This window comes from Nicotiana attenuata, chromosome 2 (genome assembly GCF_001879085.1).
Source record: "Nicotiana attenuata strain UT chromosome 2, NIATTr2, whole genome shotgun sequence".
Taxonomy (NCBI): Eukaryota; Viridiplantae; Streptophyta; class Magnoliopsida; order Solanales; family Solanaceae; genus Nicotiana; species Nicotiana attenuata.
The window spans coordinates 9,591,068-9,663,156 of record NC_031990.1 but is presented as its reverse complement, the minus strand read 5'-3'; the positions used below and the strand labels follow the sequence as shown (position 1 = coordinate 9,663,156).

The following is a 72,089-nucleotide window of genomic DNA, read 5'->3' as shown; positions in this document are numbered from 1 at the left end:
TCCAAGCATGAATGTTTGTTAGTCTAAAGTCGAGCATGTGTTCTCAGTAGTATTCAAAGTTTCCTGGTGTACTAGTTATTGGGTAGTGACGAGATTTATCAGTGTTTGTTTGAGTGTAAAGGGTCGTTTTGCTTTAGCATGGACTCAATGTTGAGTCTGGAATCCTCAACCTCGTTCTTTACAGGGTTTGGGCTCCTTGAGCTTTGAATTATGAGGTCATTTGCAAGGGAGATGGCCTGCCATTGCTATTTGGGCTTGTTTCTTAAGCCCAGTAGTTCATCAGTTTGGCTCCTGGATTGCTCTTGTAGCAGTTTTGACCCAAAGATGCATAAAGATAAAATTAGAAATTTAGCTTAGTAAATTTGTGTTGAATGTTTAAAATCATAGTTTAAATTTGTCAATTCGATCTCATGTTCCATGTTAACGTCAGTTGATTTGCATTATTTGACTTGGGTATGAACCATTTGGATCACAAGAACTAGGCCAAACGCTGGCCCAGCTGAATAACAGTCGAATTCGGATTCAATTACACACCCCGTGAGGTGCTTGTTGTTTCATCAATTTGGGCTCATTTGAGCCCAAGCCTGATGGCCTTTGTGGATTGGACTGTTGCTTGCTTTATCATATATGGCCCTTTTTCCTTTCGATATGATTATCTCCATTGAGGATTGCTACTGGCCCAAGTTATATTCGAAATGAGTTGAGTAGTTTTGCAATTGCAATTCGCTGGTTTCCAATAGAATATGTATTAAAATCAGATAATAGGCCAATTATGATAGTTTAGCTGACCGTGCTATAACCACGGAACTCGGGAGTGCCTAACACCTTCTCCCGGGTTAACAGAATTCCTTACCCGGATTTTTGTGTTCGCAGACTGTAAAACAGAGTCAATCTTTTCCTCGATTCGAGATTTGAACCGGTAACTTGGGACACCATAAAATTATCCCAAGTGGCGACTTTGAATTTAATTAAAATAATCCCGTTTCGATTGTCACTTTAAGTTGCAAAAAACTCCCTTATACCCTTTCCGGGGGTTGGAAAAAGGAGGTGTGACAGCTCTGGCGACTCTGCTGGGGAAAGGACCCAGAACTTCAGGTTCAGGGTTCAAGAATTCGAGCTTAGAATAATTGTTATATTTGGCTTTATTTATTATCTGATTTTTACATGTTGAGCCTAATGTGCTAAATGCCGCTTTTTACCGCTTTGATATTGGTGAACTGTGTATAAATTGTTACGAATCCCTCCTCTCTCTGAGTCTTCTAAATCATTTGAGAAGGGTGCACTTCGTGTAGCTTCTCTTCTGTTAGAGTCATATCCCAAATTTAGAACGAGGTTCGGACAAGTTGCAAAGCCAGCGAAGCTTCTGTATTCCCGGTACGCTGCCCCCCTCGGCTCGAGCTGTCCGCTCGGGTAAGCCAGGTCTTGAATAAATAAACCCAGGTTTTAAACCTAGTATAACAAAACCTCATGCCGGATCCCTAGTGGGAACGCTTGTTTGCATCATGTGCATTTGACTTAGGGGACCCAACACAGGGGTTGGGTCCGTCTAGGACAGGTGCACCTGAAATTAAAAGACCATTCAGATGCATTTTTGCTTGCTACTTGCGCATTTATTTGATTCGGACTGCATGTTGACCGGCTTCTAGAGTAAGGGAAAATTGAGAAAAAACCAAGTTGAGGTGAGAGAAAGGAAATTACTCGCATGTGAAAAAACCTGGTATCCAAAATACCCCGAAACTCTGCCAAAATTTTCAGAATAAAAAGCTATTTCAAAAAGTTTGTGTTTTCTGGCCGAACTACGCAAGTTTGATTCTCACCGGATGTGGGATACGTAGGCAACCCTCGTCGGGTCCAACTGCTTTTGCAAAAAATAATCAAAAAATATGAAGTGTCGCTGTTTTGTCATAAATAAATTAGATGGCGCCATTCTTGTCAAAATAGTTAGAAATGCCACAAAAAGGCACCGGAAGGCTGTTTTTGCAAGAATAGCCACCTAGGGTCCTTTTTCATAATTTTGGTTGATTGACAAAAACAACCCTAAAATGGTTTTTTTTATTAGTTATCCTGAGGTGCTGAAGGGGCTGTATTCGCAAGCATGTTTTGTTTTAAATTTTGTGAAAATGGGTGTTTTTCTCTTGAGTCAAAATAAATCACAGTCTTTTAATCAATCCCCTTAAATAAATGTGCAGGATGAGTACAATTGAAAATGAACCTTTCACAGCCCGCGAGATCCCCCTAGAACTACATATGTGGTGGCACGATTTGGGAGAGGTCAGCAGAAAAATTGTGATAAAAGCTTTGGGTGGTCTTGTTGGGCTCTTGAAGATTAAGCCGAGGAGGGATATGATTGAGGCTCTGATACCTTCTGGGACCCGGCACATAATGTATTCCATTTTGCTGATTTTGAGCTAACTCTTACACTAGAGGAAGTGGCAGGCTACGCTGGTTTTAATGAGAGTCTTAGAAATCAATACCCGGTGGCACCTATAACAGTAACCCCTCATAAGTTTCTGGACTTGTTAAGCATCAGTCGGGAAGTTCAGGACGGAAATTTGGCCAGCGGATTCTGTACATTCTATTTCTTGTACCGACGTTATGGGAACCCCCGTGGTTTTGAGATGCCAGACACCGGTCTGACCCACTCGGGTAATAGAGATAAGTGGGAAGCTCGGCGAGGATTAGCTTTTATAGTGTCATTCCTGGGTATTTTGATTTGTCCCAGAAAAGATGGAAACATAGAGTTCGGGCTTGTGGGGATAGCTGACTTCATGATTAAAAAGGCAAATGGCACCATTGTACCGATGATCTCGGCGGAGATTTACCAAGCTCTGACCATCTGTCGAGAAGGGGGAAAGTTTTTTGCTTTTACAACTCTGGATGGAGGAACACCTTTGCCACGGTCCGGGATATATGAACTATGGCATGACCGGTGTTGAATGCATTGAAAAACATGAACAATCGGTGGAGGGTTATGAGTTCCCGGATGGTGCGGAAGCATGGCATGCTCACTTGAGCTCCTTGACTGCCAACAAGATTGAATGGACATTCGGTTGGCTCTCAATCAGTGAAGTCATTTATATGTCGGCCGAGGTGTGTTTCCTTCTATTGATGGTTCTCCGGAGCATTCAGCCTTATGCCCCGCACAGAGTTCTACGTCAGTTAGGCAGGTACCAGACCATTCCACACGATGAGGATTTGAGTCGGCAGGTCATTGAATTGGAACCAAAAGTTGCTTTCCCAGAAGAAAGGGTGCGTCGAATTTGGCATCAATGTAGGTTCTTAGAGCCGAATACTCAGGTACTGGATCTATCCAGAGGCGAGTTGGAGCCCAGTTACACTGCTTGGTACGACAAAAGATCCCGAGTCCATCAAGAGCCCGAACGGCCCACAAAAAGACCCCATGTCCAACAGTTCACTGATGGAGCGCAGGCGCAATGGGATTGATTGGCCAAAGAAAAACGAGTATAGGGCTACCATAAGCAAGCTGGAAAAGCAAGTCAAGGATCTTCAATTTGAGAATGGTTTGCAAGCCGTCGTGGATGAGGGCGAGAAGAAAAAGCTAGTCAAAGAAAATGGCGTCCTTCGAGCCCAAACTCGGGAAATGAAAATAGCAGCCGAAAACCCCGCCAGAAGTGCAAAAGATGAAAAACTTATAGATAACCTTAGGCGGAAGGTGGGTGCATATGGTTTTGATCTGAACAAGGCAGAAGGTGAACTATCCAGGGCCCGAACAAAATTGGCTAAGAATGCGAAGGAACGAGCACGTTTGGTTCAACAGTTAAAATAGAAATATGACAATGAAGTCGTGGGGTTGAAGAAAAAGATCACCGTCCTTGAGAACAAAATGACTAAGCAGGCAAAAGATTTCAAAGCCGAAAGAGAACAGTGCTACGCTTTGATGGCACAGTTAGAGGGAGACTTACAGCACTTGCAAGAGCAGAATCATACCACCGCCCGGATCTTAGAGGCTAGATCCCAGTAGATCGGGCGTTTGTTGCAAGAAAAGGGCATCATAAGGGAAAGGGTCAGAAGGATCGCCGCCTACATCGCAATGAAATGTAGTAAGTGTGAGGACATGACCAGATCCATGTTCTTCGCCACGGTAATGACCTTTGTCCGCCAGATAATGGAGGATCTCTATCATCTCCAAGGGGATTTGGCGCGTAGGCCCGTGGCGAGACCGACTGATGTTCCGCGCGCCCCAGGAGCAGTTGAGGCATTAATGTATTCATGATTTTTACTCGAATCTGTATTTTCGTCTTTCTGTTGGAGTCTGTTAGTCTGTTTTTGAGTCTGTATTTTTATCTTTATGTTGGAGTCTGTTAGTCCCCCTTTTCGAGTCTGTTAGTTTTTATGATTAAATTCAGAAGGATGAACCGTTGTAATCAAAACGTTTTTTATGAAAACTTGAAAATCCCAAAATGTTTTTATTTTATTTTTATGCTTATCCCCCAGAACTACGCTTGGTCTGATTCATGCGGAGTCATGATACGAAGGCAATCCCCATAGGATTCGATCATAACCACAGGAAAAAAAAAGAGAAGAGAGACAACAAGAAATTGGGAAGGATACAATGACAAAACAAGAGAGAAAATTGAGAAAATAAAGAACAACGAGAAAACCAAGCAAAGAAAGGCTGGAGTGGAAAAGAGAGGAGTTGCAAAATGGAAATTAAGGAAAGCCGGGATGACGCAAGCAACCGATCAAATGCATAATAGAAATGGTTAACTGCTTAGGTGCATTGCACGCAATGTGATATTTTTGCAGTTAAATGCCCTAACGCTAACGGGATGACCCCATTTTGTTCCTTTTGACATCTTCATAGCATAAAGGTGGTTGGTTTGTGGTTCTCGAAGTAGTAACTCCTCTCCACAACATAAAGTCAAAAAGCAATGGCGGACAATAACAGAATTGGGTTGGTTGATACCGGTGCCCGAAAGCAGTTGGTTGAACAGGACACTGGTTTGGCTTATGAGGTAAGGATGTTAAGACAACACATGACGGACATGTATCAGGCCTAGATGACTGGGAAGGCACCACCCCCGCCACCACCTAGCTTCTTAGATTCTACCCTTACCCAAACTCCGGTCATAGTGCCGGATGATCCCCCATACTCTCCAGATCCACCCGTTTATCATAGCTTTCACAACCACCCTAGTAGCTCCATCACTCATCCTCCAATTACCTCTCCCAAAATTGCCCTTCTGTCATATCCATTATCCCCAACAATGAATATCCACTCAAAGCTCATGATGCCCAATACTACCCCGCAGAGGTTGTCCACAAGGTTCCTGACTCATACAAGAAGAGCCCTCAGGATGAGCTTCATGCTGAAAATGAAAAGGTCACAGGAAAAGAAGGGTGAGATGAGATATCCAGGAAGACAATCCTTAAAGAACATGCAAGGGATGAGAGACCAAGTTAACATGTCTTACAAAGAGTTGTGTAAGTTCCCTGACGTTCGCCTGCCCGCGGGGTTTAAAGTGCCAAAGTTTAACTTGTATGATGGGTGTGGAGATCCGGTAGCCCATTTGAGGGGTTATTGCAGTGAAATGAGAGGTGTTGGCGAGAAAGATGATTTATTGATGGCGTATTTCAGTGAGAGCTTGACTGGGGCAGCTTTGGAATGGCATAATCGTCAAAATGTCGGTAAGTGGCATACATTGGGCGACATGGCTCAAGATTTTGTTCGACACTTTCAATAAAAATTAGACATTACCCCAGACCGCTCCTCACTATCTCAGTTGGAAAAGAAACCCAAGGAAAGTTTTAGGGACTTTTGGCTCAGATGGAACGAACAAGTTGCTCGGGACAGTCCTCAGGGCCAACGAAAGGATGGTCCGGTGGGCACTCCTGCTCAACGCTTTCAGTCTCAATATCGACCCCATGGATATCCCTGTAATCCTCCCCACTACCACTTCTCTCCACAAAATCCCCAAAGTTATACCTCACCTTTCCCGTACCCTATCCACAATGCACCACCATATTCCCCACACCCACGAGGCCCGCGATGGCCCGCACCACTTCACCAAATGTCTTACCCACCCCCTCAAGCATATCAGCCACCTGCCTGCAAAAGGTTCCAACCGAGGCCAGAATACAAATTGAAAAGACTACTGAAAAAAGAAAAGGCTTTCACCCTTATTGGAGAATCATATGCCAGTTTGTTCCAAAGGTTGAGGCAATTGGATATGTTGAAGCCGATTCAGGTAAAAATGCCAAACCCTCTGCCAAAGAAGTTTGATTTTTCTCAAAGGTGTGCATATTGCTCTGATGCTCCGGGTCACAGTATAGAAAAGTGTTGTCACCTGAAAAATGAGATTCAGAAGCTTATTAATGCAGGTGACATTGTCGTGCAAAATCCAGATGCAGCAGACACTAGCCAAAGTCCATCGCCTGTTCGTAATAAGAGGCATATGATGTGTATGATTTGTTTTGAAAAGGAATATGAGAACTCTTCTGAGATCCTCGGAGGACTACGTGCTGCAAAGCTTTCAGCGCTATCAGAGGTTGATCTTAAAACGAGCAGGAAAAGGGAACCCAAAAGCAATTTGTTAAGAACAATGTGATGAAGACTTGTGAAGGTCCTAGTATTGTTGATGCAGAAGTCAGTGGCTAAGATGTTGAGCTTGGTAGTTGGAAAGACGCTCTTTTCTTGGTTAGCCAGGGAGGAGTTTTGGTGGTTTATTTTTTTGTCATTTCTGTTGTCCGGGTTATTTCAGGGTTGTAATCCGGATATTGTCTTGTGACTCAAACCCTTCTATCCTTTTATTTTGCCTAGTTTCTTTAGTCGTAGCAACTCATTTAGTGTTACCTAGTTTTGTTCCAGGGTTGTACCCAGTTTATTTTACTTGTTTTGTTATTCGAACCGTTTCACCGTCTGTCTAATGCAATTTCTTGTCTTTTGTTATTTCTAGTCATTTTCTTTGTTTAGTTCTCTTCTCCTTTTATAGTTCTTTTCATGCTGGTTCTAGTGACATGACATGCATGCATAATTCTAGGCCTGGTCTTAAAAGTTAGTTTACTCATGAAGCAATGAAGCAATTTTGAAGATGATTGGGGGCATTTGAAGGAAATAAGTACATAATTTTGAGATCATTTGCAGCCCAAACTGTGTGAAACTGGGGCAGATAATTTGGGAAGTTAATAGGATGGCAAGAATTTGTTAAAGGAAAGTGCATCCCGGACGATTTGAAGCAAGCAACTTTGAGTTCAAGTGCACCTCAAGTAACAAGATAAAGTCAAGGAAGTTTTCTCCGAATTGACGAAGGATATCCATTGTGAAAAGGGAGTCACCCAACGAGGGTTCTGTACTTGACAAGGCGCTAAAGAAAAGGGGAAGGCATATCACTGATATCAACGCCGAAGCCACAAAAGAAATATTGTGCATGATCTTCAATTTTTATTTCAAGTTGCATGTGTTGTACTTGGCATTTTCAGGGATTGGGAGGCCCTCTTTCAGCTACCCAAACACTTATACAATTTGATACCCTCTTGAGCCTGTACTAGACCTCCCCTCTTTTGGAATCAAGTTAGAGCCATAAAAAAAAAGTTTATGTCCCAATAGGTTTATTTGAAAAGTTTCATACCAAAAGGAAAATTCAAAAAAAATAGAGATAAAAAGGGAAAAGAAAGAAAAGGAAAGAAAAGAAAAACAAAAAAGAGAAAAAGAAAAATAGCAACAACAAAAGTAGTCTTGTGAACTACGTTTGACCTGATTCTTGTCACCACAAGATACGTAGGAAGCCTTAGGGTTTGGTCATACCAAATAAAATATTTCATAATCCCACGAAGTCGAGAGTGGGAAATTCCATAAAAAATAAGAGGGAAAAATAGATTGAAATTCCCATGTTTCAGAATTGGGGCAAAGTTTTATAATGGATTCCAAAAGTTATAAATAAGTTAACCCCGTTATCTTAATTATTTTGAGCCTTTATGATATCCTTTCTTTCTAACCCTGTCCAAAAGCTTCATTATAGTCCAAAAAAGACCTCCAAGATAATCTTTGAGAGTGCTGAGTTTAGACATGCCAGGAGTATATGATGTTTTTACCATGATTAATGCTTTGTCATCTGCGGAATCAGAGGGAATACGAAGAAAAGAACAAAATGAGAGAGTTTTATCGGTGAAAACCTTCACAGGCACCATAAGGCAATGGTGAGTTGAGAGAAATAACAAAATGAGAGAGGCTTGATGGTGAAAACCCTTCGGGCACCACAAGTCGAACAAGGATTGTGAATCAGATTGGATAATCGGAGCATTGAAGCCCAGTTTCACGGTTTAGGGGTATAACAAGAGTTCAATATCAGACTTTCTTGACAGATTAGGCCACTTAATCCAAAGGTGCATGTCATGGTCATTAGAGTTGGTATCCACATCTGATAAGTTTCTACTTCGTAAATTTCTTGTTAGGAATCATCTCTTTTCATTGTCATTTACTTTGTTTCCTTTTGTCTTGTTTACTTCCTCTTCATGAGTCTGTTTGTTCAAAACAAGTGAGAAATGACTTCAAGATTTTCCACCAGCTTTCCAATTGCACAAAACGGGATCTAGCTAGCACATCAAAGTGGTTTAAGTCAGGAAAGAACAGCAAGCGCATCAAGTTGATAAAAATCAACGTGCTTTAGGATTCATGTGAAATACAAAGGTTCGGTATATGTCAATTCATGAACAATGCAACACATAGAGGGTGTTGGGTTTGAACGGATCAAAGGTATTTTCTGTGATAAGGTTGACAGAGAAAGTGGTTAACCAATAACAAGCAAGGTCTTCCAAGTGGAAATCAAAGTTATCATGGCAAGTGAAGGAGCAATAGACCTCAAGGCCAAGGCCAGTGGCATACGTCAGGAAAGAACAGCAAGCGCACTGAAGGGTGGCAATTGACGTGCTTCAGGATTCATGTGAAACACAAAGGTTCAGTATACGTCAGTACGAGCACAATGCAACAGATGATCGGTATTGGGTTTGAACGGATCAGAGGTATTCTCCGTGCTAAAGGTAATAAAGAAAAGCGGTCAGTCGATTAACAGGCAAGGTCTTTCGAGTTAAAACTGAAGTTACCATAGGAAGTGAAGGAGCAATCACCCTCAAAGTTCAAGGTCACAAACCAACCACCATGTTTAAATTCACAAGTTTACTTTGATTGAAACAGGGGCAGAAAATTTCATTTGTTTTGGAGAAACCCTCCGTAAGGAAAAGCAAGCACCAGACAGGTTTGACCATAAATTCTCAGGACCCTCCTGGAAAATGGGACCTAGTTTAAAATTCAAAACAATCATGAGTAGCAAAATCTAGCATAAATGTACCCCAAAGGAATATAAGTTGGCTTCAAAGTTTTTATGCTTGAGATAGGTTTCAACTAGGAGTTTTCAGGACCCTCCTGAATAATGGGACTTAGCTTTAAGATTTCCATTAGATAACAAGATTTAGCGTAAGTTCTGCTGTAGGGTAGTATAATTCAGCCGTAAAAGTTGTCACTCTTAAGATAAGACTTGATTTTTGATTTTCAGGACCCTCCTGGATAATGGGATGTAGTTTTGAGACTTTCTTAGATAACAAGAGTTAGCGGAAGTTACACCTTTAGAAGATATAATTTAGCTTTAAAACTGTCATCGGGATCTAGCTTTCAAATTCTTGGTGATATTTGGTAACATGATTCAGTTAACACTCACAGATGTGCCCAGCTACCAAACTGGGACAGAAAATTTTCTTTGTTTTGTCTATTTTGTTGAAATCAGGAGCCCACCTGGAGAGAAAGGGAGAACAACACCAGTTTTAAGGATAGGAAGCAATTCAAGTGTTGGTAATCAGGAGCCCACCTGAAGAACAAAGCAGCAATTCAAGTGTTGGTAATCAGGAGCCCACCTGAAGAACAAAGCAAGCAGTTCAAGTGTTGGTAATCAGGAGCCCACCTGAAGAACAAAGCAAGCAATTCAAGTGTTGGTAATCAGGAGCCCACCTGAAGAACAAAGCAAGCAATTCAAGTGTTGGTAATCAGGAGCCCACCTGAAGAACAAAGCAGCAATTCAAGTGTTGGTAATCAGGAGCCCACCTGAAGAACGAAGGGAAGCAGTTCAAGTGTTGATAATCACGAGCCCACCTGAAGAATTAAGGGAAGCAGCAATGTTGAAAGGAAAACGGTTCAAGTTCAACAATCAGGCGTCCACCTAGAGAAAAGGGAAAGCATCTCAGATTATAATTCAAGTCAGCAACAAAGGAATTTCACCTTGAGAGTACGAGTCAACAGAGCAAAAGGAATTGCAAGATCAAGTTTGAAGATATAGATAGGATTCTTGTAATGCATAGATCATAGTTTAGTCTAGCTTCTTTTATTTTGTCATGGTGTAATAAGGAGTTCAGTAAGCAGTAGCAGCAGCAACAACAACAGTGAAATCACAGCTTCCTGGTAGTCCCAGCTACCGAAACTTCCCGAACTACACTGACATGATTCCTCTATAGCCCAGGATATGTAGGCAACCTCGGAAGCAAGGTGCGGTTAAATCTTTCAAAAATGCTTCCCACGGAGTATTCAAGCGGGCAAAAATAGCTCGTATCCGCTCACTTTATCTTTGCACAAAAACTCTCCATGTTTCCGAGCAAAGAGGGGTAGCTATGAGCACGTGATTTTTGACTCACCTGAACTACTCCTACAGAATTCCAAAAATTAGATTTTTTCTTTTTAATTATTTGTTATTTTAGGAATTATTGTAGAATTTTCTTGATTTTTTACATTTTGTATGCATGTTTAATTTTGTTAAAATCATAAAAATAAAAATTATACTGCATTTGCATTTAGAATTTAATTTTGCATTTTTAGATTAACAAGTAAATTAGTTGTTTTATAAAAATGGAAAAATCACAAAAAATAACCAATTTTGCATTTTTATTGTTTAATTTTGAATTTTGGTAGTTTTCTTTAAATTTGGTTTTCTTATTAGTTATGTTAATTATTATTTAGAATTAATTAGTATTTTTGATAGGCTAATTTGGTTTTAAGATTTAATTTAGGTTTTAATTTTTAATTTTGGAAAAAGAAAAAGAATTTTGAATAAATTGAAAAAGAAAAGGAAAAGAGTTGAAGAAGATCAGATTTTTGGGCCTTTTGTTTAATTTTTCTCCAAGCCCAATTGATTTATACACAGATACCAGTTGACCCAGCCCAAAGCCGCTCCGAAAAACCGGTCCAACCCCAATAGTCAAAACGACCCCGTTTCAATAACATGTGATCAAGACCATTGGTTTTCTTTGATTCAACGGTCGTGAACTATGGGTATTGACAATTTAACTGTCCGAACCACTTCCCCCCCCCCCCCCGTTACAATCTCATTCTTCGTCTTCCTCACAGACCACCCTTAAGACCCTAGAGCCGCCTCTTTTTCCACCACGTCCGCCCGGCGGCGCCGGTCCTATATGACTCCAAATCAACACCACAGAAACCTTATACCCTCCTCTTCCCTAATCTCTAATTCTTTTCCCTCGAATCCCCATGGAGCTTCTCGAATCTTAAATCAAAGATTCAAGCCCTAAAAGCCCAAAGCCAAATACATGCAAGGCTGTTCCTCCAAGTTTTCTTAGTTATTCAAGGTCGGTTTTGTCACAAAATAACGTTGTTCGCTTGTTCTTGACAAAGAACAAGCGATTGACATTATTTGAGGATTAAATCGGAATGTCAGTCGCGAGTTCGAGCCTGGGTCGGTGAGTTCCTTCTTTCCTTTTGTTCATTCTTGTGTTCTTTCAGCCTTCTTTCCTCTTCTCTTCATCTCTTTTTTTTGGATAATTCAATTAAAAATTGACCAAAGTTTCTGGCCGAGATGGAGTACTGTCCGTTTGTTCCTTGTTAGTTTTCTTCCAAGTCTTGTTCTCTGATGTTGTTTGGTCTGTTTAATTTTCCTGTTAATAGCATGACTAAATTTCTGACTTCACCCTGTTTGTTCAGCCATTTAGGTTAACTTAATTAGGTTTATTTTATAACCTAGTTTAATTCCGCATTTTAGTTTAGGTTTTAGTTTTGTGAAATCGTTTAGTTGTTTTCTTACCGTTTGCCATAATTTGCTCGATCTGGTTCAATTCATTTTGTTGTTTGGGCTCTGAATCCATTTCAGAATTCACTCCAAGGGACTTGAATTGATTTTTGAGTCCAGGCCTGGTTTAATCATTGGGTTAATTTGACCCATGACCCATTTGAGTTCCCGGGAGTAATTAACAGGGTCTTGAAGGGTAGTTTAGGAAGTTTAATTGAAAGAATCTTTAATAACTGAAATAGGAAGCTTCCCAGAAGCTGGCCTAAGGACTATTTTGAAATTTGAGTTTCTAAATTAAGGGTATGTGAGCAAAAATGAGAATTCAAAAAGGTTTTAAGTGCAAAAAACTAATTTCTTTAGACTGCCCTAATACCTTGCCTATAAAGGCACCTTTACTTCACTAGCAAGGCAGAAATAAAAAGAGAAAAAAGGCACTAAAAAGAAAACGGCTGAGTATTTTTGAGTAAAAATTCTGAGATAACACGGAGAATTCTGCATTCTCTTTTGTTAAAAAATTGCTCAAATCTCACTTGGTTTTAGCCTCCTGATCTTTAGTTAGTTAAAAACATTCTGGAAAAAAAAAAGCTTTCAAATCTTTGCATTTGGTTAGAAAATGAGTTGAATTTGGGGTTTCAAAAGTGGTTTGAGTTGCTGGGTTTCATCATTGTTCTGCTGCTGATTTTCAAGCTGATTCTACTTTTGTTTCCTCCTTATTTGAGCTTGCTAGGGCTGCTGTTTCTGTTCATTCCTAGTTCATTTTTCTTGTTAGTTTTACTGTTGTTACCAGGTATTACTCATCCCTTTGATATGAGAAATGGAAGAATACGAAGCTATTTGAATTGAGCTGCAATCTATGTTATACTAGTTTATTAAAGTCTTGCTTCTTAGATTGCTGAAAGTCATTAGACTCTATAATTAGTTTAGTTTCTTTTTTGTTATGTTTGAATCTTTCTTGCTTCAGTTTTTAAGTTTTGGTCTGTAATGATGGTTATATTTGGGCCTTAGCCAATTAGTCTAGATAAGATTGAGTTTGGGTATTTGTATGAATGGACATTTTAAGGTACTGCAGCAAAGGATCAGATTTTGTTTTGATTGCGTTGAAATCAGTGTTGTTAATTCTTGCCTAAATATGCTAAAAAATGTAGAGCATGGGTGGAAAGCTAGAAACTGTTGATAGGTATACATATCAGTGGTTGTAACGTGTTAAATGAAGTCATGTATCCCTTTCATTGAAATATTTAATTGATTCATTGGTATTCAGCATTTAGACTGCTTTACGGAAATGAGTTGGTCAATCTGCAAAGATAAAACCATTGGGCTTGTCTTCTGAGCCTAATAACTCGTATTGTTATTGCTGGACCTTTCCACATAGCAGACCTGATTCAAAAATGCATGCTAAAATAAAATTGGAGGCTTAGTTAGCTAATCTGTGTTAAGTAGTTAAAATTCAAAAATAAAGGTGTAGTTCAATCTCATGTTTTCATATAGTATTAGTTGATTTATATTTAATTGGTGGTGCAAGTGTTTAGTTCTGAAGATTGGGCCTATGGATGGCCTAATTTGCCTAAAAGTCATATGGTTTGGACGTTCATGTTTCCGTTAAGCAATTGGGGCTCACCTTGGGCCCGAATCTGAAGGCATTGGCAAATGGAATCCTGTACTTTGCATTATTTGGGTCTTCCCTTTTAATTTCCATCCAAATGTTGTTGATGGCCCAAGCCGCTCCGTCTCTTTTAAATAATCTGCCATGTTCTTCTTCAAGACTATTTCTTTTATCTAGTTTGGACGTTAGTCTTAAAGTAGGATTCAAACTCCTTCTTTGCTTCACTAATTAGATCCCTCTAATTAGCTGGGGCGCGCCATATTCAGTAAATATAGTTATGCCCCTCACTTGAATATCTAAATCCTTAGAAATCGAGGCGTGCCATTTAGTCGAATTTTCATGGCCCTCGCAAAGTTGAAAGTGCGTAGTTGCTTTAGGCGCGCTATTTTAAAAATTACCTTCCTAAACTCGGGTGTGCATTTTATGTGACCCAAATCCAAATCATAACAACGTTAAATAAAATGTGTCTCGGACTGCGGGTGCATTTCATGTGGCGTGGTCCAAAGACGTATTTTAGATGACGTTGAAATCTTCCTTAAAATAATTAAAAGCGGTTTTAAAGTAAAATGCACATAGGTTTTTAAAAGTTTTTTAAAATCAGATAAATAGGCCAATAATAATAGTTGAGCGACCGTGCTAGAACCACAGAACCCGGGAATGCCTAACACCTTCTCCCGGGTTAACAGAATTCCTTACCCGGATTTCTGTGTTCGCGGAGTAAAATAGAGTCAATTTTTCCTCGATTCGGGATTTGAAAGCGGTGACTTGGGACACCATAAATTATCCCAAGTGGCGACTCTGAATTTAATAAAAATAATCCCATTTCGATTGTCACTTTAAGTTGGAAAAAACTCCCTTATACTCCTTCCGGGGGTATAGGAAAAAGGAGGTGTGACAGTTGCTCCTCCATGAATGAAGCATTCGTCACCATTGCTTGCATGATTGTTGTGGATGATGGAGAGTAGCATGGATTGTCACATAGATTGATCCTCGATTGGCTCACACTGTGCAGTGTAAGTGGGGAGGATCCATCACTTGCAGTATCATCATCTTCCTTTAAAACAGTGTTCTTGGATCCGGAGAGGTCAAGCTGAGCAAGAGTTTGCTTAATCTTTCCAGCAACATCGCTTCCTCCTTGGGTGCGTTTGTGTAAGATCTTGCGCCTTTTGAGCATGAAGATCCAAAAATAAGGGTTGATGCGGACGGCACTTGGGGTGCTTGTTATCCTAAAGAGCTTGCCTTGATCCTTGTAACTAGTCCAAAGCTTCCAAAGGTAACATCGAGGATGCTTTCCACATCAGCGTAGAACCTAAAATTAGCAGCCTTGGTGGAAGTTGATCTGGAGTTGATTTTCTTTGAAGCCATTTCAATAATCTTGAACTTTGGTGATTGAAAAGTTGAGATGATAGGTCGAGATAGTCCCACTGGGCGTGCCAGATTTTGTAGACAATAAATTGCGTCGAGAAAATAAAATCAAGACCGAAAAATATTGCAACAATTGTAGTATTTGATTTCAAATAATATGAGTGTATAATCTCTATGAATTCTCTGATTCTTCTTTCCAATAGTAAATAAATTCAAGGGCCTTCGAGCTTCATCTTGAATCTATATTTGTTGTCACGAACGATGATCTTGAATTCAACTAACACAAACTTTGATTTGAACTCGTACTCCTTGAACCTTGATTTGTTCTTCGTTCTTGAGCTTAAACTTGATTTCTTGGACTTGAACTTGAATGCTTGAAGCTTGAAACTTGTAGAGTAATTTGTGGCGTTTGATCCACGAGCTCTCTCTTACTTCTTGTTATAACTTCTGGTCCCCTTTTTGAGTTATGAAGACCCTTATTTATAGTTGTGGATGGGAAGAGTTGTGATGAGAACAAACTCTTTTCGACCAATCAGATTGAAGCGTGACAAGGCCGCATTTGATTGGCCAGAACATGTCACTTGCACATGTGGAGTGAATACATTGGCCTTCTAATTTGACTTGGCATGCCTTGTCATTTTGACACGTGACATGATCCTATTGGCTCTTCCGTTTGGCTTGGCGTGCCACGTCATTTGATATGTGGCACCAAACTGGGCTTCTAGGAAGATCATATTGGTCCTAATGAAGTGGGCTCATCATTTGTAGCCTAACTAAATAGGCTAGCCCAATCAGTATTTATTGGACTTAAGTAATTATCTAACTATATTAGTACATAATATTTATTTGGACTAATATATTTAGAAAATAGTCCGCATTATTTTATCGATTTAAATTCCATTAAATTTAAATGCTTACGAAAGCAATAAAGTTTAATCGGAGCCAACTTGCGGTGTTCATCGTAAAGTCAGGCTTAATCATCCATGTTTTGTTTTTCTTCAATTCAATTATTTGTTGCTCTTAGATCATTCGTGTTAAATTAAATCACGTATCCTTTAAACCGCGTATAAATTTAATTATTACTCATTTTAAGGGTAAACAATATTAATTCCTCATTATAAGGCCTTTGTAAAGTGCCAATGTGGGATTGAAATAGAAGAGCAAGTGATTGTTAGACCAAAAAATATAAATCTTTGGCTAAACTAATTAAATAAAAGAATAAAGGGTTAATTCTAGTTAAAGATAATGACCTTAGATCTAAAGTCGGTTTATGCGGATAACGTGGGACCGCGTCGAAGTGGATTTGATGCAGTACACATTAAATGTTACGGTTATTAATGGAATGAGAATAATGATAAGCAATAAATAACAATAAATGGCACTAAATGTAAATAGAGAGAATGATTCACCCAATATTAAATGAGGTGGATGATTCCTCTTTCTGACAATGATGTAAGACAATCAACTATGGAAATATTGGAGACTTTCTCGAATCTGATGTGGAAAGTGTAGAATAAGTGATGAACAAAATCTCTTTGGGAAAGCAGAGTTTGTATCTATCTCGAGAGTCAACTTTTCACGAGAGTTCTTATCATATAGAATATTACATGCCTTTTGCCTTATCTCTCATACTATTTATATGAGATATATTCAAAGAACCCTAAAAGGTACAAACAGAGGGAATATTCAATAGAATATTCCCTTTGAAAGTTCCAAAGCTATACTAGCCGTTACTTCTGTCCTTGCTGCTCGACCCCGGTACTGATGAACCACTCAGCGGCTTGTTCTGTTGACCACTGATCGACCTCGGCCAAACTGCCCACATTAATTTGCAGGTCACTCACGACGATCGTCTCCACGTATCGAATCTGTCTAGTTTGATTTTGACCCATACAATGATCTAAGTCTTGTACCAGAATAAATGACTTGGCTTTGCCAAAGTGATGAAGAGAAGAAGTGAGAGGATCATGAAAGTCAAGACGTTGAACATAGTTGCTCACTCTGTCATTTGCCTTGGCCATCTTTTTGCTTCCTCCAGTGTTTTCCTTATTCAAAAAGTATAGCTATTTTTGTGGATGTGATTTTCATAACTAATCTGCGAGAATATATGACGGGAGTTCAAGAATGAAAACAAAGAGTAGTTGTCAAATTCTGATTACATACTCGGCGTTTCAAGAAGATGAGTACCGCCGGCAAGCGGCATTTAGGTGAATTGTACAAAAGAATGAAACAAAGGTTAATAAACTAAATTGATTAAATTAAATAAGCAAATAGGAAGATGAATTTTCATTTACATAATTCGTTTCCTTTCATGCACATTAACTTTTTTAAAGTATCTGTCTAACATATACACGCATTTTATTTTATTTTTTTGTTTTCTTCGTCTAGTCTTTTACTGTATGGGTTTGGACGGGGAACGGGATGTAATTTAATTTTTTCACTTTGTTTTCTCTACTTTCTGACACCCAAAAGCACATAACGATACACCGATTAAACAAATAATAACAAGAATAATAATAATAGTAATAATAACAAGAATAAAAATAACAATAAGAACAACAATAACAGGAAGAAGAAAATAGTGACATAACAACGATAGAAATAAGGAATTTTACCTCCTATAGCAAAGGTTGATACCTTATTTATTTTAAATAGATACCCTTTTAAAAAAATTATATTCCGTAGCTGCCTTTTGATTTTTATAGCCAAATATCTATTTATGGTCACCTCCTCCCCTTAAGCCATAAAATACGCTTTGTATTATTTTTCTCTCTCATTCTTTCAGATTTTGCTCCACCCTCTCTCTCTCAACGCCAGTCTTTCTACATGAATACAACCATGATTCTCCACTGATTCATCTCAATTGTCTCGCGAAATTTTTATTGTCAGTGGGCTGGGGCTCTGAATCAATGTCGAAATCAAGCCCTAGAGAGAAAGATGGAGGTTCGAAATCTGCCATTGAAAGGTGAATTGAGGGAAATTTTTGAGGGGTTGTATATTTGAAATATGAATTGGAGGGATTTGCAAATGAAATTATAGTGAAATTTTGCGGGAATTTCTTTCGTTTTTGCGCCAAATTTTGAGAGTTTCGATTCAGAATCGCGGCCCTCTCGACGAGACAACATTAGGGTTGTTCTTGAACAAAGACGACAGAGTTTGGGGCTGAGCAACTTGAAGAGTCTGTTACCTTTTTTTCATTGTATTTCAATGTATCTCGCTGTATTCTATGTATTTCATTGTATTCATTGTCTTTTTTTTATTGTATTTCAATGTATCTGACTGTATTCCATGTATTTCATTGTAATCACTGTCTCGCTATATTCGATGAATGTATTCATATATTTTTTTTAATCAATATAGTTTATGCATTCAGATGTATATATGTATTCAAATGTATATGCAGTATGTATTCATATGTTTTTTGCACTATAGATGACCTGCTATACTTCATGTAGTTAATATATATTTATGTATTTAAATGTATTCATTGTAATTATATAATTTCAATATATAAATCTATTTATAAAGACACCATTAAAAAAAGAAAGGATGGATTGAATCTCTGAAGATTGCTCTGTTTTTGGGGTGTTTTTCGGTTGAGAATCTTTTCTATCACTGGAAATACAAATTTTATGCGTTATAATTGAGTTAGTTGAGTTATATTAGGAGTCTATCGCGTTAATTGATTCACTTACCGTTTTTAAACAGCTTAAGACCTTCTTTTTTCGCAAATTCCGTTACTGTATTCACGAATACAGCTCGACAATACAGTCGAATACATTCTCTTCTCAGCTGGACACCCCTGTTTTCGGCCGAGTTTTGCTACTGTATTCATGAATAAAATAGCAAAAATATATCGAATACAGTCTATAACAACTGAAAACATAGCTATAGGAAGTAATTTAGTAAATGGTAGCTATAACAAGCTAATAATCACTAAAACATAGTAATTTCTGAAAATTTCTCTAGAAATAACTAAGTGAAAACAGTTTTGGATTTGGGAGGCCTACTTGACTGGAAACAAATGGGCTAAACTTGGGCCAGCCCCATCACTCACTTATGGCCAAATACATATGCGGCCCCTTAAATTTGTCAAGAACTTCCAGTTAGACACTTGAATTAAGACTACAACCTATTAAGCACTTGATGTTAGTGAAAAATGTGTCTATTGGCCCTCAAAAACAACTAGTCAGAAAAACAAAGAGCGTGCAACTCACATGTGTATGACATGTCTAAATGAAATTTCTTGACAAGTTTAAGGGGCCACAGATGTATTAGGCCTTCACTTATCCGTTTGATGACAAATATGATAGGCTGGGGTCCAATGACGTCCAACATTTAGGAGCCCAACTTCTATCAGTAAGAAGTGGGGGATTTGCATCTATACCCGTTTTTTGTGTCACATTTTAACTTGTGCCCGCTTTGCAAAAAAAATTGCAAGCGTACCCGCTTTTTCGCATAACTTCAGCACACGGGGCTGAAGTAGCAAAGGCAATCACGCAAAACTTCAGCATTCTAGTAGCCGGGCCTGAAGTTCAGCTCTAGAGCTGAAGTTTTTATTTTGTAACTAGCGAACTTCAGCTCTAGCTGAAGTTCTTGTGTTGTAACTGGAAACTTCAGCCCCAGAGCTGAAGTTGCTGTGTTGTAACTGGAAACTTCAGCTCTAGAGCTGAAGTTTTTGTGTTGTAACTGGGGAACTTCAGCTCTAGAACTGAAGTTTTTGTGTTGTAACTGGAAAACTTCAGCTCTAGGGCTGAAGTTTTCTTAAAAGAGGTCCTTTTTTCCTTTTGAATGTATGCTTTCACTGCACCTATTGTATCCTCTGGTTCAACCATTAAAGAGAACTCATCCTGAAGCACCGGCAAGTTGAGGGAATGAGTACGTAAATTGGAAGTTAGAATCAATATCATCGTCTGTAGTGTTTATAGAGATTAAGCACATCGTCTGTAGTGTTTATAGAGATTAAGCACCTCGTTTGCAGTCAATGAAAACAAAACCCATTATTTTCTCAGCAACTTTCAACTTTTGGAACACTAAAACACAATACTTCAGTTTCTTCCATTTTTGCTTTCTAATTTAGATTATAATGCATGCAGAAATGGGGAAAGAGTGCCAGGGGTTTGTGGTAGAGGAGCTAAGGGTCTCCACAAGGGACAGTACCACAGTACTAGAAAAAAAGAAGAAGAAGAAAACGAAGGAGGAGAAGGAGGAGGAGAAAGGAGCTGAAATTTTTTAAAAAGTGGGTACAAGTTAAAAGTTTAAAAAAAAAATGGGTATAGGTTAAATGGGGGCGACCAAATAGGGCGCCCCGTGCAATTTTTACGTAAGAAGTTGACCCATGAATACATTGTGATGATAGATACTAAACCTGGTGGATCTGTGGTTTCTGTAGCTTTAGGAGTAAATAAAGTTCGATAAATGAAAATACTCTTTGCATGACTGCTTGATAACAATAAAATAGGGGAAAATACAAAATTGGTCGGTCAGCTGAAACTAAATTCATTCGCTAGCCAAAAAGTGTATGAAATATGTACAATATACGCATATAGTACACATGTAGGGGTATTATCACTTTTAGCCCGCGCTAGGAAGTATTTACATCTGGTAGCCGTAAAATTATATAAAATTTGAGAGCGGTTATACAATGTCATTTTATAAAAAATACAGATTTTATCGGCTATTGATTTTGAGACCAGCTAAAAGTATACATATCTCTAAAAAAATGACATGCTAAATTTGGCCCACTCATGAATTTGGGTCATTCAATATGGGCCTGGTCACCAATACTTTACGAAATTTGGCCCAACTTACATAGAAAGCACCATTGAAAGTATTTTTACATACCTATACACTATTGGAATTTTTATTACCCTCCCTACTCAAGTTTCAATTTAGTTATCATTTATATACAAATTTACCAATTATATACACTTTAGAAATTTAAATGAGTATCCATTTATATTAGGAATCAATTATTTCCCATCCTTATTCTCTCTCCCTCATGCTCTCTCTCTTTTTCTCTCTCTCTCTCACTCTCCGTCTCTCTCTCTCTCTCTCTCTCTCTCTCTCTCTCTCTCTCTCTCTATATCTATCTATCTATCTATCTATCTATCTATCTATCTATCTATCTCTCAATCCCTAATTCCAGTAATCTAGAGCAAAGGAAAAGAGAGCAGCAATTCCACCATTGACAGCCATTAAAAAGCTTTGAAGCCTTGAATTCGAATTTGGGTTTTCAAAAAATATTATTTGTTTGAATTGGGTGTTGTTGCAAACAATTGGAATTCTCTCTACGTCTTTCTCTATCTCTCAATCCCTAATTCCAGTAATGTAAAGCAAAGGAAAAGAGAGCAGCAATTCCACCATTGACAGCCATTAAAAAGCTTTAAAACTTTGAATTTGAATTTGGGTTTCAAAAACCATTATTTGTTTGGATTGGGCGTTGTTACAAACAATTGGGAATATTTTTTGGAGTTTATATCTCAATTTTGAGGGTGTTTTGGTGAATATTAGACTTGTTTTTGGCTGAATTTCAGATTGAAACTCGAAGAAGAAGAAGAAGAAGAAGAAGAAGAAGAAGAAGAAGAAGAAGAAGAAGAAGAAGAAGAAGAAATACATTCTACTTACGAAATTGTAGTAAAGTTGTAGTAAAATTGTATGCTCTTGTTTATATATATATTTTTATTTAAATATTATATGAAAGTTGAACAATATTGTATAAAAATTATATTTAAGTTGTATGATATGGTAGCTGTATATAACTGGGTAGAAATAATATATGAAAGTTGTAGATAAATTCTATAAAATATAATTAGTTGCATGAAATTTATTTTTACTATATATAAATCAGATTCAAACACTACAAAAAAAACAGCGTTTAGCGACGAAGTTTAGCGACAAGAGATATTCCGTAGCTAAATAACGACGGATTAGCGACACATTTTGTAATTTGTCGCCAAATAAGCTACAAATAGAATTCGTATAGAATATAGCGACGGAATAGCGACAAACACTAATATTCGTCGCTAAATGTTAGCGCCTTTATTTTACCTACAAAATTAGCGATGAAAAGGACGCGACAAAATTATTAAAACATAGCGACGGATTTAATGTCAAAAAAATCTGTCGCTGAAGTCCTTTTACTTATCAAGACATTCCAAAGTTAATTGCGACAAAATATTCCGTCGCTAGTTTTTTAAAAATAAAATTTCATTTGATATTATTAGCGACAAACATTACGTCCGTCGCTATTTCGTCGCTAAAAAAACTAGTTCCATTAATAAATTTGCATTAGTTATTATTAGCAACAGAAATTCTATCCGTCGCCAATTCCGTCGCTAATTTTTTGTAAATTAAATTAGGATAACACACACTCTTCTCTATCAGACTCCCAATACAATTAGGGCAAGACGCCCACTTCCTCTCCTCTCTATCACAGACTCTCACTCTCAATACTCTTCAACAATGTGAGTTTTTTACTTTAAATGCAAAAAATTAGGTGTTAATCTAGGATTAATGTCTGGAAAATAGAAGAAAACTTTCAAAATTGCAAGATTTTTGCTTCGGAACTCTGAAATTCTTCAAGCTGGTCTTACATTTCTTGTATTGTCAACTTTCAGGGCTTTTCCTTCCTGCAATTGTAAGGCCAATGCTTGATTATTTTGAATCATCAAAGCAAGTCCCTCAACCTGCTGTAAGTTTTGTGAGTTAATCGTCGCTTTGGTACCAATTTCGCTGCTCCTTTTTATTTTTTTTGTAAATCAAAAGTATTCGTACTGTACCTTCTCCTTCAAAGTTGGTTTTTATGGATCTCAGTGGTGTTTTTTTGGGGGCTTCCGAGGTTTATCATTATTGAAGTATTTGTTTAAATGTCTTCTTCGTACTTGGTTGGTAAATGTTGCGCGCCCCATGCATCTGTAATTGAGGTTTTTTTTCTTTCAAATTTCTCAATTTTAGTTCCAAGTTGTCTGTGGTGTGCGCTTTATTTTGATCAATTTTAGTAATTTTTTCTGTATTCTTGCATTCATTGAATGTAATTTGTTATTGTTACTGTAGCTTTGGTGTTGGTAGGTATCAGCTACAGGCTATGTTCTTTTGGATAGTGTGCTATTGAATTTTCAGATCTTGGTGTTGCTCCGTTTTGGATCCACAAGGAAGGCTCAATTTTGGTAACTTCTATTAAACTGAGTCTGCATTTTCTTTCTAGTAGCTGTTAACCAGTTTCACGGACTAAATAAATTATGACAGTTCCCATACAGATAAAATAAACAAATGTCTACCTTTGTCTGATATCAGCACCTAGTATTATTAGCATTTGAATAGACGAGTGCCATATGTCGCACGTCATAAGGGTGTGCCTTCTCTGTTCTGTCCCTGTTTCTGGCTTTTGTTTTAGGCCATAAGGGTTCTGAAATTGGCCAGCAGTATAACTGAAAGTGGGGTAGATGGATAGTATATATATATTGCTGAAAGTTGTCGATATGTATAGGTTGCTCATGATGTTTATTAGTCTTGCCTGTTGCTTTCTCCTTTCTTGGATGGTATTATTACCCTCCCTTTCTTTCTTTCTTTTCCTTTCTTGGATGGTATTATTACCCCTTCTCCTTTCTTGAATAGTATATGTATACTGCTGATAGTGCTGGGAGCGGAGTTACCATTCCTTTGCTCTGTTTCATCTGTTTGGTGTTTATTTTTGCTATTGCGGGAATGGTTAAAGTTTTGATCTTTTTTACATTTCTTTGTGGAATTTATTGTGATATTGCTATTGTTATGGTTAGTACATTATCATGTGATCCATTCTCTCCATTTTGGCTATCACTGTCAGCTTTTCAGCTGTAAATACTTTACTGGTACAATAGACCCTTGTTATTGCTGTTATATGATCTATATGTAAGAGTTCTACTAGAATGTGATTGCAAAGCTGCATGCCTGCTTTCACCAAACAATTTTTGGGTTTATTCTGATTTACTCTAAGTACTGCTTTTCTAAATGCATATCAGTTTTCTTTGCAAATGAAATCAGAAAACTGTAACTGTTTAAGGGTCAATGCTATATGGCCAATGCTATAGTACTGCTTTTTTAAATGCATATCAGTCTTCTTTTATTCTCATTCTAATTTTACTGGTTTATTATCAGGAAATTTTTTTTCCCTTCTGTTCATTATTTCCCTTTCATAAAGATTATGTTCCTCAATATATAGCATTTCATTTGTCTTTAAGATTCTTATTTTGGTCAAAGAAAGGAACTGAGCATTCCAAGATTTGTTTTCATTCCAAGATTGGGGTGTTAGTAATGTTGATACCCAATTTTTCCCTATGTATTTATATATACTCAAAATATTCTCAAAATAGTATGTACATGCATATATAAGCATGCCCAAGAGTTTTGGTATATTTTCCTTATTTTTAAAGATCTTAAAATCAATTTGTTGTCTATTTTAATAGTACAAAATTCAATAATTATTCCCAAACTGCATTTTGGTGAATAATTTATTTCATTCTCATATTTACACTAAGATATAATTAAGGTAATTTTTGCGTATTTTTATACATTTGTTTGGTATTTTTTTTAGCTAAATTGCATACAATTGCAATTGTGGCCTATTTTACAATTAACGGCATTTCACAATCATAAAATCACTTTTAGTATTTTTACATTAATATTTATATGTTATTAATTAGTCCAGTACCTGTAATTTATTTTTAAGTCATTTCTTACTATTTTTATAAAATAATAAAAAGGGAAAATTGGCTATTTAACAAACAGCTCTTATTATTTCAATTATAGCCAATTTGGACCCATCCCCATCAGATTTTTAATTAAACCCAAATCGCCCAATAACCCGTTTAAACCAGCCCGACCTAAGCCCCCTTTGATCTGAACCGTTGATCTTTGAGATCAACGGCCTCAAATCGCCCTTCCTTAATTAAACCTAATGACTAACCCTAATTCCCTCATTTTCATTTTAGTAGCCGCCCCTGAACACCCTCCCCCTCTCAAACTCTCTCGAGTGTTCTTGAAACCCTAATCACCTTCCCCCCGTTTTCGACCTCTAACTCACCAGAACCCATAGCGTCTCAGGCCATGGATGATCTATGCTTACCTCTTATCGCTCCTATGTGCTTGGTACTCGAAGGTTCGAGGCTAGACCTCAAAGGTCTCCACCCAGACCTCCGCAGACTTGAGGTTCCCGGCCATCTCCTGCCTGGCTCCGGCACAACTTAGCCTCCTGAGCCTGTTTCCAGTCTCATCCGACTTAGATCGGACGTTTTCGAAGCCTTTCTCATTCTAGGGTTCATCTGAAAACCCTAACTATCGAGGTTCTTCTTCGGTTATCTCCAGATCTGTGTGTATTCATGCTTTATCTTGAGTTTTCAAGCGGTTTCCCCAATTTTTCTTTTTAAAATCTTACTTTCAAAGTCGCCTCTTTCCTGGTTTACGGCTTTCCGAAAATGCTTCGGTGTTTTCCGACTTTTCTTCTTCCTTTCTTATGTGTGTTTTATATTCTTATGTGTTTTCATATATACATGTTCTTCTACCATGTTTTCTGTATTTTGTTCTTCTCTCTACTATGTTTCCACATGCTATGTTTATATGCCATGTTTCCATGCTATGTCTCACATGCTATGTTCTGCTACTTGCCTTCCACTATGACTTGATATGATTCGTCTACTGCATTTTTTCAACCATGTTCATTAAGTGTTCCTACTATGCCTGCTTAAGCGTATTTGCCTTTACCGTCTCTTCTATTCTCATTGTGTTTCAAATTAATTCCCTTACTCTATTTTACATTAAACTTTCTACTGCATCTGCTTGTTTCTCTTCTTTGCATTTGGTTCAAGTCGAAAACCCTAGGATTTGGGGTTTTTTGACGAGTGTGGTCTTTTATGTTTGGACTAGGGTTCCATTCGAGCCCTGGACTCTCTCAAATTCACTTTGGATCCATATAATAAGTTTGAATCCTTTTGTGTATGAACTCTTCTGATTAGCATGACAACCCCTTTTATATGTGTTAAAATCTTTCTTTAAAAGGTTTTCCAATTTGTGTTCGAATCAGAATCCTTTTTTTGGGGTTAATTGATTGCTACTAATTCTTCTTAGGTGAAGCCTCCCTTCACCTTTTTCTGACTTGGTTCATTCACATAAAATTTTCGATCCTTGATTGCTTGGCTGTCAACTGATTTCCTTTCCTTAATTTGCATGACCATGTACTGTCAAAAGCCTTTCCTTAAATAACTATTATGTATTTACCCTTCTTGCATTACTTTGAAAAGTGTTTAATTAACTCCTTTCCTTATTTACCTTGCCCGTTTGAAATCAGAATCCCTTAATTAAAGGGAAACCTTGTGTGGTTGATTTTCAAACTATTTTCTTACCTATTTCTGCTTCTCTTCTGCATTATAAATACATGACACAATTTTTTTTTAAAAGACACACGATTTTTAATCATCACAACTCTCTTCTAAAAGCTTACACTCTTGCTCCTTGATTGCAACTTGGCTTCCCTGAGTCTACAGCTTCTCCCTACTTGCTTGTTTCTGAAAACTGGTATGCCCTTTCATTTAAACTTTTGCCCATCCCTATATGTTTATTCTATAGTTTCATTCTTCTGTGTGGTTTGCTGCTCATGCTGCGTAGCTTATGCTGAGTATTTTTCTTTCTTTGCTTCTGCTTTCATATGAATCCCTACCCCTAACCCCCTTTATGTGTTGAGTTGAAACCTTGGCCTGACAGTATCCCAATTACTGCCTAGGCTATGGTTTGACCTTCAATAGGTTCTGGACTCTCCCATGTTTGGCTAGTGGGCTGGTCAGGGGTGTGCCAGCATTTTATGTTGCTGGGCATGACCACCAGCCTGCCTTGGCATCCTTTATATCCCTCTATTGCACTTACACTTCTTCCTAGACTCTAAGTTCTACCCCCCTCCAATGAGCCTTGCCTTGGGACCTTGAGCTCCCTCTGAACTTGGACATTGGAGCCTTCCCGGATAAGAGATAGGCTTTGGAACCTGATCCTGGCAGTTGGGTCATATCATATTGTTAGACCTTGTGTTTGAATTAGGCTCCTTGGATGCAGCTTAAGAGTTCTGATTGTAATTTCATTTCCCGTTTTCGATTCATCTTGGTCTGTAATAAAATTTTGTAATAACCTCTGGGGTGATTAGTGAAACGAGAAGGGTAACCATGCATGCAAAGGGATAGATATCATGCTCACAGGGAATTACCACACTTTTGTACTCATGTATCTTGCCTACAGCTTCGCACATTTGCATATCACATGTAGATACCGTGTCTATAGGTTTATGCATCCACATAGATATTATGTCTATAAGGTTTCTGCACTTATGCACATATAGATACCATGTCAATAGGTTTATGCATCCATATAGATACCATGTCTATAGGAATTTTGCATCTCCATATGGATACCACGCCTATAAGTAACCAGAAATCCAGACTCTACGCATGCATTGGTCACTAGGCAAACCTATTTATAGGATTAAAAACTAACAGTATTCAGATATCATGCCTATAGGATTTCTGCGCTCTTGCTATGCCTGTAAGAAATGTTTAAATTAACGACGCGAGAAAGCATGCCTATAGGAACTATCAATCAAATCTGAATCACTCGTTTTAAGATTAGCACTAATTACAGAACTCGCACCATTCTTTTAAATCTGGCAACTTTTTAATCAGTTTGTTTCTTTATTCCTGAAACCAGTAGATGCCATGCCTAAAGGTCATCACGTAGGCAAACAAGTATGTAGTTAATTAATTGCACTAGTCTTCGATAATTGCAGCCAGGCGAGCCTAATGCGAACTTCTTGCTTGAAAATATGTAATGAACTAGCCTGCCTAACGTTAAGTATAATTTCGACCTAATCAGTACATGTAAGACATGCTAAACTACATGATTTTCTGTGATTAAAGGAGGTTTATCTGAGCCTTAATTGTTTTGTGCTCCCATAACTGCTTTCATATGTTTGCTTGACGCCTTAGTATTTTAACCTTTTTAAACCTCTGAAAAGCCAAGCTTCCTCCCTTTAGGAATAGTAGTCCTAAAAGCCTCCAGGACTGATAGGTGGGACGGGTAATAGCATGCAATAAGTAAACGAGACTATTTCGCGCTTAATACCTTAACAGGGTGGGAAGGGTAGACATGGAGATGATGATCACACGATAACACTACGCGTACGATGGATTACCGGTGTTGTGTGGATGATCTATGTGATTTATAAACCTAGGACCACTTTCCTTATACAACTTTGTTTAATATCTATAAAATCCTGTCTTTTCAACTACTCAAAACTCCTCCTTAATTTTACTGGATTATTCCTTTTCTTCCAAATTTTTCTTCTTTGTTTATTCAATATATTGATTAATTTTCTGCGTTTAGTCCCCCTTTTAAACAAATTGTAGATCATCTAGACCTTGATCCCACATACTTGTCACGTATCTATTTGCAACCCTTATGTCTAAAATCATTTGTGTATCTATTCGCATTAAAGTCTTAACATAGCATGGCCGGGAACCACACTAGTGGATCTTGAGGAGTTCCTAACACCTTCCCCTTGAGATAATTTCTAGCCCTTACTCGAACTCTGGTTTTCCAACTCAAAAACCCTTCTTAGTGTCCTAATGCACTCAATCATTAGGTGGCGACTTTTCAAATCCAAAAACCCAATTCCCAAACGGAAATAGAGTTGTCTTCCCAAATGTCGTAAACCCGATTTCGCGAGAAAAAGGGGGCGTCAACAAGTAATTCTCAGCTTATTCTGATGTCAACTTGTTATTCATTTTAGAAAGCATTCTGTTGTCTTATTAATAAAGAACTCTAAGGTCTTGTTTATCTTAAGATTATACAATTGGAATACCGCGAAGAACCTTTAAAGCAAACTGTATTATTCAAGTGTGAATGGTTTGATCCAACTGTGAATGTTGGTGTCACAGAGCATAACCAATACAAACTAGTCGATGTGAACCATCGCCGTCGTTTTAACAAGTACGAACCTTTTATTCTTGCGATGCAAGCAACTCAAGTGTGTTATGTGCCTTATCCTAGCACGAAAAAGGACAAGGATGATTGGGTAGCTGTTTTGAAAGTTAAACCTCAGGATGTTATTGAACTTCCTGATGAGGCAATAACATCAGCTCCAGAACCGACTCTTCCATTCCAAGTTGAAGAAGTTAAAGTCCATTTGATAGATATGAATTTCACCACTGATGAGAATATAATCTTACATGATCCAAATGGGGATGTAATTGAAATGGTTGAACCCATTAATGATGGACTATTGATAGAGAATCAAGAGTTCGAAGAAGAATCTTCAGAAGACGAGTATGAAACTGAGGATGAAAATGAGGAGGATGATGAGGAAGAGTTTGAAGAAGAAATAGATGATGACTAGTGTGTTGATAATGCACTACTATATTTTTATTGACTTTTGTTTTTCTAGTAATCTGTGTGGTATGTTATAAGTCATGTATCTATTTTGTAGTATGATCTATAGAGAATCGAATCGAATACCACATTTGTAATAATCTAAATGGTATAGTACTCTTCTAGCTTACGTTGTGTTGTGAATCGAATACCACGTTTGTAGCATGTATTTTTCTGCTTTGTGTTGCTTCAATATTGGATTCTTTTGATGAATCTACCTTTGTTTCTTTGCTGCTAAAATGAGCTTAAGAAGCAAGCTCATTAATAGAATCAGCAATTTATTCGACACAAATGACGATATCGGTTAGTATTGATGCAACTGTAGCCACTGGTATGACTTCTAGTAAGTTAATATCTTCCCAGAAACCTGATATGAGAAGTGATTTCAGGTTCTTGGCAGCTGCATTTAGTTAGTCACCATGTATCTCTTCGCATTCTATTGAATTTTATAAGCTTTCATACTAGCTTAGCTTCTGTAACTTAGCTTCTGCTTGTTTGAATTTTCAGTAACTTAGCTTCTGTAACTTAGCTTCTGCTTGTTTGAATTTTCAGTAACTTAGCTTATGTAACTTAGCTTCTGTAACTTAGCTTCTGCTTGTTTGAATTTTATAAGCTTTCATACTAACTTAGCTTCTGCTTGCTTGAATTTTCAGAGACTATACTGCTCAGGTTAAGTTGGAGCATCCCATTGCAGGCCAAAAAAAGGAGCAATTGGAAATATGCCTCGAGGTAGAGGTCGAGGTAGCGCAGGTCGTGTAGGTAAATCTTCAGTTAGGGGTAATTTCTCTACTCGTGAAAATATGCCTACTGTTCCCATTCCCACAATCAATCCTCAACAAGGCGGTACGAGTTTCTCAGGTGGACCGGTTCACATCAATCAAGTTCAAATATTAGGTCCTAGTAGTACACCACCTATTCAAACATCAGACTATGGTAGTACCCCAACTATTAATTTGGAACCACCTCCAAATACCCCTAATCAGAGCAACACAATAGGTGAGGGTACATCTTCTCAAAGCAACATAATAGGCGAAACTGAGTGTAGCAGTACCCGCCGACCGCGGACGCTTCTTACTATTTCTCCTACAGGGTTAGTCCATACTTGTACTATTACTTTTAGTATATTGTTATTGGTACATGGTATTCCTTTAAATAATGTCTTCTAATTTGTTCAGGTTGGAGCCTTCATATGAATGCTCTGAGTTTATAACTAAGCCTTTCAAGAATGAACTTGATCCTAATGGATTCAACTGGAAAAACGTCTCAAATGAGTTAAAAAAAAAATTATTTTGGAGAATTCAAGGTATAATCCATCACAATTAGATTTTGAAAGTATATTAACTTTTATATGTAACTTATTAATGTTATTACTTTATAAAATTATTTCAGAAGGCTTTCTACTGGGATTCTTCAATTGATAGTGTGGTGCAGATCCAATGGGAGCGTAGGGCAGCAAGAAGATACAATGATTTTGTTAGCAAACTAAAAGCAAATATGGTGCAACCGGAAACTATTCCAAATAATGTGTGGGAAAGTTGGTTGAGACTTTGGAAAGATCCTAAGTGTGTTGAAAAGTCAGAAATAAATGCAAAAAAATTATTGTGGTGGGAGCGAAATTGCCATTGGGACTCATACAAGTGGCTCTATCAGTGTTGGGGAGCATCGCAAGAGACTTGTAAGTGTATTTATAACTTTTCCCTCAAGATTTTGCCACTGAACATGAACAAGTTCAGCTTTTAGATATAGATCTCCTGCAACTCAAGATTGCAGCTTGAGAATAGTAAATTTACAAAAGAGAAATACCTGAAAACCAGTGACCTTTTTGGCTAAGGACTTCTTCTTGGGTTCGAGTTCAATGTTTTCCTTTTGTTCCAGTTTGCATTCTAAATCACAAACGCGTTGAAAGTTAACAGTTGCATCCCTCTGAAAATTATCACTAGAATAAACGATTCTGTGTGATGATTTACTTACCATAGTAGAATTGCCCTCCTTGTTTTGACAACTGATTCAAGTTGTGTGGTAAAGGGCCTTTTAATCCCAAACCACACTGATATAAGGCCTTTTAAAAATATCCTGATGCTTCCCAAAGTGCCTTCTCCTAAACATTTCACTGATATAAGGCATGTTAGTTTATGCAATGTCCTGAGTAAGTTTTTTTCCAAGGTTCTCAACACTAGGCTGAATAAATTACTTCCTAACCTGATCAGTGATAATCAGAGTGGGTTCATAAAAGGGAGAGCTATAACTAAAAATATTTTGCTAGCCTAGGAAATCATTCAAGACATTGGTAAATCAAAAAGAGGTTTAAGACCGGGAGATCCTATTTCGTCTTCTCTATTTATTCTTTGTGCTGAATTTCTTTCAAGGAAACTTAATAAACTATATTACTCTAGTAGTTTTTTAGGTTTTCATATGAGTAAGAACGCACCTCTTATTAGTCATCTTGCTTTTGCTGATGACAAAATCTTATTCTCCAGTGGTATCAGAAATTCTTGAAAGATGATCATGGATACTCTTAGTACTTATGAAAAAGTCTCTGGCCAATTAGTAAACAAGCAGAAGTCATGTGTTGCCATTAACCCCAATGCTCCTATTGAAGCAGCTGCAAGAGTAGAAAACATCACAGAAATGGAGCATAAAATATTTCCAACTAAGTATCTGGGGTGTTCAGTGTATGTGGGCAGGAAAAAAATTGCTATTTTTTTAGATATTTTTATAAGGCCTTGGAAAAAATCTTACTCAGGATATTTTTACCCAAGAAAAAGACTAGTAAGTAATACTAATACAGTAGTGAGTAGTGGGAAAAATTGGAATAGGAGAGAGGTGAGACAGTGAGTAAAAGATCACATGATTCTTACTCAATTCACTGCCTCTGTACTCTGTAGTAAAGCTGTCATCTTTTCATTGATTCAATCTTCTTGGAAAATATAAAAAGACTGGATCTTTGATTTTTGGTATTACTACTTACTACGTAAAATTGCATACCAAAATTCTGCAGATGTTGTGTGTGTGTGTGTGTAACTGGGGGTCAAGTGCTGCGTTTTACATATATTAATTTTATTGTTTGGGAGAAGGTGTGGAGATAGCTTGGAATTAACAGCTTTCCAACAAATATGGTAGTGTTCTTGCTGACAATCACAGTGGTTTAAGCTGAATTTAACGTTAAGTCTTGGTTAGACTTTAGGACTTGGACCAGTAGAAAGAATTGGAAAATGTTTATGATCTGTCTTACTTCTTTCAGTATGCATTGTGTAGAGAGGTATAAAGGGAAGAGCTTTTAGTTCCTAATTGCCCAACTATTTCCTTTTGTTTCTCTATCTTCTTAAATAATTTTTGTATAGGCTATTAAAAAGGGTCGAGACCCAACACCAAGTGAGTTGCATTTGCACATCCATACACATGGTAATGATGGAAAATCTTTTGTTGCTGAGAAATCCCGAAACATACATGTAAGATAACTTTTTAATTGACTTTACTTTCATATATTTTTTTTTGTAAATTGAATGTTCTTATTAACTCTTCTACAGGAAAAATATCAGGAGATATTACAACAACAAACACAAACTTAATCTGATATTGATCAGTGCAAAGCATATTATCAAGCCGCGGGAGGAGAAAAGAATAGTAGAGTATATGGTCTTGGATCGCAAGCAAAATGCTACTACGGGCCAAATCTTCATGGCTCTTTTGGATCTGATGCTACATCGTCAACAACACCTCCAAATGCTCAATCAACACCGACAGGGAATCTGGATGAGTTAGTGATGCGATTGATTCCTGCATTGACAGATCATATAGTTCCTGTAATTGTTGAGCGGATACGGGAATTAGTTTCCTTACCCTCGCATCAGCCAAATACTGATATGGCACCTACAGTTCCAACATCTTCTACTGCCGCTAACATTGATGAGGTTCATGCATTAGGTTCTGATGATGACCGTAACTCTCCAGCCTAGCATAGTTAGCTTATTTTGTTTGGTCATTATTGTTGGTCCTTGTGAATTTTTGTACTTAATGATACTGTTATATGAATTATTCTATATATTTTGGACCTTGTTGAATTTATATTAATATCAGTGACTTTTTTATTAAGTGTATTTAATAGTTTATGTAATATGTTTGAACAGAGTACATTTAAAATAATAAATAAAAAGAATTTTAAAAAATCAATAATATAGTAAAAATGAATCAGCGACGGATACATTCCGTAGCTAAAATTATCGCGTAAAATAAAATCTTGCGACGAATTAGGAACAAAAGGTGTTTGTTGCAAAAAGCAGGGACAATTTGCTATAACACGGCTAGCGATGGAAAATTTCCTCGCTATAAGAACAAACGACGAATTTTATTATGTACTGCAGCGACGAAAGTCATCAATATAGTGACAGAAACAAGCTATATAGCGACGGATATTTCCCTCGCTAAACTTTGCTACAAAAATATGTCGTCGCTACTCCGTCGCTAATTCTGCGACGGTTTAGTATTTTCCGTCGCTATAAGCCTAGCAACGAGGATTTTAGGGACCAACTTGAATCCGTCGCTATTTCGTCGCTAAACACCTTTAGCGATAGAAAACATTGATTTAGCGACGGAATGCGGCCGTCGCTAAACGTTGTTTTTTTTGTAGTGAAAATATACAAAAGACATATTGTATAAAATTTGTATAAAAATTATATTTAAATGGTATGATATTTTAGTTGTATATAACTGAGTAGAAATCATACCACTGTCCAGAAGTGCTATGTGGAAATGGCCAAACAGGTTAATGAAAAACTTGGCAAAATCGATTCTTATTTTGTGAAGCTTGCTGGATGCTATTGTCACATGGATTGAAACTTGGGATGAACTCAATCCTGCTACTAAAGACACTGCCAAGATTCCCAATGGTGCTTCCAAATAAAATATTTCATAGTTATTTGTGAAATTTAGTTTATTTGCAGTATTTATAGCTTTGCTTTTATGTAATTCTGTCATCTATATCCTTTTACATTTTTTTTTACTTGAGTTGTAAATGTAGCCATAATTTGGAAGAAATGGATGTAGAACTTCCAATAAATTCTCGTAAACTGTAATAAGCCATTTGGTCATAACACTCTGACGCGAGGATCAGATGAAATAATTTTCTGTTTACTTCTCTTTCAATTCTTTTTCTTTACTTTTTTCCTTAATTAACGAAAATAAGAACATATTTGCTTAAGTTTACAAATGGATTGCTAATTTAGAGCGTAAATATTCTAGTATTACTAATATGTAATACTAATTAGTACATCTATTACCAATTAGTAATATTTGTAAGTAATCACCTAGCAATCCCTTGATTGAAGGCACTAATATGGATTGGGAGCCTTTTAAGATGGATTTTATATATTTTGTAACTAAAATGTGTTTAGATCAGGTAAATACCAAAACATGAATATTTTTTGTAATAAGGTTTCCAATAGTGTATAGGTATGTAAAAATCCCTTCCTTTATACATGGTATAATATAATAGTTTAAGTTTTGTCTATTAACAATGCATATGTTTTTCTACAAAAATCGTGTAAATTTACTACAATTGATAACTTTTCAAATCAAATCTATTTTTTTTAAGTGAGAACCTACTATAACTAGTTAGATTCTATTGTAACTTCCTAAAAAAGTTTTAACTTGTACTCACTTTTAAACAACTTTAGGCTTCTTTCTCCTCCTCATTCTTCTCCTTCGTTTTCTGAATGCTGAAGCTTGGGATATTGTTATGCATTGCCTAATGATTCATATATATCTGTTTGTCCCATTATGTTCAGTTTGGTCTTATTCACAATAATTTAACCTCTTGGATATTTTAGCTTTACAGGCACACTGGTTTTTGGTTCTAATTTATCTGTAGTAACTTGTTTTCATGTCGAAAATATTTTTCATTCTTTAATCTTTGAAATGAACAACATCAATCGCTGCTAATCATGATCTATTAAATTCATTGTTGTTAGAACTTCAGCTCTAAGACAACAAATATAAACAAAAACTTCAGCTCCTATAATGCTCAAGTTCAACAAATACAAAACAAACTTCAGCCCTAGAATGCTGAAGTTCGGCACTTACAAAACAAATTTCAGCTCCTAGAATGCTGAAGTTCAACAATTACAAAACAAACTTCACCTCCTAGAATGCTTAAATTCAGCAATTACAAAACAAAAATTTCAGCCGAAACATGTTGTAGTTTTATTGAATTGAAGTTTGCCATTGCACTATGAATTAAAATTTGCGTGATTGCCTTTGCAAATTAGGCCAAATTTCAGGCAAAAATATCTGAAGTTTTGCTATACTTCAGGTAAAACATTCTGAAGTTCAAACTTTAGACATAAATTTTTGCTACATTAGACCCGTATGTCTCAAGTTACATGAAAAATGGATACACTTGCAATTTTTTTTGTAAAGCGGGTATAGGTTAAAAGGTGACCCAAAAACTAGGTATAGATGCAAATGCCCCATTCTATTGATAGTGTAAAGTTCCGTTATACGGTCAATGTGTATATATAACATAAACATAAGTAAGTTTAGCGCAGATAATAGATACACGTATAGCAGTTTTGGTAGACTGAAAGTCTGAAACTAATCGAGACCTTAAAGTGCAGTTCATCAAAACAACACGTGGGTAACAGATATTAAAATTGGCTAAAGTAGTAACCAAAGTGTTACGTATTATTAACTTGCACACAGTACATCTCAGACAAAACACCTTTGTCCTCACAAAGATTCTTGTCATACATAGTGCTAAAGAAAGACGACCAACATAGCACGTACTCTCTTTCTTTATCCTTCAAAAAAAAAATAAGACAACAAACTTGTGGCTAGAATAACCACAAAGGGATACATTATATTCTGACCAAGTTTTTTGTTCCTCACTACAACAAATTTGATTTTTAACCACGAAATTATTCGCTACGACGAAAAATTCGTCACTAATTATTTATTTTCTGTGACAAAAGTTACATTTCGTATACAAATACATGAGCCACATAGTTTTAGTGACGAAACGTGAATTTTGTAGCAAAGTTTTGTCTCCAAAAGTTTCCCTCCAAAAATATGATGGCGCCATTTTTTTAGGCATTCTTTAGCTACGAAGTGAAATTATTAGTGACAAATTATATTTGTCACTGATCCACTAAATTATTAGTGACAAAAAATTGTTCGTCTTAAAAAATATTTACATTTAGACACGAAAAGTTTCCGTCACCAAAATTAAAGTAAACTTTGGCTACGAATTTTTGTACTCAACTGTGAGCATTATTTTTGTCACTAATAATCTAAAAAATCTGTGATAATCTTTAAATTATCTTTATGTAATCTGAAATTTAGCTACAGCAAGGGTTTTTCTTAAAATAATACATACAATGTTTAAAAAGGCTATGAAATAATTTCATCACAAATTATTCATTTTTAGTGGCAAATCACATTTTATATTTAAAAATGCATGAGTCACATGTAATTCGATAATTAAGTATAATTTTTGCAGGGATAATAAATATATCATGGATATTCATTAATTTTCACCGGGAATGATTTTTCTTTTGCATCATAAGTTCAACTATTGTTTATAATTGGATTAGTAATCAAATCTACTTTATAAATTAACTAGTTACTATGTATGTACATTTTTAGTTTCGTATATTTAAAAAAAAAAGTGCTATCGTTCTAAAATGTTGATATTCAAGTAAGATGGGATTATATTTAATTTGAAATTTAGAGACAGTTCCATGGAAGAAAGTTTTTATGATACTTAATTTCCTATGTGAAATTAAATGAACTTGATACTTTTCAAGAAAATTGGAAGGTGGTGTAGCTTAAAAGCAGGCATATTCTACCCGAATTTTACCCAGAAAATTGACCGAAGTCGGTCGGAAATTTCATATTTTTTTTTCCAGAAATTCAAAATTTCCAACCGAATTTGGACGAAAAATTCAATATGAAATCTGCAAAATCTTGAAATTTCCGACCGAAGTCGGTCAGAAATTACTTTTTAATTTATTTTACTATACCGACCGATTTCGGTCGATTTACTATAATTTACAAGGAATTATAAAATTATTATATATTTAAAATATTGACCGATGTCGGTCGCTATTTGAAAAATAATAAAATAAAAATTTAAATTAATACCGACCGAATTCGTTCGGTATATTTATCTTTGTTGTCAGTCAACACATTGAATTAACCGATCGACTACGATCGGAAAATTGCGACCATCTTCGGTCGCAATGCGTTAGCGACCATTATTTTTTTAACTAATTAAAAGCGTCGGAAATCAGTTATTTTTTCTCAAATTTCGACCGATGTCGGTCGGTATTCTTGGACGAAATTAGGCATTTTTCTAGTAGTGATAATTGAATAAAATATTCCAAATGGTAATTGGTAAGTCATGCCTCTCAAACACATGACTTATTTTAATAATTTGATATGTGAGTAAATTGTGATACGTGATCAGTTTTCCTTAATTATTTTTACTTTTTTTGCATTCGTTTAAAAATTGACAACTTATTTACTGTAAAATATTAATTCAACATGAGTCATTTTAGAGCTTTATGTTGTTACTTATCATTTTCATTCTAGGAGCTATAAGACGAACTTATCATTCCTAATTTTAAAAGACCAAAAAATCACTTTATCAATTTGAAGTAAATTAGTTCTATTTCTCAAATAGTAAAAGAAAAAAGAAAAAAAAGAAAGTTAAATGACAATATTGGACACATCATCCCCAACTTTACTTCACACACTAGGGAATAATTAGATAATTCAATTAAATTTTTCAGATCCCCGCTTGTTTACCCACGTTCAGAAGTTATGAAATCAACTAGGGCTCAATTCTCGCGCCTCTAACTCAGGAAATCTTTCATAGAGCAAGTGGCGGGCGCCCTCTCTTCATCATATTCTCTACAGGGCAAGTCGCCACAATCCGAACAACAAAGGTTTGTTCTTCGTCATATATTCCCCTTTCCTTTTTCATGATGCTTGGTTTTGTTTGGGTACAAAGAGATTCTCGTATACTAATTCCTCATCTTAATCTGGTTCTAAATCCTAAACAGTTTTGTTTTGTTTCCAAGTTGTCAACGAACAGATGGATTATGGTTTCGATTATACGTTTGAACAATTGAACAGTCCCGAGGTCTGAGGCTGAGAACCTTTTTACTTATTAGAAAATTTTTGTAGGGGTTTCACTTCAATTTACATACAATTTCATCCAGAAAATTCCTAATTCTTAATTTTAAAATATCATTGAATCTCTTGTATCTTATCATTTGCACAGGTCACAGGTTAAGATGGTGGCAAACGGATAGATCTTATGTCTAGGTGAAGTAAATTTCCAACTCTTGTTTACTTTGATGATATAATTTCTATAGATGAGTTCAATTTATAATTTTGGTTTATTCGAGATCTTTTTGAATGGCATTTTTTCTGTATAAGTAAAATCTGGATGCAGTTTCTTCAACGAGTGTTATACTTGCATTCTAGATTTTCTCCCGAAATTTTATCTTTATTTCTCTGTTAGAATGCACAGAATTATATAAATTTTGCTCCTCTTTGTTTTTCTTTTCTTTGCTATAATCTTATTACCACTACACTAGAATCTTTTCTTATATCAAGCGAATTCAACAATTCATATATACCTAAACTTTTTTTTTACCCTATTTATGTATTATAATTTTTCGGCAAAGGGGATTAATTTGAATGCCCTTGGCTCCCTTTAGCTCCACTACTGCTCACCACTATAAAATAACAAAATATGATTTACTTTTCTTGTGCTAGACTCTTTTATTTAGCTTTTTGGTGCCTTACAGAGCTCCGAACCTGCTTTGGCATGTAAGGTAACATGATCTCATTCTTCATATGAAATGATTAATGGAATATCTTTAACAAGAAAAATTCTAAAGGGTTTTCTAGGACTAGATCATGCTCTCTGTTATAGCACATTTGTTGAAGATAGTTAATGTCAATTTGGAATCTGCTTTCCAACAATTGAGTATCCAGCAACCAAGTATGACTAAAATTTTATGACATTTCTTAGCTAGATGGAATGATGGCTTGTTCAGTAGTTAGTAGGACTTTGGATATCCAAATTTAGGCTAATATTTTGAGCCACAATGTGGAGAAAGTCATCTTTTTAATATGGCTTGCAATTTAGATATGATCTTATATATCCGTCTGGAGAGCGATGTTGTGAAATCCATTGTTAATGATGTGTGTAGAAACAAGCAAATGGAGAACATTAAGCTATAATCTTAAATCTAAATATTGGGATACATAACTTGAGATGGACTTGCTGTTGCATCTAGCATGTTGGGTAATTTCTTTTCCCTTTTCAATATTCACTTATACTCTTTCCTCTATTATAATACTCTTGTCTTTGCTAGTTCTTTATCTAGATTCTCCTTCTATGTGACTCAATCGATCCTTCTAGCAGTTTTATTAAAATTTCTCACCTATACTACTGTTAATCATACGTACGATCTGTTTGGAGAAAAATTTGAGTGATCTTTTGCTTGTTGGTTTGGCTGATGAAGTTAGAGTGTGAATAATGTAGAACATTAAAAATGACATAGTAGTTAGTTGGAACATCATTCTGTAATCTCAACTGTGAAGGTTTACAGATGGTTCTATAGATCAACAAGGTCTAGGAATTTTATCCTTGGGTTGCAGGCTATATTTCTGATACTAGAGTAGGCTACAAGTTATAGCTTTGTTAAGTTCAGAGGTGGTCTTACTGCTAGTCTTGCCATTGCAAGTCTTCTCATTCCAAGATAAAGAGGGTGCTTGGAGGATTTTATATAATGAAATCAAGATAGTTAGGAGAATAAATGGGGAGCTTATGTTGATTGTTCAAACTGTGCCCGAGATTATCGAAGTGGTTGGCAATGCATGCGCAGAGCAAGTATTAGACTTGAATGAGGATGGTGAAAAGGAGAAAGTTAAATTAGTACTAAAATTAGTGTTTACTGAGGTAATGTCAGCAAGGAAGGATATGATTGCTGAAGTGATAGCCAAGCTGATTAGTCGCCTACACATAAAAAATCAGGCAAGGCAGCTGACTGAGAAATAACAAGTGGTCCTAAGACTCGAGAAGCAGTATCCAGCTGATGTTGGTGTCTTGGCTGCATTCTTGTTAAATTATGTAAAACTCAAATCTGGTGAAGCTTTGTATTTAGGGGCAAATGAACCTCATGCTTATATATGTTGTGTTTGTGTTGAAATCATCGCAACATCAGACAAGGTGGTATGTGCTGGCTTAACTCCAAAGCACCGGGATGTTATAACTCTATGCTCAATGCTCACTTACAGACAGGGTTTTCCTGAAATTCTGAACGGTACTGCAGTAAATCCACACACTATGTGGTTCGTCCCTCCTTTTGGTGAATTTGAGGTCGATCGTTGTATTCTTAATTCCCAAACAATCAACCCTGAATTCCCTGTTATTCCTGGTCCCTCTATTTTTTTGGTCATAGAGGGAGAGGGAACAATGAACACATCATCAGACGAGGTTGTTTGTGAAGGTGACGTCTTATTTGCACTAGCAAACACCAGCATTACAGTTGCAACATCTTCTGGTTTGTACTTATATAGAGCAGGAGTAAGCAACAACTTTTTTGAGAAGTGAGAGTTGTGCTACATCTGCTATAATTGGCCGATCCAACCTTGTAAGTCAATTGTTTCTTATATTCACACAAGTATATGCTTTTATGTGAAAAGATAGACTATGGAATTTATGTCTTCAATACAATGAAACTCTTTTTCCATTTTATTCATTCATCTTTTTTTATTTTAAAAAAATTTCATATCATGTTGATATTTAATTTTATTTTGTCATTTCAGGTCATATGCTATGATGTTCAGAAATTTGACATGTGGAAGACTTCACTATGATAAAGAGTTAGAGAAACTGTTATGCGTTGTGTATCGTCTATTATCGTAGTAGCTATTACCCGTTGTTGGACACAAAGTGACACTAATAACTATTAGATTAGAATAGTTTACTTTTTGTTGTTGTTGATACATTTAATGAAATGTATTAGTATTATTTTTGAATCTAAATAGGCATAACTGCTTTGTTTGGAAAGTTCCTTATTCATTTTTATTGGCAATAAAAAAGTTGTTAAATATACTATTTGTCATAGAACAACCTTATTATCAATAATATATTTCATTATATGACCATGAATTAATATTGTATTTTATGACAATTGTAAGTGTCACTAATTATGACACTTTATGGCGACAATTTTGTATTGTCGGTAAAAGCAATTTTTTTAGCGACGACATGATAGTTTTCAACTACAAAATTGCAATTCATTTTTGTAAAAGCAAAGTCGTCACTAATTTATTCATTTAGGGACGAAATATTTTTTTGTATATAAAATATCGTCTTAATTAGTGACGAAATCATGTTTTTTTCAGCTATGAAATACATGTAACTTTAGAGACACTTAACTTTGTCACTAATTGAATTAAATAATTAGTGACAAGGTAGTTTCGTCGGTATTAATAATTTTTTTAGTGACGAAAACATATTATCACCTACAAATTTTCAATACTTTTTCTGACAAACAAATTCGTCTTAAATAATGTGCATTTGGGGACGAAAAGAAGAGTTTCGTAGCTAATCTATCTTTATTTAGCGACGAAACACTAAGTTGTCTTTGTATACTTTTAGTGACCCACTTTTAAGGACGAATAATTGACAAAAATGTTTTCGTCGCAAAAGATCTTTTGTGACGAAATATGGATTTTAAGTGACGAAATAAAATGTAACCGATAACCAAATTTGTTGTAGTGCCTCTTCTGCAACAGAAGAAGAAAGAAGCAAATTGTAATTAGCAGAATTCCTGACCGAACAATTAGCCCTAATTTCACCTTGTGTCCCAGTCAACACATTTAGCTGCCCCATCTTGATCATAGAATTTACAAATTCCTCAAAGAAAAGTGACTCATTAATAGCAAAACTCGTGACAATGCTTCGAGTTCTTCTATCCGTGTACAAATCTTGATCCGATGTGAATAGGATTCATGAGATCAACGTAGTACTTGTTATCGAACTTGTTAGGTGATGGAATGTCTAGGACAGTCGTGTTCGTGGAGTTTGAGGTTGGACAAGTGTTTTTAAGGTTGTTAGCAAAGGTTTTATCCATGGAGGGATCTTGGTTAGGGTAAAGTCTTTCAGTGAAAGAAGTGCAATGACCAATGCCTATGGTGTGGCCACCAGAAAGTGCAACAACATCAGTTGGGATGAAGTTTTTGGTGGCAAGTGAAGTTAGAATGGCACTTGTGTTGAATGAAGGAGGTGGAAGGTTGGCTAGGGTTTCATTTCTTGTTGCAAAATTGAGTCCATCCCTTCTTCCTAAAGGTAGATCATAGTCAGGGCCACCAGACTGCATTATTATCCATGAATAGAAATGTTAATTACTTCATGTTAAGCCTGATGAGTTCTTTAATTTCAATACCAAGGATACTTCGAAAATATTTGCATAATCAAATAAGCTTATAAGATCATGATTATATGAATATTTATGATAAAATATTACTCCCTCAGTCCCAATTTATGTGGCCAAGTATGAATTTCGAGAGTCAAAGTAATTCTTTTATATACTTTTAGATATTTTGGATTGTTAATTATTGTACTTAATATTTAACAAATATATATATATATATATATATATATATATATATATATATATATATATAGAATTTTTAAGTTTATATATATATATTTTGTTTCAAGAAACTTAAAAATTCTATGTTTCAATTCATCGTCAAAATTAAGAAGTTTGACTCTCGGAATCTGAGGTCCGCCAAATAAATTGGGACGAAGGGCGTAATTGATAACCTGATAAAAATAATGATTCCATAAAACTTATTTGATGCCGTTATTAATTGTCACGTGAAGAACACTGTCCTATTAGTTCTTAACTTTTTTATAAGAATTAAACAATAGCAATTCTTTACTTCATGGCGAGGGGAACTAATTAACGCGGAGTCTTATATTTGAAAAATATATAAAAAGAAAATTCTATGAGAAAAGAAACGAGAGGACATAGTACGGAATCTAAATGGTAACTTTTTGGACTCAAAACACGTTTCTATAGTTTAAAAAAAAAAGGTCACTTTTCTACCTAAAATACGATATTTAATAACGGCATCAAATAAGTTTTATGGAATCACTAATACCGCGTTTTACATATAACGCTGTAATGTATTACACTGGGTCTTGCCCACGGCTGCTCCAGACAGTGCAATCTCATTGGTTCCTTACAGTATTTCAAAAATACATATACACCTGGCTTAAAATCAGTGAATCTAAGGGCCCCAATAAAGGGCCCCACTCTCTTCCTTTTCCTTTTTTGTCAAAGCTACAATTGTTCTTATTTAATGTAATTTCATCTACTCCAACCCATAAAAACTTTTATACCTTTAATTTTGATGGCTTTTGGGTCCCAATCATTTTTAAAAAATTTCTATCAGTAAATATTTTCGAAGACAGATTTGGATTTACCTCTTTAACTTTTAGGAATTAATTGAGGATATCTATTTGACTGTAGTAGTACTACATTAATCCCACTAATAATTTACTTGCTAACGAACTTTAATCACTTTGGATTTTATATAATATTTAGTTGAACTGGAAAATAATATATTGAATTTCAAGTAGAAAAATGGTATTCGAAAGCTGAAGTTGTGTTTATATATTAATTTTACTAGAAACAAAAATTCAAGATTTACAAGTGAAAATTATTATTTCACTTGAAATAACACATTGATATAATGTGACGTTAGATAGTACTTGTAAAAAAATTGTATCACCAATGAATACGTAATGGCATGAGGTTAAGGCAGATACACTAATTTTGTTATTAAATGACTTTTCAATTAGTAAATTTCAGGTTGAAAAAATGAGATTACAATACTTATATTTGATTTGTTCAAATTAAAATTTACATTCTATGACAAAATACTTGATAATTTTACTATTCATGGGTCGTCCTTGTCCAGGCTATGCATTCTCATTGACTCCCACAAATGATTTATCGCAACTGCTTTATTAACTTTCATGTGTGTTTACTATTTACAGAAATATTGTTACGTGTATTTAAGTAATGGCACATATACTTCCTTTTAATTTTATGGTGGGCTTGATCTCTTTGACGATTGCCATTAGGCATTTTTACACAGTTTCTTATCTAAATCCACTGCACTTTTGAAAAATGGGATCACGATTTGAGGTGAAATGAAAATATTTACTGATAGGAATTTTTTAAAAATGATTGGGACCCAAAAGCCATCAAAATTAAAGGTATAAAAGTTTTTATGGGTTGGAGTTGATGAAATTATATTAAGAGCCTGTTTGGAAAGCCACCTTGGAATTGGATTTGGGTGTAATTACACAGTTTGGCATGTTTGTCTGGCCAAGTAATTACTTGGTCGGCATGGAATTGGGTGTAATTGGAGGGGTGCAATTACACTCTCCAATTCTCAAGGGGGAGGTGAGAATTGGTGGTAATTACACTGTGTAATTACAAGGTTACTTTTTATTTTCTTTATAACTTTTATTTCTATTTTTTTAATTTTATTTTTACTTTTAATTTTTTTTTTGAAATTTTAAAATATATTTTTCTTTGTACATTATTTATCTTTTATTTCTCTACCTTTACTTCTTGTGATCCCATGTAATTGCTTATGTTTTATTTATTATTTATTTTGTTATTCTATTTTTTGAAACTACACTTCCTAATATTAGAAATAATGAGTCATTAACAAACTTGGCATATAATGAGTGATGCAATTAAAGTAAAATTTTATTTTTAAATATGATTATAAACTTATCATGTTTCCTAATCTTAAGTTGTAGTGGAACTTACTATTATTATGTTGGAATTTGACATATGTTAAACTATTTTTTTTTTGTGTGTTTTAAAATTGTGTTGTATTCATGGTTCCAATTTATTTGTTTTAGTAGTATTGGCTCACATTGCATATTGTTCATTTTTTTTTTAGTTATAATTGATAGATTAGTTTTGTCAAACATTTGAATAATGTTATGACATTATATTTATATATATTAATTTATTTTATCAAATATGAATTCCATGATGTTCTTACAAAACATACGTTTTTAGTTTTGTAAGTATCTAAACTAAATATTATTAATTTAAAAAATATATATACATATATATATATATATATATATATATATATATATATATATATATATTATTTTTTACAATTATTAATTATAAATATATGATTACTAATTAATATACATTCACGAAAAAATATACATCTTAAATACCAAATATAATATCATTTACACTTATAAAAATTTATAGGCATATATTTATTATACTAACTTTTAAGTTTGATAATTACTTCATTTAAAATTTAATCTAACTGTGTAATTACACTTGTGCAACCAAACAGTAAACTTGTAATTACACTGTAATTACACTATGACAAACAAACAGGTCATTGTAATTACACCACTGTGTAATTACTAGGCTGTGTAATTACTACCCTAGTAATTACACCAATTCCAATTACCTGGTGGCTTTCCAAACAGACCCTAAATAAAAACAATTGTAGCTTTGACAAAAAACGGAAAAGGAAGAGAGTGGGGCCCTTTAGTGGGGCCCTTAGGTTCACTGATTTTAAGCCATGTGTATATGTATTTTTGAGATACAGTAAGAAACCAATGAGATTGCACTGTCTGGAGCAGCTGTGGGCAAAACGCAGTATAATACTGCGTTATATGTAAAATGCGGTATTGTACTACGTTTTACTTTAACGGCTAAAATTTCGTTAAAGTAAAACACAATATAATACCGCGTTTTAGGTAAAAAAAGTAACTTTTTTTTAAATTGTAGAAACGTATTTTGAGTCGAAAAAGTTGTCATTTAGGTTTCGGACTCTTGTATTAATGGAGTGACAGTCTAGCTAAAACCTATTGACATTGACATTTGAATGCGAACATTATTGAGAAGTGATACTTGGCAATTGTTTGAGGCTTTTGTACTACGTCCAACTGTTTGAATTATTTGTCATAAATTTATCACATTGAACAACTTTAGAAAAATGTTTCTGGGTTGTTTGGCCACGAAGTTTTAACAGTCTTTATCGAATCGTACTATATTATATCGGAGAGTCATATTTGTAAGAGGTTTTATATCTTAATCTAGTTTGAGTCCGAGCTTATCCAAAACCTTTTAAACAAGGATCTCAAACATCCTAAAAGATATAGGTCAATTTTCGACGACTACAAAGTGTTTTCTTTAAAAAACAATTCTCTTTCATCTCATAATTAAGTTCACAAAAAAATTTAAAGCTAACTTTAGTTAAAAGTCTTCAAAGAAAAAACTTTAGTTATATGTTAAAAGAATATTTTGTACCAAGTGAAATTGGGATCCTCATATAGAATTGATGTTATTAGGGGTGTGCATGGACCGGGTTGGTTCGGCCAAACCAATTATATCGGTTTGGATTGGTTCGGTTTTGTCGGGTTTTTCGGGTTTTCGGGTTTTTTTGTTACATGAATATTATTTCAATCTTACGTTATTAAAATTATAGATAAAGCTTTGATAAGTGAATATATGTTTAGTAAATATGGAAAAAATTGACAAACATATGATCTATTAAAATATTCTAATGGGAGAAATTTTTTAGTAACACATGATAGTTATTTTCTTAGTCGTCTAACAATAACTTTTTGTTAATTTACGCTTTCAAGGTTAATACATGAGAGGATCCCAAATATTTCTACATTTTCTAAAGAAAAATCACTACAAAGTCTTAAAAATATAAATAAAATTTATATATTTATATGTCGGTTTGGTTCGGGTTTTTTTACTCAATACCAAACCAAGTCAAATCAAACCTAGTTGGGTTTTTTAATCGGTTTGGTTTGGTTTTTCGGTTTGGTGCGATTTTTCGGTTCGGTTTGAACACCCCTAGCTGTTATACCAACTTCTGAGCAATCTAGCCGAACTTGGATCGTTATATGTACACTAGTCTTACCATTAATTTGATCTGTTAGACCTAACAAATTAATATATATTTGAATGCATTCAAAGTTTCAGACTATCTCACATTAAAATATCTTTGGTCTTGACTAAGACCTGTGCTTATATTTAAAATATTATAAAAATCATCCGTGTAAATGGAATATTACAATTATAAGTTGGCATCTGATTAATTTAGATTAAGAGCTTTTCTTAAAAGAGAAAAAGTTTATCGCAGAGAATATGTGTATTAAATCAATAAATGTCATGATATGCTGATAGATCTATGTTTATTATAACCTAAACATGATAAATTAGCTAGTACGATTTGGAATGCGAGTAAATTTTACTATGTAAACTTACTAAGAAAACAGAGTCGCGTCCTGTCTTAAAGTCAAGTTGGGAGGTGCATCTTTCTCACTTGGTCCACTCGCTGAACCATCTAATAGTACTGATCCGTCACAACCCTATGTGTATAAAAAATGGCACATAATTATCTTGTAATAAAAAAAGAATATAGTGAATTTAAATTTTGTTTATCTAAAAGTCAGGACTGTGCGAATAAAAATTCCTTAAGGAATAGGAATAAGTTGGAGTTTGTATATGATAGTTATCATGACTTTATATTGAACTGTTTAAGTGCAATGTTACAACTTCACTGAAAACTTTAATAAGTTCTCTCTTATGTCTTTTCTTGTTTCAACATCTCCAATCCACCTCAAAGTTTTACTAAAGAAAATCAAATGTAACCAACTAAACTTCATTGATCAGATTATATTTCCATTATATTGGTGAAAGAATTTAAGTTATAACTTACATATACTGACCGTATAGATTTTTTATACTATTCGTGAAGTAATTACTTTATAAGTGACTTGAATGTATAAATAATTTTTTTTAATCATGGCGTACGATTTAGAGTTAGGTAAATACCTGGACAAAACAGTCATGGAAGTGAAGGCGAAGAAGGCCGGCAGCCTGGCCAATATCCTGCCAGAAAACCTGCCGGAGGCGGCTTCTGATGATGGATTCAGCATTGGGGCAAATGGAGTCATAGAAAGTCCATGAAAGACCCTTCACAATTGGTTGCGTACCTTGAGCTTCTGTTTGATGAATGTGGACTGAAAGTAAAGCAGAAATGATCAGCACAAGTGAAGAAGCAAAAGAAGAAATTGAAGACATTATTGCTGATCTTTTGTGGTTAATTATTGCTAAAGGTTCACATTCACTACGGTTTATTTATAGCTGGAACGGAGTTACTCCCTCTGTTTCCATTTACCCTATGTTTGGATCATTGTTACCCATCGTTTAATAGAGTATCATATTGTACTGTATTATATCGTTTTATGAATACAATTAATGTTTGGATAGACTGTATTGTTTGTGTTGTTAAATAATATTTTGTTGTTTGGTTTGACTGTATCGTACTGTACTGTAACTGATAAGTATACTAAAATACCCTCATTCATTTTAAATATTTAATATATCAAGACCCTTGCGGTTCGGCCCTTCCCCGGACCCCGGACATAATGGGAGCTTAGTACACCGGGCTACTCTCTTTTTTCTTAATTTAATTTATCAAGAATTACACATAAATATTATTTAAGAAAACTCCTTTGTACTACTTTATCACCGAGTATGTCTTATATATAAGTTAAGAAATTAAATTCATGCAAGTCCTATCGAAATTAGTGGAACAGGTTAATAATATTAAAAATAATAATAACTGTACTACATTCATAATTAGATCACAATAACAAAAAAAAATAAAAATAAAATGTTAAGTAGACTCCATTCAGAATTTAGATCATAAGTAATATTTCCTAACAACATGACATATCATCCATAACTTAAAGTATATAACATAAAAGTTTTCTAACAACGTGACATATAATCAATAATGAAATACTCATATCCATAATGAAGAGTTTGGAAGCGGCAGAAGGAACAGGATTTTCACGTTATTAGACTTCACGTATATAGGTTATATTTGGGATGCTGCCTTTGAGAATTTATATAGGTTATTAGACTTCACGTAGAATTCTATTATAGAATTATATGAGAAAGAGACTTTGCTAAAATAGGAAAGCAGTGCTTGAACTGTTTGTGTCACCAAAAAGAGTTCGAATTGAAGACCAATCTGGAAATCTTACTCCGAGGAACATGCAAAGTGAGACAAGCAAAGAGGAAGCAGATCCATCGCGGAGTAGGGACAAATTGAAGATAATTGCAGCTACACCTACAGCTACTCAAGCTTCTGGAAGTGGATCTGGAATGGGAAAGCTCAAGAGCAAACCAGCAAGACCAACAGCAATGGAACAGTACCGTGCAATACTGGTACAGCTGAGAACAACAAAAATGATGCTCCAACGGATGTCAAATCGAACCAATCATGGGCAAATGTGGTCGCAGGTAATAAACTAGCTATGAAGGGTATGAATCTGCAATTTTTGGCTCCAATTGTTCAAAATGGAGAGAAAATAGCAAAATTAGAAGCTGAGGATGTCGAGTAGGAGACTGAAAAATGGAGATCTGCAATTGTTCTGTACGTGATAGGGGATTCGCCTACCATTGGAGCTATGGAAAGGTTTCTTAGCTCAGTGGGTAAGTTCTCAAGGAGGCCACAGATTTACTACCATAATGAGGGATATTTTGTGATTAGATTCAGTAACCTGGATGAAAGGGACCAAGTATTATACTCTGGACCTCATACAGTGAATAATAAGCCTATAATTATGAAGGCTTGGACTGAAGATTTCAATGTTCATGATGAGGTGTTGAAGACTATTCCACTATGGGTAAGGTTTCCCAATTTGCCTCTTAATTGCTGGAGCATGAAAGCACTAAGCAAGATAGGAAGTATTTTGGGGAATCCATGTATGCAGATGAATGTACCACTGGGACAATGAGGATCTCATATGCACGAATGTTAATTGAAATGGATATAATCAGACCTCTGCCTAGAAGTGTGAAAGTCCAGGACCCTAAAGGGAAACTAATTCAACAAGAGGTAGTCTATGATTCGGAACCAACATTTTGTTCTAAATGTTTGAAAATAGGACATGATTGTGCTGTGATAAAAAAGGAACAACCCCAAAGAATGGTCCAACAAAGGAAAGTAGCTACAGGCAAACAGGTATGGCTAAGAACAGACAGGAATGGAACAAATGAAAAGAAAGAAACAGATCAAAAGGAAATAATAGAAGCAGCCAAACATGAAGATTCTGAACCAGTAAAAAAAGAAGTGCAAGGAAGGGATGAAGGGTGGATTACAGTACTTGAAAAATCAGCAGCAAGGGCATCTAAGGCTAAACAAAATGAAGAGCAGGGAGCTGCAGGACAACAAGGGTCTCAAAGCTTGCACAACAGCATCAATTGTGATGTACCAGGTACAAGCAAAATACAAATGAGCAGACTAGGGGAACAGGAGATGTATTATAAACCTCTTTTTATACCAATATGAGTGTGATAACTTGGAATATTAGGAATTTGAATAAAACTTATAAGCAAAAGGAGGTGAAAGAGTTCATAAGAAGTAACAATAAAGCTATCATAGCATTGGTTGAACATAGAGTAAAGGAGCATAAAGCAAATGATATAATTAAAAAAAATAGCACATGGTTGGCAATGGATATCAAATGCTAGTCCAAACAATAAAAGTAGAATATGGATACTATGGGATCCTAGAATTTATAAGTTTGATATGGAAGAGGCTGATGAGCAGTTGGTACATGGGCATATTAGTATCTTATTAAAGGCAATCACATTTGGCTTCTCAGCAATATATGGGCTACATACTATAAAAGATAGGCTAAGCTTGTGAGGAAGTTGAGGCAAATTCACAGTATACAACAGGGACCCTGGCTAGCAATGGGAGACTATAATGCTATCCTTCAGTCACAGGATAGACAACATGGTAATGAGGTACAAGATACAGAAACTAGAGATTTCAAGGAGTTTCTGCTTGATACAGGAATGCATGAACTTCAGTATGTGGGAAGGGACTATACATGGACTAATAATCACACTTATAGTAGAATAGATAGGGGTTTGGTAAATGCTAATTGGATGATGGTGATGCCTAATATGAAAGTGCAGGTACTAGAGCCACTAGTATCTGATCACTCACCACTAAAACTAATGATATCACAAGTGCAGGGGAGGAAGAGTAGGCCATTCAGATTCTTAAATTGTATAGCTGATCATCACCAATTCCTATAGAAAGTGGAACAAGCCTGGGAAGAAGGGAGTACTGGTGGTATGATGCAAATAGTATGGAACAAGCTGAAGAGGGTAAAGGAGATTATAAAAGAGATCAATACAAAGCATTACAAAGGAGTAGAAGAGAGAATAAAAAGAATCAGGGAGGAGCTCCAGTCTACTCAGGAAGAAATGAGTTTTAAGCTACAGAGATAAGACCTAATTGAGAAGGAAAAAGCACTAAAGGGTGATCTAGAAAAATGGATACTGATTGAGAAAAGCATATACAGGCAAAGATCAAGAGTGCAATGGCTAAAGCTGGGAGATTCAAACTCATCCTACTTTTTTGCTCAGATGAAGAACAGAAGTAATTTGAATGGAATTCAATTTCTAACAAATGACATGGGGGTCCAGCTAGTGTTGGAAGATGATATTGAGGCAGAAATCTTGGGGTACTATAAGAAATTATTGTGCTCAAGTGCAGAAAGTCTTCCGGCTATTAATCCAAAAGATATGAAAATAGGACCAGTATTGAGTAGGGAACATCAAGTGTTGCTTATCAAGCAAGTATCCAAGGAAGAGATATGGAAAGAAATGAAGGATATTAATGATCTTAAAGCCCCTGGATATGATGGATTAAATGTTGTCTTCTTCAAGAAATTCTGGCCAATCATTGGTCAGGAAGTGATAATGGCTGTACAGGAGTTTTTTGAGTCAAACCAAATGTTTAGACCTATCAACTGCACTGCCATTACCTTAATCCCTAAAGTTAGGAATCCTGCAAGTATTAAAGATTATAGGCACATCTCATATTGTACAGTCTTGTACAAAGTGATATCAAAGATCCTTACCAAGAGGCTACAAAGTGTAATAAATTTTCTGATTGACAGTTCACAAGCAACTTTTGTTCCTGGCAGAGTAATCACACACAATATTATTCTGAGCCATGAACTTGTGAAAGGATATGGGAGGAAAAGGGTATCACCTAGATGTATGATGAAGCTGGATATGCAAAAAGCCTATGACTCAATAGAATGAGATTTTATGAAGCAGATATTACATGCATTAGCCTTTCCAGAATAGTTTGTAAGATGGATCATGACATGTATGAGATCTGTGACTTATACAATCATGATAAATGGTGCATTAACTAAGCCATTTGATGCTAGGAAGGGATTGAGACAAGGAGATCCTCTTTTACCATTTATATTTGTGCTTGCAATGGAGTATCTGACAAGGAAATTAAAGAAGCTGGCTGAGATCCCAAATTTCAACTTCCACCCCAAGTGTGCCAAGATGCAGATCATACAACTTAGTTTTGCTGATGATCTCTTATTGTTTTGCAGGGGAGACATTGGATCAGTCAAACTATTATTCCAATGCTTTATGGAGTTCTCAAAGGCATCTAGACTGATGATTAATAAAAACAAAAGCTCATTGTTCTTTGGAGGAGTCACACATGAAGAGCAGGAGGAGATCCTAGAATTTCTAAGAATTCAGAGAGGTGCTCTACCAGTCAGATACCTTGGTGCACCACTGAGTTCCAAAAGAATCTCCATAGCACAATGCCAACCACTCATTGATAAAATAATGGGAAGAATTACTTCATGGACTGCCAAGTTCTTGTCTTATGCAGGAAGGATTCAACTCATAAAAAGTGTCCTGTTCTCTATCCAAACATACTGGGCCCAAATCTTTGTTCTGCCAAAGAAGATTATAAAAATAATTGAGGCAATATGCAGAAGTTTCCTATGGACTGGGCAGGGTACAATTTCAAAAAAAGCACTATTAGCATGGGAGAAAATATGTATGCCAAAGTCAGCAGGTGTTTAATGTCATGAACATAGCAATTTGGAACAAAGCTGCAATATGCAAGCAATTTTGGAACTTATGTAAGGAGAAAAAGAAATTGTGGATACAGTGGATGCATGGCTACTACATAAAAGGAAGAAACATCTGGACAATACAGTTAAAGCAAACTTCATGGATGGTAGGTAAAATCATGAAGGCAGAGAAGACTATGATGGATGCTGGTTACAGCCATGATGATATCACAAACATGAATAGCTGCTCTATTAAACAAATTTACCACAGGCTGCGAGGTACATTTGTGAAAGTAAGCTGGAGGAAAATAGTTTTCCACAATGGAGGGTGTCCTAGATGGAATTTATTGCTTACTATGACTGCTCATAGAAGACTATACACGAAGGATAGATTGCAAAGATGGGGAATATCAGTTGATCAAGACTGTATTTTATGCAATGGTGATAAGGAAACCATACAACATTTGTTCTTTGAATGTCCGTATGCAAAAGCACTGTGGAGCAAACTCTTAGCATGGCAAGGCATTGGTAGACCAGTACAAGGATGGGATGAAGAGCTAAAATGGGCAGAGCAATAGGCCAAAAGGAAAAGTGCAACAACTGAGTTATACAAAATGGTGTTGGCAGCTGCATTTTACTACGTGTGGCAGGAAAGAAATGGTCGAATATTTCAGAACAAGACAAGAGGATGGGAGACAGTGTGCAAAGTTGATAACTCAAGAAATACACTGTTGTAGCAACAAGAAAGTAGAGAAAATTTTGCAGATTTTAAATTGGTATCCAATGTAATAGATGTATATGATAAATAGGTGGTGCGGGGAGAAGTTAGCATGATAAGTAAATATGTAAGGGTTTGATTTACTTTGTAAATATTTTCCCTGGTAGATGAAAGAATTAATTACCAAAAAAAATAAATAAATAAAAAAGGTAAAGGGTAAAATAGAATTATAAAGTAATAAGTTAGGGGATAATTAGAAAGAAAAATAGGAAACGAGCCCACCACATCAAATCGGTTGTTTCAAAAAATGGGACTTATCATTGTCGCGCAACAATGGATTTAACAATATAATACAATCAATTTTAACTAAACAATCAAAACAAACACTGTTCTGGAAAAATAATACAATATGATACAATGGGTAACAAGCATCCAAACAAGTTGTTATGCATTCTACAAATAGTTATTCTTAATTACTCCCTCCCTTCACTTTTACTTGTCCAATATTTTAAAAACAAATTTTTATTTTTACTTGTCACTTTCCCCTATCAAGAGAAAAATAATTTAGTTTTCTTGTTTTGCCCTTAGCATTAATAACTCATTTCAAATCCATTATAACTATACACCAATTAACATGGGTATCATGATAAGTTATGTACTTTATTTATTATTTTTAAGGGGTATGGAAAGTCAATAATAGATAATTAAAAATAAACGGAGAGAGTATTGCTCCAGTATTTGTTATTTTGAAAAACTTAAAAGAGAATTAATTATTATTATTTTTCAAATTTACACTTAGCATTAGTGGCATGTCCCTTACGTACGTACCATAAACTTTGAAAAAATGGTTTTAAAATTGCCGCTTTTTACCATAATATCCTTCGTTTTTGTTCCAGAATATGTATCATAAGCATTGTCACGATCCAAGTTTCCTCCGTAAGATTTCATGGCGGCATCTAGTCTTTAAGACTAGGTAAGCCTAACAATTTCGGAAAAGAACTGAAATAACGGCTAAAATCTCAACATCAACATACAAATATATAACTGAAAATTGCCTCTCGGCATGTACAATTAAAATTTGCAAATCATAGAAGAAGAACTCCCAAAGCCTGGTAGTTATAAGCCACAAGCTCTAAGGAAGTACTAAACATCTCTATACATCAGAGTCTAAGAGAATAAAGGAAAATAACATAAATAGGATAGAGGGGGAGACTACGAGGTCTGCGAACATTGGCAGATATACCTTGAAGTCTCCAAGTAGCAGCCCAACACTCTACTATCGAGGCTGATGAGCTGTACCTGGGTCAGCACAAAAACATGTGCAGAAGTGTAGTATGAGTACACCACAACGGTACCCAGTAACTGACAAGGCTAACCTCGATAGAGTAGTGAAGAGGTCAGGTCAGGGCCCTACTGGAATATAAGAGATAAGACAGAAAGTGAAATAATAAAAATAATGGAAGGGTAATGAAACAATAAGAATATACGGGAAAAACAACGGCATGGGAAAACAAGAAGACAATTACAACACGTAAGGAAATGAACGTTCTATAAGTCAAGGAATAATAACAATAACAAACAACACAGCGAATAGATGAAAAACAGTAACCGTACCGCAGAAACCTCGTGCCACAATAACAATCCGCACGGAAGAAACCTAGTGCCAATAACACTACGTACAGAAGAAACATCATGCCAATCACACTCCGCACGGAAGAAACCTCGTGCCAATCACACTCCGCACGAAAAAAATCTCGTGCCAATAAGACCCCGCACGAAAGAAACCTCGTGCCAATAACACTCCGTACAGAAGAAACCTCGTGCCAATAACACCCCGCACGGAAGAAACCTCGTGCTATAATACCCCGCACGGTAGAAATCTCATGCCAATAACACTCCGCATGGAAGAAACCTCGTGCCAATAACACTCCAGAAGAAACCTCGTGCCAATAACACTCCACACAGAAGAAACCGCGTGCCAATAACACTCTGCACGGAAGAAACCTCGTGCCACCATCAAACAGTCAACTCAACAAGAATCACTAAAATCAACACGTAGTAAATGAAACAATGATATTACAAGCAAGAAATCCTACGGTTAAAGAAAGAGTACGGAATCAAGGAAGTAGGTGATTCAACTAAGCATGTTGTACAAATTGCACTTAAGAGATGAGACACGTAGACATGTGAAATTAGGCTAAACATAATGACTACACGTGCTAGAATAATTCAATTAAGGCATAAAAAAGAAACTACTTAACAAATACCGGAATTCCAACATTTAGCCTGTATACGCACTTGTCACCTCGTGTACACGGCACTCACATATCACAAATTGTTACAACGATGCCAAATCCTAAGGGGATTTTTACCACACAAGGTTAGAGAAGTCACTTACCTCAAACCAAGCTCAATCGGTCAATAAGAATGCCTTTTCCTCGACTTTCCGACTCTGGACGATCCAAATCTAGCCAAAAGCAATTACATACTATAAATATAACTACAAGAAACTAATGTAAATAATGAAATCATGACTTAAACAAGAAATTAGAAAATCGCCCCCAAAAAATCAACCCAGGCCCACGTCTCAAAATCAGGTAAAAGTCATAAAATCCAAACATCCGCTCAACCACGAGTCTACCCATACAAAAATTACTCAAATCCGATAAAAAAACCTCGACCAAAACCTCAAAATTTGATCTAAGAACCTTACACCTTTTTCCTTCGGTTTCACAACCCAAATCCTTATTAAATGAAAAAATTAATAATAGATTAGTGGAATATAATAAAAAAAAATGAGTCAAGTATCCTTACCCAAATATTTCCTCGGAAAATTCCCCAAAATCTCACCTCAATTCGAGCTCTCTAGGTCCAAAAATGGATAATGAAATCAAACCCTCGAACTTAGGCCTTTTCTGCCCAATGAATCTGCACCTGTGAAACCCACAACCGCATCTGCGGCTCACCACCTGCGGAATTTCCATCGCAGGTGCAGACTTCACTTAAGTCCCCTAAATTCGCTTCTGCGAGAGAAAGAGCCGCACCTGCGCGTGCGTTCTTGCGATAAATGTGTCGCACCTGCGCATCTCCCAACCGCAGAAGCGAAGCCACTTCTGTGGAAACTTTTTTGCACCTGCGAGTTCTGCGTAGACTGTCCAGTTCCGCTTCTGCAATCCCCGCTCGCACATGCGAGTCCACACCTGTGGCCAACCCCACCACCGGTGCGATGACACCAGAAGCTGGAAGCTTCAGCAATAGCACAACTCCAGATTTGATCCGTTGACCATCCGAAACTCACTCGAGGTCCCCGGGACCTCAACCAAATATACCACAAGTCCTAAAATATCATACGGACTTAGTCAAGCCTTCAAATCACATCAAACAATGCTAAAGCCATGGATCACACCCCATTAAAACTTAATGAACTTATAAACTTCTAACTTCCACATCCGATGCCGAAACCTATCAAATCAAGTCCGATTGACTTCAAATTTTGCACACAAGTTACATTTGACATTACAGACCTATTCCAACTTTTGAAATCAGAATCCGATCCCGATATCTAAAAGTCCACTCACGGTCAAACTTCACAAAAATCCTCCAATTTTTCAATTTCGCCAAATAACGCCGAAATGACCTACGGACCTCCAAATCCACATCTGGACATGCCCCTAAGACTAAATTCACCATACAGAACTATCGGAACCGACGAAACTCCATTCCAGAGTCGTCTTCACACAGGTCAAACTACGGCCAACTCTTACAACTCAAACTTCACACTTAGGGACTATGTGTCCCGTTTCACTCCGAAACTCTCCCGAACCCGACACCAAGCATCTGGAAAAGTCAAGTAACCATAAAATAAAACAGAGGGAGAAATAAATAGGATATTGAGGCTAATACTCTCAAAAGAACCGGCCGGATTGTTATAAGCATGCACGGTGATACCTTGAAGAACATAATAAGCAACACTTAATTTTGAAGCAAATATCGTACGTGTTGCTTGACGATCTAGCAACTTCGACTATTGAGGGGTGAAAAAAATATATTTGAGTGATAATTCTTATATCAAGTTTTCTTGGAAATTGTTTATTCAGAGGGGTGAATTCTGAAAATGAATTTGAAATTGTTGTTCTTAAATAATGTTAAAGGGAGTTTTGGAGCTACAGTAAAGTCGTCTCCATGTGACCTATAGGTCACGAGTACGAATCGTGGAAGCAGTCATTAATGTTTGGATTAGGATAGACTGTCTAATACAACTCATTTATTGATTCAACTTATTTTAACCCGTGAAATACAACCCATCCACATTTGACACCGGTACACCCTACTTATAAACTGTTACGGTAACTTTATTAAACCTCTTAAGCAGAACAATCAACGAGGTAATCTTTCCGTTTTAAGCGCAAACGAAAAATTAAAATTTACATTCTGGAGACATCCCTTTTTCACTTCAATAAAAGAAATAAGAAAACTAGAAGCTCCAACATTTTTTAGTGCAAGAAGCCAGCAAATATTGAGAAATGCTTGTGTGATCTCAGCAAGGAACAACTCCTTAGACTTTTACTAACTACACCGCACCAACCATATCCTAATTGTCTTTGATCACTTTTAATTTATTTTTCGTACTCCAAGAGTTTTTGATTTCAAGTTTTAATTTTTATTTACACTTGCATACCTCTTATATTATGGCAATTAAGGATATGTATTATGGGGCTAAGACTCGGGTTAGGACAGTAGGAGGCGACTCTGAGCATTTTCCGGTTGAGATGGGGTTACACCAAGGCTCTGCGCTCAGCCCGTTCTTATTCGCCCTGCTGTTGGATGCGATAACAAACCATATTCAAGGGGAGGTGCCGTGGTGCATGCTATTCGCCGATGACATAGTTCTGATTGATGAGTCACGAGCCGGTGTTAATGAGAGATTGAAAGTTTGGAGACAGACGCTTGAGTCTAAGGGTTTCAAGCTAAGCAAAACGAAGACGGAATACCTTGAGTGTAAGTTCAGCACCGAGCTGGGGGAAGTGGACGTGGATGTGAGGCTTGAGTCACAGGTTATCCCAAGTAGAGGCAGCTTCAAGTACCTTGTGTTAGCAATAAATTTTCGTGATTCAAAAATAAATTGCAACCACAATATAAATATGAAGGAACATAATTTTATTCGTAAAAAGACGCGGGTACAATTCAGTTTATCCCCTTGATTCTTCTCTCCTGATTATCTCCGTGATTCGAGGGCTAGAACAACGTGTTTCTCGAACGTAGGATGGTGCGGGCTTTCATGGATATATTTGATTTCCATGAAGTATGTTGTGGATCTTCTTGAAGTATTTGATTATCAAGAATTATCCGGCCACTTCTTGATCTCTTTGTGAATATCCCGTGAGTTTATGGGATTTTCGAGATGATCTCCATTTTTTGAGATATTTTTTAAAGGATTATGTAACCCTTTTTATAAGAGTGACTTAGGGTTTTGGTAGAGTAGCCTCTAAGCAACACTGACAGACTCCTAGAATTTCAAGAGGTCTTGTAGTATCTTGAATTTAGGATTTAACTCGATCCATTAAGATTTCGATATCTACAAGTGCCCCCTACTTCAAGGTTAGTCGGGGTGTAGCCTTGGCGAAACTTGAAGACGAGACTTGAAGTACCCGATCATCACAATAGAAAATTTTGAAGCATGTAGTTTCGATTTGCAGGAAGAAGAGATGAAGGGCAGAACTGGTCCCACTGGGCGTGCCAATTTGTTTGCAATAAATTTTTGTGATTCAAAAATAAATTGCAACCACAATATAAATATGAAGGAACATAATTTTATTTATAAAAAGACGCGGGTACAATTCTGTTCATCCCCTTGATTCTTCTCTCCTGATTATCTCCGTGATTCGAGGGCTAGAATATCGTGTTTCTCGAACGTAGGGTGGTGCGGGCTTTCATGGATATATTTGATTTCCATGATGTATGTTGTGGATCTTCTTGAAGTATTTGATTATCAAGAATTATCCGGCCACTTCTTGATCTCTTTGTGAATATCCCGTGAGTTTATGGGATTTTCGAGATGATCTCTATTTTTTGAGATATTTTTTAAAGGATTATGTAACCCTTTTTATAAGAGTGACTTAGGGTTTTGGTAGAGTAGCCTCTAAGCAACACTGACAGACTCCTAGAATTTCAAGAGGTCTTGTAGTATCTTGAATTTAGGATTTAACTCGATCCATTAAGATTTCGATATCTACACCTTGGTTCGGTTATCCACGGGGAAGGGGAGATCGACGAAGATGTCACACACTGTATTGGGGTAGGATGGATGAAGTGGAGGTTAGCATCTGGAGTCTTTTGCGACAAGAGAGTGCCAACGATACTCAAAGGTAAGCTCTATAAAGCGGTGGTTAGACCGGCCATGATATATGGGGCTGAGTGTTGGCCTGTTAAGGACTCACATATCCAAAAGATGGAAGTAGCAGAAATGAGGATGTTGAGGTGGATGTGCGGGCACACTAGGATGGATAAGATTAGGAATGATGATATTCGGAAGAAGGTGCACGTGGCTCCCATTGATGAGAAGATGCGGGAAGCGAGGCTCAGATGGTTCGGGCATGTACAAAGGAGAAGCCCAGATGCTCCAGTAAGGAGGTGTGAGTGGCTGGTTGTGGAAGGCACAAGAAGAGGTAGTGGGCGGCCTAAGAAGTATTGGGGAGAGGTGATCAGGCAGGATATGGCGAGGCTTCAGGTTTCCGAGGATATGATACTTGATAGGAAGTTGTGGAGGTTGAGTATTACGGTTGTAGGCTAGGAGGTAGTTGAGTCTTGTGTTACTTGTGTCTTTGTGAGCCTAGTCCGGTAGGGTTTTGTCTAAGATAGCTAGGGGTAATATCGTTTCTCACTATTTTCTATTTTCGACGCAGGTTCCACTTACTAGCCATCGTTTTTGCTTTGCATTTTTCTTCTGCATTTTATGTTTCTATTTTTCCTATGATCTCCGTGATGAATCTAATATTCTCTCCTTTTGTCTTTTTATTATCTTGAGCCGAGGGTCTTTCTGAAACAGCCTTTCTACCTCTTCGGGGTAGGGATAAGGTCTGCGTACACACTACCCTCCCCAGACTCCACTTGTGGGATTCTACTGGGTTGTTGTTGTTGTTTGTTGTTTTGCATACCTCTTATATATATAGCTAAGAATTGTATGTAAACAAATTAAGTATTAATTCAAACCAGATAACATTTTAGACTAATAATCTTGATGTTTAAATTTGCTCTACAAATGTTCTCATAATGTGCTATATACATATGATACTGATACATATGATGATAAAATAATTAATGACAACATGAGACCTACTTCATAGATATAGTGAAGATAATGGCTAAATAAGCGATTCGCTCTTGAACAAAACTATTTGACTAACATAATGTCGTGGGGAGAAACACTGAAAAAGTCCAAAATAGTCCCTTGTTTTTGGACATGGACTCAAAGTCATCCTTATTCTTTCACTTGGAGCACTAATAATCCTCCATGTTTTCAACATTTACACTTTTAGTTCTCCCAAAACTTGCGTCTATTTTATCAATGTTGGTTTCGTCCACTAAGTTGATATTAGAATCTCATGTCCTTTTCATCATCTTTCTTCCTTCGTTGAGTTACCTTTATATTTTTTAATCAAATCACGACAAATTAGATATGATGTAGATAGAGAGGCCAAATGTTCAATGTATTAGGTTAGAAACTAGGGGCAAATAAGCCGACAACAAAGTAATACGAGGAGAAGTGGAGGAAAATGGAGTATCAAAATTGAGGACACGATCACTAACTATATTCTTAAAGTGGGGAATAGATTTACCGATGGCTAATTACATTTTATTTCAACGAGAATCGTTGAAAATTATATAGCTGTGGTTTTACTTATTCATGTGTCTGTTGCATCCAGTAATTAACTCTATGGACAGAGGTAAACGAAGATGAATTGGCTAAACGCATTCAGGATTTTTATTTCATGAGCTAGAATTTGAAACTTTATCACATCTCAATTAGTTTCAGTGGTACGAATATAATATTCATATTTATTTAATAAATTTTACGACATATGTACAAAGTTTAAGTCAAAGCTATTATATCTTGTTGACAAGAAATGCTTAACATCTAGGTGTAATGGTCAATAAAGTGAATACTTACCTTAAAAATTACATAATTTAAAAATGAGCAGCGACAAAAATATATTAGTAGGTGATTAGCAGGCAGAACATCGGATTCTTGTACAAATGAGAGGTAGAAGGTATATGATGAAGCAATTGAGATGTATAAGCTGGTTTAGATACCACTATTATCCATAAAAAGTAAACAAATGATAATTTGTTATAAATAGAATTTTATTCATGGTGAATGCCTATATTTAGAGAGATTCTAGGGTTCATTGCTTGGTGGCTAAGTCACCCTCTCCCTATAAATAGAGGGTTGTATTCCATTGTAATTCATCACATATCAATAAGAATTCTCTCTACCTACTTTTCTCTGCAATACTCTTCTTCTTCTTCTTCTTTTATTTCATAATACGTTATCAGTACGAGACTCTAACCAATTGAGTAGAAGCTTTGGGATTGAGCATAATGATTGTCAATTATTCCATGAACTTCCTTCATGATTAAATTATGGATTTAAGGTAAGTATTTTACCGTATTTTTCTCTTTTATTCTATACTTTGATTTTAAATACAAGCAAAGACAACAAAGTTTGATTATAACTCTAATGGAGTTTGTAAGAAATTATAATCACCTGAAGTGGTAAAAGTTTCTATGTCTTGCCATGATCAAATTCATGTATGATTATGGGCACAAAAAGTGGAAACCTGTCCCATTGAATTTGCTCCATTCTCATTCCCTTAAGAGAATGTGATAGCAGTATGTGATAAGTCTGAAAGAAAACAAAATTATCATTATGAATGTATCAATGGATGTGGACGTGGCAATAGACGAAATTATAATCGTCATCATTGTGATAATGAGAATAATAAGGATTCTCAAAATAATCCCCCACTTGTGAAAATACTTGTCATCGATTTGACATGAGATTTTATAAAGCACATATAGATGATTATGGTCTATTCATGATGTGAATGTGACAACATCTGATTTAAGAATACATATTCATTTATGGAAGAATATGAGCGTGCTAGTGGTATATACCACACTCACCTCTAGAAGGAGGTTTGAGATGATATAAGAAAATAATATCATTATTATGGCATGAATAGTCATTGGTCACGTACCTATTGTACGCCAAAATATTTTGGCATTGTGATTATTAAAAGACAACGGTAATGCAAGAAACAGATCTTGCATATAATTTTGACCATAACCATAATGGTATAACTTTCTTTAAAAGAGATATTCACCATATAGGGGTTGATGAATATGTGGTACTACAAAGTTAATTGAGAACTCTGCAAGAGCCAATTATACTATTTTGGAGAAACACAATCACAATTAATTACCAATAAGGTATTGTGTTGTAGTAAGTCTCAAAGAAACTTATTCAGTTTCCAAAGTATACACGAAAGCGGTTGATTATATTGAGACTATAAATAAAGGAAAGATTTAATATCTTCTATTACTACAACTTGTAGCGGGGTAATATGTATGTGAAAAGCTACCCGCTTTATTCTCCAATTTGTACTACATAAACAAAAGAATACCACAATGAAGTGGATATTTATTGATATAAAAATCCTTATCATAATAAACTTGAATTTTATTGATAATTGCATATGTCATGGTGTAAACCTAGACTTTATCAATATTGATAATTTATCTAGTTGGCATAATCAGTTTAGCCATATCAATTTAAGCTTGTGTGCAAAAATAAAAGAGAATTCACATGGGTAAATATTAAAGAACTAGAAAGTTCTTTACGAATTCTCTTATGTTGCCTGTTCTCATTAATTAATAGACCAATTAAAATTGGGATTGAATCCCATGAATGCTGAAAATATCAAAGGTGAATATGGGCCCATTCACCTACCATGTATACCACATAAGATGCATCTATGAGATGGTTAAATGTGCAATTATTATTGACCCACAACCTGGTGTTTGCGAGGTAACTTGCTCAATAATTTAATATAAAGCATAATTTCCAGATTTTTTATTCAAGATAGTTCTTCTTGATAAGTTGGTTTACATCACAGTTGGTTTAGCAAAATAATTTATTGAGTGCCTCCACTTAATAGCTAAACTATTGCTTATGAGAACAAAGTTATCTATATCAGTTCGATATACGTTGTATACGAAAGTATATTATTTGCTCCCCTCACAAGTGGTTCAGGGTCAGGAACCAAATAATTCCATCTTATTATTATTGATGTGCGGTGTATATTATGATTAACACCGTAACGCACAAAGATGGGTTCTCAAAGTTGAGGAAACAAGTTAGTTTTTCTAACATGAGGGAGAGACATGATAAACAGTTGAGAAAAAGTTACGTGGAATGAATTATCATTTGTACATCTAGATCCTCGAATAAGATAATATGAACTTGAAGTTCATAAAAGGATAATTCATTTGCAATATATTGCAAAGCATGCCAGACGCATTTGCTGACCCAAAGAAAGTAATTATATTCTCATTGCAAATGCTCCTATTAAGTCCTAGAAGGACAAAGTCTATGGTACTCTTGAAGCTTATAGACAAATCGGTTTCAAATAAACTTCTTGATAAAGAAGATGAGCAAATGATCAAAATGATCATAATAAAGGAGGCAAGTGATCTAGAAGATCACATGACATAACACTTCATAAAATCTCATGAGAGATTCAGGTACCTGAATATATGAATGAAGAGATCTCTATATTATGTCTATATGAAAATAAGGAGGTTGGAACCGATATATAATGTTTGTCGACAACATCTATAATAACGCTAAGTATATATGAGGATCTTAAGTCTGGAGAAACGATTTCAAATAGAATTGGTTTCATATGAAAGACATGTAGTTTTGAACATGTAGTTCAAACACTTGAAAGTATAAAGTCAATAGTGTGTGCAATCACTTTTATTTATCTTATATGTCTAGCATGACATGAAAAGTTGATATGCATCTAAAGTCTATTTAAATGGCTTATTTGACTATACTTATATGACAATCCCCAAATGATTTAAATTGCTTAAAGCATATACAATTCTTGATCTTGAAGTACTACATCCTCAGTGCAATTTGTGCACATATGTATCTTGCTATAACTATAAGCATGATAATGGGATAGCGAGGATTTTCAAGGTGCAACATATTCGTTGGAGTTAATATGGCGGATTTATTCACCAAATCTTTGCCAACGTCAACCTTCAAGAAGCTAGTGCACAAGATTGGGATGCGAAGGCTCAAGGATGTGAATTGATGTTCTCATCTGGGGGAGTTAATACGCGTTGTACTCTTTTTTCCTTACAAGGTTTTGTCCCACTGGGTTTTCCTTGTAAGGTTTTTAACGAGGCAACCAAAAGGCGTATTGTTAGGTATGTGTACTCTTTTTCCTTCTCTAGAATTTTTTTCCACTGGGTTTTATTTTAGTTAAGGTTTTAACGAGGCACATTATCTGTTGAATAGACATTCAAGGGGGAGTGTTATAAATAGAATTTTATTCATGGTGAATGTCTATATTTAGAGAGATTCTAGGGTTCGTTGCTTGGTGGCTAAGTCACCCTCTCCCTATAAATAGAGGGTTCTATTCCATTGTAATTCATCACATATCAATAAGAATTCTCTCTACCTACTTTTCTCTGCAATACTCTTCTTCTTCTTTTATTATTTCATAATATAATTCTTTTTCTTTACTCAATTTGTTTTTCTTTTTGAGGGGCGAGGGGGCGAGGCGGGAAAGGTGGATATTTTTTACCCTATTGTGCCGTTTTTTTATAATTAAAAGTTTGTTTGTATCAACTGTGTCTTTATATATTTCCCACAAAACTATCATAAAATTTAGAGAGAAATATTATTGTGAATATTGAGTTATTTGCGTTTTCCTTATGCTCCAGATTTTATACTAGAAACTTTATCTTCCAAAATCATATTAATAGATTATTGAAAATTGATGTGTGTCACTAGTAGCACTTCAGACGGATATCCCCTCACAATTATTCTTTCTTTGCAAATTACCAAGATATAGAGACAAGAAGATAGAAAAGAAATACTATAATTATAGACCGAGACAAAAAATCTTAAACCCCAACAACCCCATCAAAATATGATTTGTTCACTTTGTTGTGTCCTTTCAAAGATGTCAATTCCACGGGATGTAAAAAATCAAATTCAGTACAACATGGTCCATTCAACATTTTACAACAAATATATGATGTTGAAATGTGCAAGTAACATTAGAAGTTTTCTTTTTTTTTTTTTTTTTCAAATGAAAGAATTTTGATATCACCAGGATGTTGAAGTTGATTAGTACAAATAGCGATCGACAGAAAGGAAACAGCACCATTAAAGTCTTTCCAAAAAGTAAATAAAGCAAAAGAGGGAGGTGTTTCCAAAACATGGTATTTCCCAGTCAAACTAGGTGGAATACGATTTCCATTTATGGCTCAAATAAATGGATAATATATTAATCAATCCATAGTCTCAGCTCTAAAAGCTGCAATTTGCAAATTAATTAATACCATCATCATCACCAGAACCAGATTCCCAGCCATATATGGAGCAAGCAATGCAGACTTTTTTAAAAGTAAAAAAAAAAAAAAAGAAGATAAAGGAGATCACAAACACATCTCCTTACATTACATCACAAAACAAAAGGTTATTATTATGCAGTTATGCTAGCTAAGACACTCGTTATTATTACAAAAAAAGTAATAAAAAGCTTTTTTGAAACAAAAACAAAAGACTAAACTTAAAACAAAGCAGAGAAAGTTTCCTCCAACTCTTCAACAACAGTAGCAATGTCAAGCTTCTTATTCTTGTTCCTCCTATCACACTTTGTCCTAATCTCACCATCTCCACCAGTCACCACGTTCAATTGTCCCATCTTGATCATACCAATCACAAACTTGTCAAAAAACAGCGACTGGTTCTTAGCAAAGCTCTCGACAATTCCCCTAGTCCTTCTATCAGTGAACAAATCTTGATCGGATGTGAAAAGCCCTTGCCTATTCATGAGATCAACGTAGTACTTGTTGTCAAATAAATTAGGGCTTCGAATGTCCATGTTGACAGTGTTGTTAGAATTAGCTGTGGGGCAGCTGCGTTTAAGGATGTTGGCGAATGTTTTGTCCATGGTTGGGTCTTGGTTAGGGAAGAGACGGTCGGTGAAGGAAGTGCAGTGGCTGATTCCGATGGTGTGGGCACCGGACAAAGCGACGGCGTCGGTGGCGTCTAAGCCCTTGGTTGCAAGCCGACTGAGGACGACTGTGGTGTTGGCAAATGGCGCAACAAGGTTGTCTAAGGTTGCTTGTTCTGTTGCAAAGGTCCGTCCGTCTTTTCTTCCCAAGGGCACATTGTAGTTGGGCCCACCAGTCTGAGAGGAACATATAATCTCATAAGTAACAATACATATGCAAAGTCAAAATTTGAAGTTTGTAGGATTCAGAAAATTTAAGTTAGTGTGTTCAATTCCAAATTAATTAATCGTACAGATTCGATGAATTTTTTAAAAACAAATAAATAATTTAGACAAAAGTTACTGAGTTCGTCGAATCCGTAGGCCGTGTTTAACTCCCGCCGCGGTAACAAATGAGGCTAACTTAACTTATACTCCCTCCGTTCCAGTTTATGTGAACCTATTTTCTTTTTGGTCCGTTCTAAAAAGAATGACCCCTTTCTAAATTTGAAAACAATTTAGCTTAAACTTACAATTCTACCCTTAATGAGAAGCTTTTATAATTACACAAATGCTTTGGGCCCCTTTTTAACTTGTTTAGGACCACAAATTCAAAAGGTCTTCATTTTTTCTCAAACTCCGTGCCCAGTCAAACAGGTTCACATAAAATGGAACACAGGGAGCACTAGTTATTACTCTCTCCGGTCCAAAATAAGTGATTTTTTGGATGTTTTCACACAACTTAAGAAATCCACCTTTTAGCATTAATTAGCAATAAAATTGACCATATTAACCTTTACTATCTCACATAAACACTCCTAACACATATTCCAACACCATTTACTTCAAAGACAATGTAGGAAAAAAATAATTAAGTCATTCTTGAAATCTGGAAAAATCACTTATTTTGGACCACAAGAAAAAGGCCAAAAAATCACTTATTTTGGACCGGAGGGAGTATATATATACATAATAGAAGTAGATAAGAGTGAGTTGCTCAAGTATATAGTTTTGTTATGAAAATGAAGAGTTTCTGATTAATAAATTAATTAAACTAGAATCCAAAGCAAGATTAAGCATGGAATAAAAAAAATGGTAATTTTGGTTTTACCAAGACAACAGAGTCCCTAGCAGCAATAGCTGTAATATCGGAGCAAGACACAACTTTCCCACATGCATTGTGAACCCTTTTCCTAAGATCATCAATGATCTTGAATGATCTCTTTCTTAGGGTCAAATTAGGAATTGCAGTCTGTTCACTTGGCCCTCCTGCTGATCCATCTAGCAAAACTGAACCATCACATCCCTACAATAATGCATATTTACCAATAAAGAAATTAATGATTTACTTTGAAGTAACATAATCAATCAATGGAGTGCTCTTTTTCAGTGTGTAAAATAAATTCACATATTTTTATGTATTTAGAAACTACTTTGACATGCTCTCATGGTTATAAAAATGTCATGATATGTTTAAGATTGCATATTATAAGAGTACATTAATATGTGCCGAAAGTTTCTTTCTTCACTTTTAAATTCTGCCTCCAATCAAATATCACTATATCAAAGATAACTAAAGGGTAGATATTAATCGGACTAGAATAGTAGGTATAGAAATTTAAAAAATGAAAAATTGATTACCTGAACAAAGCAATCGTGGAAATGAAGGCGTAGTAAGCCAGCAGCTTGGCCAACATCATCCTTGATCTGTTTTTCAAGTCTCTTCCTAATAATGGATTCAAGCTGAGGGCAACTAGATTCATAAAATTTCCATGAAAGACCTTTAACTGGAGCAGGTATCTGAGCTTCTGTTACAAACAAGGAAGAAGAAACAAGAAGAAGAAGTAGAAAACTTGAAGTAGTTGACACCATGGCTGCTCTCTCTTTCTATATTGGCTGGCTATATTGATACAAAGACAGCAGGAATGAGGCTCAAATTTATAACCATATAAAGTAATCCACTTGGATATTTCCATGGTTTAGACTTTTAAGAGGAATCACGAAATTTTCTACATGAAAGAGCCGCGTGGTCGTCATACTGTTTTTAGTCTTTCGATTAAGATATTTCAATTTGAGCGTTGCATAGAATGACTCCACGAATTAAAAGACATATGTCTGTTCGTTAGTTTTATTATCACGTGTATTATGCACAAAAGAGCGCTGTTTAATAGGTAGAATAAGAAAAAATTAAGTATAAAGGTAATTGACGATGCAACAAACATTTAAACGATAAACTGCAAAAATAGTGTATATGAAAATTGAATAAGAATGAATTGAGTTTAATAGCAATTGACGATGAAAAAAAGTTATTGCATTAAAGAAATAGTTGTATTCAACGTGTAGACACTAAATCGGGTGTTACAATGAAGCTTGGATGTGGTGATGTTGCTAGACCCATTAGCCGGGCCGTTGCTTACCCTCTGTCACCTGTCGAAGAATGTTGATGTGCGCCAGGAAGAATGTTGCTTTAGTTGTTAGTGGTAAGAGGAAGGCACCTCTAATATATAACATTATTGTCGACACATTCAGCGAAATAATTTCGAATGAAATAAAATTATTTGAAAAACCAATGGTCGCAAAGCGATTATTGCTTTCTTCAACAAAAGTATTCTCCTTAAATCCAATCTCAAGCTCCTTGTAAGCTGATTGAAAATTAGGATTATCACTATTAATACCTCCGTTTATGATGTAACAGATCTTGGTTTGTGTAAATGTTCTTTCCACTTCTCAATATAACAATTGAAAAGTGTAGCGTGAATTTTTGTTCCTGTAAAAAATTCCACTGTAAGTTTAATCTGATGGTTAAAACTAATATCAAAAAATTGGAATAAATTATTAATATAAAATAATATTTACCTCTTCATCAACTAATGTCACAATTTTTTCGGGTGCCTTGATTTGTCTTATTGTTGAACTCTTTTACTATTCAACTCCCAAACACTAAGACTCGTATTACCCAACATGAATCAGATACTCTTACACTATTAATTGGGACACATTGGTCTGACAATTCTTTTTCACTGGCCATTGCAGGTGTACCTAAAATAAAGCATACATAAGAGTTTTATAAGTTATCAAAGTGACTAAATCAATAATTGATTTTTGTAATGATATAAGGAAGATTGTTTACCTGAACGGATATAATTGGTGAAACCTAACACAATTATAAATCATGTAATATTAATATTACACAAAATTAAATGAGATAGTCTAAATTTTTATTTTTTTTAAAACAAGCAACTTGAGCTGGCATAACAATAAATATTATTAATTATACAACAAAAAAAATTACTAATAATTAAGTAATAAAACTTAGATCGAATGTCTAACCAATTTCTGCGATGAATTGCAATTGTTCAATAACAAGTATTAAATTTATAAATTACGTGAGAGGTGAAATTAGCCACGTCTAAAATATGAAACAAAAAATTATATAGTAAAAATTTCTTCATGCAACACTAAAGATAACTTCTCGATGCAACATTAACAATTGGTGCATGTAAATGTGCTTTCAAAATACGAAGTAGGAAAAGATGTTGATATTAGTAAAAGAAACAAAACCTGCAATCGCGTATTGGAATAAGGCGAAGTTTGACGATTAAATTAATGTGACATTATAGCTTTTCTTATAGAAGTATTTTGGTACACAATTTGACACATAAAAGGAATAATATGCTCGTGGAGAATTTATTACTATAAAATTTCCTAGTTTAGATAATTTAACAAATAATGTCATTTATTGAGAGTTGAACGAAGCACTAATAGTTTAGGAAAAAAAGTTATTAACCTTTTTAGTGTAGAAGAAATTTACCAAATATTAACTACTCCAAAGAATAAAGGGAATTTTACCAACTCCAATAGACATACGGTCATTTAATGAAAGTGAACCAAGTGTATCTTCCGTTTCCCAAAAAAATAAACAAGTAGTGAAAGTGTAGGAATTTTTTTTATTAACTTTCCTTGTTTAAGAAACTTGAAGAAAAATTGATTTATTAAATTTTCCTTTTGTGAGAAACGTAAAGAAAAATTATACCAAATAATTAAGGCAAAATTTACTAACAAATAATTCTAGCAAAATATACCAAAATAATACAAAATTAAGTAAATGATTATTTTTAAATATTAATGAAGTACTTAAATTACTATATTGTCCAATGTGAACTGTATATTTTAAAGGGTAGTAAAGGCGAACGACATTTTACTAAGGGCCTTCGTGCTTTTAATATAAATATAGATATAGATATAGATATAGATTAACTATTATTATTATTATTATGCAAATACCCAGTGTGATTATCTTTTTTATTATTACATCAAATAGAAAAGCAAAATATGTTAGCCGCCAATAAATAATGCTAATTCTATTTCGAAAAAGTGAGGGTACTACATTGTATCCCAATAATTCGAAAATTGTAATCTCAAATTTAGTTGTTAATGTTAAGTATTAATTGTTAGTCTTCTGTATTTTATAAAGTAATTCTGGAAACAAAAATTACATAAAACAAAAAATGTAGTAGAAACAGAAATTAATCTGAGCCCATTGAATTCAAAGTGTTTCCTTAAGGAACACTACTAGAAATCCAGGCAAAACCGACCAAAGTTAGTCGGTGATGGC

The 72,089-nt window shown here is 35.6% G+C and overlaps 1 protein-coding gene, 2 long non-coding RNA genes and 3 pseudogenes across 3 annotated transcripts; 3 read left to right on the top strand and 3 right to left on the bottom strand.

The window, feature by feature from the left end:
* LOC109244069 lies at window positions 22,367-23,293 on the top strand. The gene is made up of 3 exons (XR_002070661.1): window positions 22,367-22,454; window positions 22,608-22,681; window positions 23,044-23,293. It is a non-coding gene; the product is annotated as an uncharacterized LOC109244069 (long non-coding RNA).
* LOC109244060 lies at window positions 28,722-33,519 on the top strand (annotated as a pseudogene).
* Window positions 30,848-32,772, bottom strand: LOC109244075. Its single transcript, XR_002070663.1, has 2 exons — window positions 32,286-32,772; window positions 30,848-32,029 (listed from the first exon to the last, which is right to left on the bottom strand). It is a non-coding gene; the product is annotated as an uncharacterized LOC109244075 (long non-coding RNA).
* On the top strand, window positions 38,519-41,053 carry LOC109216406 (annotated as a pseudogene).
* On the bottom strand, window positions 42,182-48,733 carry LOC109216401 (annotated as a pseudogene).
* On the bottom strand, window positions 66,764-69,411 carry LOC109244050 (peroxidase 12-like). Its single transcript, XM_019411082.1, has 3 exons — window positions 69,116-69,411; window positions 68,586-68,780; window positions 66,764-67,672 (listed from the first exon to the last, which is right to left on the bottom strand). Exons 1-3 carry the CDS (start codon window positions 69,344-69,346, stop codon window positions 67,049-67,051), a joined length of 1,050 nt encoding a protein of 349 aa, XP_019266627.1. The 5' UTR covers window positions 69,347-69,411; the 3' UTR covers window positions 66,764-67,048.

What these genes read in the sequence shown, in the direction of transcription:
- LOC109244050 (XM_019411082.1), bottom strand. Translation starts at nt 69,346, where the DNA reads ATGGTGTCAACTACTTCAAGTTTTCTACTTCTTCTTCTTGTTTCTTCT. An exon ending in TCCACGATTGCTTTGTTCAG is followed by an intron (nt 68,781 to 69,115) that starts GTAATCAATTTT and finishes GCATTATTGTAG; the next exon opens with GGATGTGATGGTTCAGTTTT. An exon ending in CTAGGGACTCTGTTGTCTTG is followed by an intron (nt 67,673 to 68,585) that starts GTAAAACCAAAA and finishes TGTTCCTCTCAG; the next exon opens with ACTGGTGGGCCCAACTACAA.